The sequence below is a fragment of the Lactuca sativa genome, chromosome 7 (assembly GCF_002870075.4).
Source record: "Lactuca sativa cultivar Salinas chromosome 7, Lsat_Salinas_v11, whole genome shotgun sequence".
Taxonomy (NCBI): Eukaryota; Viridiplantae; Streptophyta; class Magnoliopsida; order Asterales; family Asteraceae; genus Lactuca; species Lactuca sativa.
Genome location: NC_056629.2, coordinates 184250460 through 184322548, shown reverse-complemented (window position 1 = coordinate 184322548; position 72089 = coordinate 184250460). Strand labels below are relative to the sequence as shown.

Genomic DNA, 72089 nt, shown 5'->3' with positions numbered 1-72089 from the left:
CCAGGTACGAACTCCTCATACGTACAAATCGCTCGACCTTCATCTTCAATAATCATATTATGCATTATAATACATGCTAGGACCATTCGTTTAATACTTTCTTTATCCCAGAGTCGTATAGCATATTTCACTACATGTCATGTCTGCTTAAGGACTCCAAATGCCATTTCGATATCCTTTCTCGCCGATTTCTGTTTTTTTGTAAACAACTTTGTCTTTTCACTTCGAGGAACCAAGTATGCATTCATCAATGTAGAATAATTTGGGTATATCCCATCACCAAGGTAGTAACCGTATTTGTACGGGTGCCCGTTCACCGTGAACGTCGTATCAGGTGTTTTGTCGGTCCAAATATCGTTGAAAAGTGGAGACTGACCAAGAACATTAAGGTCGTTGTTAGACCCCGCTACTCCAAAAAAGGCATGTCATATCCACAAATCTTGAGATGCAACAGCTTCTAGGATGATAGTTGGCTAACCTATATCTCCTCGAGTGAACTGACTACGCCATGCATTTGGACATTTTTCCCAAGCCACATGCGTACAATTTAGACTGCCAAGTATACCCGGAAATCCATGTATCTCTTTATGAGCCAAATATAATCTCTCAATATCACGTTGAGTAGGTTTGCACAAATATTCTTCGTGAAAACCCTCATACACACATGCATAAAACCAATATACACATTCAACTGCGGTCCTCTCTGATACTTTCAAGTATTCGTCAGATGATCAAATGTTATACTGTATCCTAAATACCTAAGAGCAGCCGCACATTTTTGTATACTACTAAAACTCATTGTTCCTCTAGCGTCGGGTTTTAGTTTGAAAAAATCATAACAAGATTCTAAAGCAATACTAATACGTAAAAATATAGCCTTATTCAGACGGAAACGACGTTCGAGCGAATCGTCATTATAAAGACAATTATCGGCAAAGTAATCACGTACAAGTCGTGTGCGGCTTGGCAATCACGATTGACGACCGCCCTTGTACAAGCAGCATTCAAACTTTCTTCGTCGTGAATGTGTTGTACAACGTTGAAGAATGTCTCGACGAATTCTACGTCGTCATCCGAGTCAAAAGTTTTTAAAAATTCCATATGTTTTGTGGAATCCATGTATATATGTTTTGTGGTTTTAGAGAATGAATGTGTTGTGAGAGAATGAATGTATGTTTTGGTGAAAATAGAAGGTTTATTTATTTGTGTATTGAATTGATTTTGATTAAAAAAAAAAGGTCAAATGATCGTTCAACGGTCAACAAATCAATAGCCAATTGTTGAGTCCGTTTACATTTGTCGTCAGGAACACAAAAGACAACGACCACGCTCAACCACGGAATGTTAGGATGGTGTGCACGAACTTTTCTCGTGGCCAACTAGACCACGAATCGTTTCGTGGTATATATATCACGAGGACTTAGATAAGTTATGTGGTTATTATTAAAACATTATCTGAATTATTTAAATCAATTATTTGAGTTGTGGGGTTACAACTCACAACCTCATTTCTACAACAGTAAATAAATGGATCCTATATTAGTATATTTGCAAATGATAGTATATAATAGTTCCATTTTTGCATAAAATTCTAATAAAAAGTGTTTGTTTCTAAATTCAAATATTGGTTCTAAAATTATGTTACCAAAAGAAAAACATCCTTTCCTACACAATCTGCCAATCTGCCTTCAGCAGTTTCAAACTTTCAATCAAACTTAAATTCACCAAATCGAACATTTCAGATACTCGATTCTTGTTAAACCAAATTAATTTTTCTGAAACTCATACGAGAAAAAAAAAAAAAAAAAAAAAAAAAAAAGGAATCAAAATATTGACATTTTTGGTGTATTATTCAAGATCCGACCAACACAAAAACCAACACGAAACGATTCAATCCAAAACCCAAATGCAAACGAAATAAGAAAATTGTTGATTAGAGAAGAAATCGTTTCCTGACGCCGATAGGATCGATACGAAGCCCTAACATGGAGTGCGATTAATCAGTCAACGGCTTTAGATGGCTCCTCCAACAATCGCCGGTGCCGTTGATGTCGCAACGCAGATTTTCTGATACCTCTCCACTTGTTGAACGCAGCCGTACAGAGGACTGATACAACCAATTACCCAATCAGGTTTTTTGATTAAGCGAAGGCAATTCTAAATCAAATTACTGATTTTACACGCATATGGATTTATAGATGTAGGAAAAGGATGAATGAGGAGGAGGAAACGATGAATTACTTCCGGCGCCGACCAGATATAACAGCCGCAGAAGCTTTGGGCCCTTCTCTTCTCCGGTTGACATTTTGCTCCCTCTCTTCGACGTCGTCCCCAAAACGTAAAGTATTGTTGAGATTTGGAATCGATAAGGCGGAATTGTGATTATATTTACATATTGACACCTGGACTTGTGATCATTCCACAAGCTTCCCATAGAATATAGCTTTAACAATAAAATTTTCAGGTTTGTATGCTTTTACAAACATGCCCTCAAAGTTTGATTTGTTTGACATATTCATGGCGCCTTTCAATTACTTTGGATATAAGATAGAACCTTCCATGGTCCTATAAACATTATATACCCTATAGGCCTATACTAAGGCTGGTTTGAGTATATTTTTCAGTTTTTAGGTTATTTGGTAATTTATGTTTGAAAATATAACTAACACCTAGACCGAATTAAATTGTGGATACTTTGGTATCGGGTTTGGTCGGATATATATATATATATATATATATATATATATATATATATATATATATATATATATATATATATATATATATATATATATATATATATATATATATATATATATATAAATTGGATTACATAAATGATTTAAGAAAAAAAGCAACAAGCTTGTAAGTCTATCATACATTCAAGCTTTTGTAAGTTTATCATACATTCAAACTTATAAACTCACTTGAGTATGGTCTTCCTATTAATGTAAGACTCATTTCCATGCCCACCTCTTTTGCTAACTTCTATTCTCAAATACCCAACTTTGAATATCGATATTTCATTCACATATACTTCATTTTTGACATATGGTATATTGTTTTGAATCCTGGCTCCCTCCTACTCTACTATGATGTATACACTATAACCTTTAAAAAAAACAATTAATAAAAGTTAGAACACAAACCCGAAAAATTGTTTTGTATCAATTATCTAAAGGTTATTGAGTTAGTTTTTAATTTTGGCTCGTGAGGGTTGCAAATAAAGACTTGGTAATTCGTGTGCTCGTTTTAGGCACGGATTTACATGACACAATTTGGATAATGTGTTTACATATGAAACTAAAACATGACACACACACATAATGTATGTGTCACCACACGAATATGACAAAACCTTAAACAACGTTATACAAAAACACGAAAGTTATATCTCATTAAGTAGCATGATATATATATATATATATATATATATATATATATATATATATATATATATATATATATATATATATATATAATGGAATTACATTTCTAAAAGAAGCTAAAATTAGAAAGTAGCATGCTATATTTCACTAAAGTATTTGTGTCTACATGCCTAACGTGTTGCATTTCACATGAAAACTATTTATGCTTTATATGTGTTTAGACTCGTAAATTTGTGTCTGGCTCGTGTAAGACACGAAACATGAATTTGAAGTTCGTGTCAACATGAATACACACGAAACACATATTTGTTTATGATCCTCTTATGGCTAAGGAACTTAATTCATGGTGAGAGGCTTTTTTTGGTATTGGAATGACATTTGAGACTGTTGAGAGTTGGTTCTGAGTGTCAAAATGTTACACAAGTTCCAATTCAAGAATCTCAAACAGTCATACAAACTCAAGTATTAGATGAGGAAAATAATAGATATGAGGGTATATATGACACACCAGAGAAGTAAAGAGAGGGAAACCTTCACAAAGTACTACTCTAATGAAGTTACATAAATAATGGATGTTGGATAAGTGCATACAAGACACTTATGTTAGATTAGGGTGTTAGATATTTTTTTTTGTTAGGAGCATGCCATTGTGTTGGCTTTTGCTGATAACTATTTGAGAAAATGTGTGTGATAACACTTTTTTGATAAGTACTTGTAAATTTGTAAACATTATGACTTCAATTATCTTGAAAACAATTTGGTCAATTTTTGTAATCATTAGTTGTAAGTACATAAATTGCATTAAAGTTATTATGTAGTCATTTGGGTTATTAAATTGTTTTGGTCAAGTTATTCCCGTATCAATCTGTATTGGTTAAGTCTAGTTGTTTTGGTTATTTTAGATATCAAATTGTATCGGTAAACCTACATTAATTGCAAAATTTAAGACAAATTATCCATGCACTAATTAAGTTGAACCAATAATTACAATATAAAAGAAAAGATCAAGTTGTTTTTGGTCAACCTACCATTCTGTACATCATTTTGTTATACACATAAATCCTAAAATTAAAACCAAACAAACCCAAAACCTAATCTTCCAACTTCCAACAACAAATCCACCATCTTCTTGCATAACTACACCTTCCATAGGTTCTTATTCCATAATTAATGCAGGTTCTTGCTCCACAAACATTTAAAATGGTTTATGGTTCTCAATCATTTCTATTGTTGAGGAATTATAACAATATGTATTTATACCATTGATCTAGTAATGCAAGGTCTACCCAAACAAAGTACTTGCAATCCTTCACTTCACTTTGAACTATAGAGAATTATACCTTTTACAACTTAATTCAAGTGTAACATCTTCAAATTTTAACTTCCTTACCTTGAAATTGTGGCAACCAATGTATTTTCTTATAAGGTTGTTTAGGAGTCCTCTGAGTCCACTTCCTAACTGCATCTCTGTAGTCGCATCTACTCCTCAAACCTTATCTACATGATCAATTTGTTTCGTTGCGATCTAGGGATTAAATGTTCTAAAAGAGCAATTATTGGCAAAACATTATACCCCAACAACCACATAAACTTCTCATTTAATGACTAGGCTTTCATCTCAACATTGTAACCGAGTGAAATACGGGTTACCGGACAAAAAAGTGATTTAATTTTTTACCAGACAACCTATCATTTTCTTTTTAAAAGAAAAAAAAAACCAATGTTTTAAAAACCGGTTGGACCGGAAACCGGTGGTGAGAGCGGTTCAACTATCACTGGTTTTATGTCGATTTCTAAACCGGATTGAACCGGCCGGTTTTTAGAAAAACCCGGTTGAACCGATCAAAATAAATCGGTTGAACCGGTTAAACTGAAAAAAAAAACACATGAAAAAGAACCATTTACACAATAAATTTTGGTGTTTTTTTTTTCAAATTTATTTAATTTTCTATAAATAAAAACATATGGTAAATGTTATAAAGTTTTGATGTGTTTGTATTCATTTAAAACTATATCTTGTTTCGGTATTATATTTTATTTTCTGTTTGACGTATATGGATTGATGTAAAACACTAAAACTTATAGTTATGTGCTATTCTAATGTATTTGGATTCATCTACAACTTATTTGTATGTGTATTTTTAATGTTTGAACTTGTAAACATCAAATTTATGAATTATATATGTATGTATGTGTACGAAAATAAGAAAAACCATGAAAAATATAGAAACCGGTGGACCCGGCGGTCGAACCGGGAACCGCTTACCATACCAGTTCAACTAAAAAACCGGTTTTTTAAACATTGAAAAAATTTGTTCCTTATTACCAAAATATTAAGGGTGCGTTTGATTGTAAAAAATTATTTTCAGTTTCCAAGAAAAATAACCGAGTTGATTTTTTATTTTCATTTTTCAATGAAAATTTTAGAAAACGCATTCGGTGGGAATGGATAGAGTTTTTATTTTTCATCTTAAAAATTTAGAAAACTTTGAAAAACTGTAAAAATCACTTTTCTAATTTACATACAATTTTAAAAAAATAAAAATTTTCAAAATTTTCTGTTTTTCTTGAAATAAATTCTTAAAAAACTGAAATTTTTTCCAGAATCATAACGATCGAGATATTCTAACTTATGTAAGAATGTTGCTTCCTTTAAGGAAATGACTGTAGTCTCGTATATCTTTAACAAGGACCGATATAAAATTTATGACGTTCTTGAAGGGAACATTATGTAAATTAATCTGCTAGTGCTAGTCAACAAGCGTCAAGACGCAAAGTATCGACTTCCCTTCTCTTTGTAAGTTTCACCTTTCATCTAACAGAGCAAAAGGAATTGGCGATGGCGAACAAAAAAGGCTCGAAGATGAACATCGCTATCATTCATCCTGATCTCGGAATAGGTATGCACTCATCACAAACACGAATATTGTACAACTATATAATTTTGCTTTACTTTGTTTGAATTTGGATCGCATGTTATCCCTTCACTTTCGACTATGTACGTTCGATTCAGTTTTCGATATCGTTCTGTTCAAATTCTCGTATGAATCCTTGTAGCTTTCAGCTTCTGTACATATTCGATTCCAGAACAGTAGATTGTTTTACTGAAAAACTCGAAAAACAACTTTTTCATCCTCTCCAGCTCTAAATCACTTTACCAAACTACATATAGATGATCGGCATAGGTCTAAATCGCTTTAAAATCAAACATTTGGGGATAAAATTCTGTATTTCGCTGATTGTTGCAACACAATTTTAGAAAACCTAGAGAAACTACATGTAACTAATTTAAGAGATTTTAGTTAAATTCCATACCCTTTGATGTGAATCTAAACGTTTCAATAGTTTGCCCCTCTCCAATCCCCCTCCCCTTTAATCTTTTGGACAATCAAAAATGAAAATAGCTTCATCTTTTGGAACAGATTCAATTTAATATGTAGGCATAATGCTTCCTGGTTATGATATTTTGCATTTCTGATTGTTTAGGAGGAGCTGAAAGGTTAATAGTTGATGCAGCAGTTGAACTTGCATCTCATGGGCATAATGTTCACATTTTCACATCACACCATGATAGAAATCGCTGTTTTGAAGAGACACTTTCAGGTAACAAGAATTTATCAAGTTCTCTCCACAAATCTATTCACAATCTTCAATTACTTCTTCCATTTTTATACATCCAGGTACATTTCCAGTTACAGTTTATGGATCATTCCTTCCAAGACACATCTTCTATCGTCTTCATGCAGTATGCGCGTATCTTCGTTGCATATTTGTTGCCCTCTGTGTCTTATTCAACTTTCCATCTTTTGACATTGTACTTGCTGATCAAGTCTCTGTTGTCATTCCAATTTTAAAGCTCAGAAAATCTACAAAGGTTTGTAAACTTAAAACTTCAATTCAAATCTTGTTACATTCTTACATTTCATCATAAACTTATTATTCTTTCAATCTTAGGTTGTTTTCTATTGTCATTTCCCTGATTTGTTGCTGGCTAAATACACAACTCTTCTAAGAAGAATATATCGGAAGCCCATAAACTTTTTAGAAGAATTAACAACAGGAATGGCAGATTTAATACTTGTTAACAGCCATTTTACAAAATCAACTTTTGCTGCAACATTCAAGCGACTTGATGCTCAAGGAGTAAAACCAGCTGTGCTTTATCCAGCTGTAAATGTGGATCAATTCAGTGAACCAAATGCTTATAAGTAAAGATTGGTATCTTTCTTGGTGTATTTTGAAGGTTTTAGCATCATATTTTAGATTTCTGATTTTGCAGGTTGAATTTTCTTTCAATTAATCGTTTTGAAAAGAAAAAGAACATAGATTTGGCAATATCAGCTTTTGCAATGCTTCCTTCTCCTGATGTGACATTGACTATTGCAGGCAAGTCAACTCAACCAATTAGATTTTTACATTTGTCAACAAACTTATCACATTTATATCTTTTTTAGGTGGATTTGATGAGCGATTGAGAGAGAATGTTGACTATTTAGATCAACTAAAAGTATTGGCTGAAATTAAAGGTGTATCAAACAAGGTCAAATTCATTACATCTTGTCCTACATCCGAAAGAAACACTCTTCTCTCTGAGTGCCTATGTGTTATTTATACCCCAAAGGTGCGATTATAAATACTTTAAAAGTTAAGTAAGTTACATTTTTGGTCCCTGGGTATAGCTATTCTTTCAATTTTGGTTTCAAAAGGTTTTTTACTTGCAATTTTAGTACTTATTTGAGGTTTTTGTAACGTTTTAAGATCAAAATTGCAAAAACTAGCTATGCTCAGGGACCAAAAATAGTTATTTTACTTTGAAAAGGGACTAAAAGCGTTACAAGAACCTCAAATAAGGACCAAAATTGCATGAGAAAACCTTTTGGAACCAAAATCATAAAAATCAGCTGTACCCAACGACCAAAAATATAATTTACTCGTTATATGACGCAAAATATTAAACATTTCAAAGTTATTGGTGTAATTAGGGATATTGTCAGAAAAGTCCCAATATTTTCGGAAAAGTTTCACTTTAGTCCCGGATTTATTTTCTGAACAGAAAAGTCTAGATTATTTCATTTTGGCTCAAATTAACAAAAAAGTCCTTTTTTTTCTTTTAACAGGAAATGACATATTATTGTGTAAAATCAAATTATCTGGACTTTTTCTAGTTCAAAAAATAAAATTTGAGACTAAAGTGAAACTTTTCCGAAAATATTGAAACTTTTCTGACAGTTTCCCGTGTAATTAGGATTAACATTTTGGAATTGTTACATTTTTGGCCTCCGAGTATAAATGACACAAAATTTCAAGAGAACTTTTTGGGACTAAAATAAAAAAATTAGCTATACTCAGGGACCAAAAGTGTAATTTATAACTATAAATGACACAAATCATTAAACATTTAGAAGTAATTGTGTTATAATTAGGATGAACATTTTGGGATTGTTCCATTGGAAGCAATGGCGGCTCATAAACCAGTGATAGCATGCAATAGTGGTGGGCCCGTTGAGACAGTGATAGATGGTGAAACGGGTTTTTTGTGTGACCCGACCCCACAAGGCTTCTCGTCAGCCATGGCTAAGTTTTTGGAGAATCCGAGGTTAGCAGAAACAATGGGTGCTAAAGCACGAGCACATGTTTCTGGAACATTCTCTACCATGACCTTTGGCGAAAGATTAAATCAGTATTTGGTGGATGTAGTGTTATCAAAGAGTAAACTACATGTAGAATAGAACCATGTTGAGAAAGTGATACATGTAGGATTTTATTTTTATTTTTTTGTTAGGCCACTAAAGTTTTATTTTTTTCATCCAACTACTTTGAATTTTTGATTATGGGTTTCGGTTTTTGTTTGGTTTGTATATATATGGTTTAATAGAACCATGTTCTATGATCATTTGTGTTGATAATTGATATATTTTTATGTTATTGATGTAGTTGGCTTTTACTTGACATTATCCATGTTCTAGTTGATTGTTGTGTTTTACTTGTTTGTGAGACGAATGTTTGATAGTTTTAGTCGGTATTAGGTGCCAATTTTGTATCTAGTGAAATTTATAGACAAAATATTAGGTACAAATTTTGTATATATTGAAATTTATCGTACTTATTCATGTGGAATCTATGCATTGGAATTTGGAAGTTGGAACATTTACTCCTCCCACCAACTTATCATCGTTTGCCTCTCACATGCAATGTTGCTCTCAACCTAATGCACAAAAGAAAAAGTCCATTTCAAATATAGTTTCAAGGACTAATTTTAATACAAAAGATAACCATTGATTAAAGTTTTTCGAGTTATAACTTGTAGACATCGGGAAACATGTTAAACTAATCTAAAATAATATGATTCTCAAGGCTTTACAAGACTAGTTCTTTGGACATCGTATGTGGCTTTGGTGGTTGAGGTTTTGGTTGTTTTTCCTCAATCAATGCTTCTCTCCCAAATAAAAAACTAGTAGGATACAGCAAACATTTCTAATTTTAACAGTTCCTCAAACAGAAATATTAGCAACATCATGTGCAACATCAAGTTGCTTCGGATTTCAGACTGATTCAATAGATTTCAATGTATGCAAATCACTCAAAGTTATATAAAAATAATACTAGCTAACTACAAAACTGCATCATACCTAACTACGAAACAAATACCAAATACCAAAAAGGACACCCAACTTGGAAATGTCTTTGGAATTCGGAATGGTTTCCTTTTCGGTCATTTTTTTTCCATTATTTAACATATCTATAAAACCAAACATGACTCGTGTAACCAACATAGAACAAAAGACATATGAAATACATAACTTAATCCAAAAGTTCCCCATTTCATAAATGTTATTCGGATTTTGGATTAGAGTTTGCATTTCGATAATGTTTTAATTAGAACTTCAACTATAAAATGTGGGACCCAAAAGTGTAACACTAAACTGGTTCATCAGAATATCCTCTTGATGAGAATCCTAACTTTTTTTTCATCGGATTCATTGAGAGAATAAAGTGGTGTTTGTTTTGGATAAGATAAAATGTTTTCGGTCTTTTTCCATATCTATGTAATAAGATTTGGTCCAAAAGTCTTTTTCCATGTGTTCATAAAAAAAAATATTGGTTTTTTAAAGTCTCATCAAAAAGACAGGTGGTGTTGGTGTTGGCGGTGATAGTGGTGTTGGTGTTGGTGGGTGACAGAGGTGGTGGTGGTTGTGACGATAGTGGCGGTGGAGGTGGTGATGGCGGCGGCAATGATGGTGGAGGTGGTGGTGGCGGCAACGGTAGTGTCGGAAGTGGCGGTGGAAAAAAGATATCGTATTAGAGTTAGATATTAGAAACGTTTTTCAAAATCAAAAGCTATTTTTTTTGTCTTCTAAAAAAAGAGATCAAAATGAATTTTATGTTTTTTTTATGTTGAAAAACAAAGTGTTTTTCTTAAATATTTTTTTCTCTTCGTAGAAAAAAAAAATGTCAAAAAGATATTTTGATAAAAATATAAACACCACCTAAATGTTGTTTTGAGAAGCGGTGGGTACCTATTACGTATATTTCAGATTCATTTTTAAAAGGAAGGGAGACAATATAAACAGATAGACCACATTGGTGGCAGGAGTCTGAAATGACCCATTTTCGGGTTATAAGGTCATTTTGATGAAAATCAAAATTTTAGATATACTTCTATAATTCCATAAAATATAAATTCATTTATCTGATTATCCATAAAAAGGATCTCATGTTCCTTTCTATATATAAAACCCGCATCCATTATTGCAATTATTATTATTTTAATTTCTTATGAGATAAATGTAATTAACTACCCTATTATCCATGTAGACTTGTAGCACCATCATCTCTATATAACCTCTACTCTTGTGTCACAAAGTTGGACGTACAATTTCCACTTGAAAAGAAAACAAAACCGAAAAGATGGAAGATTTAAAGATCAATGAAACAATACAAAAGGTTGGAGAAAAGTATAGATCGTTCCTCCATGAAGAAGCTAAAAACACCCATTGGAGACATGGTGCTCCTCCTACCTATGATGCTGTTAACCAACTTTTTGAAGAAGGTCGAACCAAGGTTTGATTTGTTATCATGTTCTTTAATTTCATTATTTTTTGATCAAATAGAAGCTTGTATTTGTGTTTCTTGGTTGATTTGAATTTGCATATGTATTAATTTATGAAGGAAATTAGGTTGACATGTCCTTCTCCCATGAAAATCTTAGATTAAACATTTTGTTTGATGGTATTTCTTCTTATTTTCTATATACTAAAAGTTATGGTTAAAAAATCTCTATTTTTCTTTGTGTTTATATTTATAGCTTAGATGATTTGTGTAATTGAAATATTATTTTTGTTGGATCAATCTATGTATACAGAACACCTATCCTTGCTTGTTTGTTTCATGTTCAAGTATGAGTATGACCTTTATGCTTGTAACTTTATGGTTTATCTCTCTCATATTTATGACATTTATGGAGGTGTCCATGAGTGGTGATTATCATTTACCCTTTTCATATGGTTTACTAAATCAATACACACAAAAAAAAAAAAGTTTTATGAAAGTTTCTGATTTAAACATGATTAACCAAATAGTCCATCTAGGTATAATATCAATGTCCCATCTTTAGTTCTAGTGATTTTAGATAATCTTGAATCATTATCATTATGAACAACAAAATGTGTGGTCTGAATTTTCTTTTATATTGAGATAACGAAAAACAAATTTGTAGCAAAGAAACACGTTATATATAGTATATATTATGCTGTGTAAACGAGGTCACATTAACCAAAATACGTTAAATATATTATATATTATGTTTTTGTGTGTGATTATTCTTGCTTATTCCTCACAATGTTTACCATGTTCAAAGAAACATCAAGATGCGATTTTTAGCCTTGTATGTAGGTATGGGAAAAGGGATCACTAGAAGAAACTGTTCAAAACGCAATAAAGTCATGGGAGATGGAGCTTAGCCACAAGATTCGGATAAAAGATTTTAAGACCATTAATCCTGATAAGTTCAAGCTTATTGTCAATGGTAAACTGTCTAAATTCAATTACCATTTCTTAAATAATTCTTTTTTTTTTTTTTAGATTTTGCAATTGAATTATTTTTAAGAATCTACAATGAAGTACGATTATTTTTGCTAAAAGGCAAACACAACTACACAAGGCTGGCCTAGGCTTTTACACAATTAATTTCGTAATTATTCTCCAAGGTAGGTTACAGGATAATATTAATTACTAAATCTTTTTATATGTATTGAAATAAGAAATATTTGATTTTCTATATAATATTAAGGTTGATGGATTGAGATCAATCATGAAAAATGTCGTATAAATTAAATAATCATGACAAAGACATGCAGATTTTGCTTACACTAACGAAGCAATATTTTTATTACATCTCTTTATAGTTTGAAAAACATACACATTATTTATCAGGGTGAGAATTCTTGACATGATTCAAGATACGACATAAATCCGATATAAAGATAAACGTATTACGGTTGGGTTTTTTGACTGAACTCGTTTATACAGGTCATGTTTAGTAAATAATTTCACGAGTTGACCTATAAATCGTTTTGTTTTAAAATTAAAGAAATATATATATTATTATTAAATAAAGAAGAAAATAAGGACTAATATATTTAGATTTTTTTTCCGTAACCTACGGATCTGCAAACTCGTATAATTAAACGGGTTATACTAGTTGACTTGTTTATAACTACTCTTGGTTAGGGTTAAGCAAAAAAAAACATACCCATTTATATAAATCATGTCCTCGTTAATCTTTTATGACCTCCTAACCCGAACAAATTGATGCTACTAATTCTTTGTCCATACACCAACAAAAACATATTGTTAAATAGTTGAGAATTGAGTTGAATTTTTGATTTATTATAAAACTAAAAATTACTATGCCACAAAGTTGACGTTTTTTGGTAGTATACGTTATTTTTTTAATTTTTATAGTCTATAGAACCCATAAAAATTATTATTTTTTAATTGTTCAAAGTTCAAACAATCTTTATCAAATTACATTAAAAAATTAATAATAAGTCAAAGTCATACAAAAATGGTCAAAGCAGGGAGGGAGGGATTGTCTGCGGAGGAAACACTGAAGGTGGGAAGTTACAATGCATTGCTGAAGAGTACACTTCCAGAAGAGTACAAGTACTACAAAGCAGAAGAAGAAACCTTCGAATCCTCTCACGACGTTTTCCGATCGGCGTTTCCTCGGGGATTTGCGTGGGAGGTGATCAGCGTTCATTCCGGACCTCCGGTGATATCGTACAAATTCCGGCACTGGGGTTACTTCGAAGGTCCGTTCAAAGGCCATAAACCTACCGGCGAAATGGTTGATTTCTACGGCATGGGCATCCTCAAGGTACTCTTCGTTTCTCCGACTGAAATAAGTATAATTTCCGATGTATAAACTAAAATTCGATTTGGTTTTTGGATGAAATCGGAAGGTTGATGGATCGTTGAGAGCAGAAGATGTTGAGATCTATTACGATCCGGCAGATCTTATCTCGAAGCTGCTTAAGGGGGAGTTGATATCTCAGGAGGAAAGCCCCGCCGCGGATGCTCCTCCGGCGAACACCGGTAACTGCCCATTCGAGAAGCAAGTATGATCCATTGAGATCTGTTCATTCAATCTCCATCTGTTAATGTCTGTGATCTTCTAGTGTGCGTCTTTAATTTTAGTATTGGCCGATTGAGAATCAAACTTGAAAGAGTTCGATCAAATGATTCCAATCTGTGTGTGAAGATAATAACCAAATCACCATGCATTTGTGTATCTTGTAACTTTTTTTAATGAATCAAATGTGCTCAAAGTTATGTTTTAGTACATAGTCTCTTAAACTATATTTATTTATTACAAAAGAAAATAATATAATTGTAATAATTGGAAAAATGTTATATTAATTTTGTGCTTATTGAAATATTTGTTTATTGAAACATTAAAGAAAATATATTATTATTGTAAGGTAAATTACACCAATGGTCATTTGTACATGTGTGTTTATGCAAATTGATGTTTAAAGGTGGTTGTTGGAGGTATTAGATGGTGGTTACCGGAGCTACTTGGTGGTGCTTGTCGGATGGGTTCCCATGGGTGGTATAATGACCACTTAATTTTCTAGAAAAGATAAGGAAAACCTTATAAAAGCCTAACATATTTTTTAGGGAAATTTCCAGTAAAGTCTTAAAATTTTAGTTTAATTTATGAAAAAGTCTCAAACTAAATTTTATTTACAGAAAAACACAGAATACCGGTTAAAACTTCGAAAAAACCCTTTTCGGCCGGTTTCGCAGATTTTGCCGGTATTCTGTCTTTTTTTGTTAGTTTGCTCAAAATTTTGGGACTTTTCCAAAAATTACATAATAACCAAAATATTGGGACTTTTTTTTTTAAAATTACCATAAAATTAATGGATATTATTATTAACAAATCATTTATAAACATAAAAAATATTTTTATTATAAAAAAAGAAAATACGTTGTTACTAATTTCTATGAATAAATTGGTGGTCTAAGTACTTTATTGCTTCCTGACCACTCAAACTCTCTACGTTCTTCCTACGCATTGTTGTGGGTATGATGGTGATATGAACTTAGTTAACATTCCTCTAATGTTGGTGTTCCTCTTCTGTTGTTTAACCTAACTATCAACCAATATTCATACCTTACATGTTAACAATCATCGGCTAACACACATCTATAAAATGTGAAAAGTGAACCGTGAATGATAATTTATACGGAAACAAGTGAAGGGTTATTATCTATTTAAATTGTCATTCAAAGTTTAATTTTCACTCTCGATAGATGTATATAATTTTATGGTTGTTACCGGGTAATGTTTGGAGGTTAAGTGGTAGTTAGGTTAAAGAACATGATAAAAGATCTATATGTTCGTGTAATGATATTTTCTGATAACATGTGATCATATAACATCATGTCTAATAGCAAGTAGACACTTATTGATTATGTATTAATAAATATTATCAACTTTTGTATTGGTCACGTCTAACAAAGTACTCACTATGACACCCACAACAATACATAGGAAGAACATATAGACTTTGAAGTTGTCAACAAACAATAGAGAAGTATATAGTCGACCATTTTATTCCTAGAAATTAACAACAAATGTATTTCCTTTGTTTATAATAAAAAAAAATTATGTTTATAAATGATTTCTTAATAATAATATCCACTAATTCCATAGTAATTTTCAAAAAAGTCTCAATATTTTGGTTATCGGGTAATTTTCAAAAAAAATCCTAATATTTTGAGCAAACTAACGAAAAAGGATAGAATACCGACTAAATCTACCAAAAAGGGTTTTTTCGAAGTTTTAGCCGATATTCTGTGCTTTTCTGTAAACAAAAAATAGTTCGGGACTTTTTCATAAATTAGACTAAAATTTTAGGACTTTTCTGGAGATTTCCCTATTTTTTTTTATCAAAATCTAAAAAAAAAAAATGCTATATTATTTATTGTAAGTTAAAACCCTTATATTTTTTTTAAAATGTATCATTTAAGACATCGAGCTCGGTAAATCCTAGATAGCCGAAAATGCTAGGTAATCGATTCTCAACATTTTGATTGTTACAATTCATTAGATTAAAAAAATTAAAAAAATATAAGGGTTCAAATGCACTAAAAATAATATAATTGTTTTTTTAATTCTTTCATGAAAATATATTAGGTTCTTCTGAGGTCAGAAAACCTTAAATAAGAATTTCCGAAAATGTAAGGGTTTTAGTGCACAAAAAAAATAATATAGTGGTTCTTTTTAAGAATTTGATGAAAATACATTGGGTTTTTCTGAGGTTTTCCCAAATTATAATTAATAAAAATATAAGATAATTTATAAACCTGGAAAATAAATGAAAAATAAAAAGAAAACGGCAACAGAGCCATTTTATGTCTGCAATGGACCTAACGTGCATATTTTAACCAAACGAAAGATGTTCAGAGTTAATTTTTAAAAATATGGATTAAACGTACGTTTTGGCACATACACAATCTAGGATTGGTATAATTTACCCTTATTGTAACAATATAGGTTTAGTACAAAGTTTTGTCTTATATATAAAATAGGGATAATGATGAAAAACCCACTATATTTTGTCACATTTTTCGGTTTAACCACCAAATTTTCATTTGTGCTAAAAAACCCACTCATTTTTTGATAAAAATTTTGTCGCAATCACTATGACCTGCATTTATGCTTAAAAATCATCAATTTTCGTTTTGTGCTAAAAACCATCCATAAATTGGTGATTAAACTGAACTTTCGGAAAAATATAATGTTTTTTTTCGTAATTAAAACTAGTTTTAATAAGTAATAGTGGTTGTGCTAAAACATTTTACCAGAATTTGATGGTTTTTTCGAAACTTATTAAAAGTTGGTGGTTAAACCGAACTTTTGGAAAAAAAATATAATGTTTTTTTTTTTCATCATTATCCCTATAAATATGTATAACATTTTGTGTTTTTCTGACTTTGAAAGATTTAATATTGGAGGTTTTTTGGTAAGCTTCTGCAAAGAAAAATGATGTTAGACATTGATTTTGTTTGTTGTCGGTTTCCATCCCATTAGGGCATCCACAAGAGATTTTATATATATCTCCTCCCTTACAAGTTAAAGTCTAAACTAGTTTAGTTTGTAAACTTATAAGCTTAATGGTTGAGGCTTTTCAATAATTATGTCGATTTTCAACTATAATCTATATAGAAAACAATAAAATTTTATAAATAAAATTAATGGTTACATTGATTAGGTGGACAAAGTGGGGGTAAAAAAATAGGATGGGTACCGACAATAACTTCAAGCTCATGACTCCACCATTGAGCGGGTTTATGACGATGGATTTATATTAGTAATAAGTGGTTTACTATTGAAACATCCTTGTAAAGGCTGGTAGAAAAGTTTTTATCTTTTTGAAAAATTATTTAATTTTTTGAAAATCTTAATGCGGAATTTGGTACCAAAATATTTAAATCATAAATTTTAGTTTAATCGTGTACGAGAGCGTTCCATTCAATATCATTACAAAGGCTGTGATGAATCATACATATGGTGACCTTTTAAATATTCCAATTGCTAAACAAGGTCTTCAACTTCATCTAGTACTACATGTCAAAATAATACTTTAGCGCGGGGAGCCTAGTGAGAATACTAAAATCGACTATGAAATGGAAATGGGAATGACAATACGAATTCCTAAGTTATGATTCCCAAAAAGATTTTCAAAACCTTTTATAAATATTTACCAATTTCCAATATAATTTTTATCAGTATAAAAGTCATAAGCAGATGAAGTTTACATAAATGATGCAATGCGCATGCATCTAATCTTAACCTAATCCATTACTCTTAAATAATTCTTCTTCAACTAGGTCGCAATGGTCTCCTTAGCCTAGACCGAGTAATATCATAACACGAAACTCATTGTTGGCCACTAAGGTTAACTTTTAGTAAATTCAAGACCATCACATGAATAACCAATGAAAGAGTTTGCAAAGTCCATCCCCACGGCTGCTAAGGTCAATAACTAATAGGTGTCAAATAAGGGAGTTGATCCCTTCATGTGCCTGGACACTCACAAGTCTAACCTATCCTAGTATGCAATACATAAGTAGGATGCTAAAATTTTACTCGATACCAAATAACCAATTCAATTTATCAAAATCATTTCCAAAATCTTATCTTATGCAATGTGCAAACATGTCATAAGGCCACATAGCAGTCAATGTATATATAGTTATATACTCTGGGTATTTACTCACCTCATTCCATCACTTAGCAAGCAATACACGTCTTCATTAACTCTATGTTTCTCAAACACCACCTAATGTCATGTAGTTACTTCTCTTCCACTTCCAGTTCACAAAGATTATCTCGCTAGTTCTTAATTCAAAAACTTAATCCTAATTGTTTCAAACCCTTCCTCATGTTAAAACAAGAACGTAAGCAAACTGCGCATTATTTCGAGTCCACATGAAAAAATTATGACCTAAACAAGTTCTTCCTTGGTGACATGAAGTTCTTTAAATCAAAATCCATGACACGGCCCGTGTAAATTTGACACGACCTATGTCCAACCCAGTAGGTTAAAACATCCAACATTTCACTTTTATACATCCTACGTTGGGTCGTTGGCCCCAAAGCATCTAATCATTCTACAACTTTCCCAACTGACTCTAATGTATGCATTTAGTTGGTAATAACTTGATTTATTACATAAGCACCTCTTAATCCAATTAAAACTTAATAATAAGTCTCGTTAAGTACTCATGAGGACATTACCTCTTCATTTTTCAACATTATCCTTAGTGACTTCACAAATGGTTCTAGATATTTTCCCTATTCATCCAAACCATAAATCAATTATACATGACATATCAAATCCATTCCTAAGTCATGATTGCCTCCCTTCCATTGTGATTTCAACATTTTATGACTTGTTTTGAATTCCATTCTGTCATTGTAGTTATAAAATTATTAAAACTTTGAATCATTCGTTAGTAAACCAAAACCATTTTAGATTAACTTCATAGGATTCGTTTATCAAACCAAATCCTTATTGGAGTTTAAACTTGCTTTAAAATCATGTTTATTACATTATAATGGTAATTCACCATTGGAATCATCAATTTTAATCATTGCTACAAATAAATAATAGAATCATAACTAGGATCCACATTACACTATTAAATTAACTAAGAGTTTGTGGATTTGAATCCATGCATGCATCTAAAAGTTACGATACAAGTTATTAAAGCACTTGTACAACTCATACATAGAGATTAACATTAATATCACCCAAATTCCATAATTGGAGATGTAATTTAATCATCCGTTGATTAGATAATAACCTCATGATGAACCATACAACATTAAAACATTAGAACTAAATTATCACATCTAATTATCCTTGAATTCAGTTTTGAGAGATCTACGGTTAGATAACTCTTCAAAAACACCTAAACTCTCAAATCTCACAACTATTTGTTAGTTGGAGCTTGAATATGGATCTAGATAAGAAATTATCATCTAAAACTCACATGAACTTCATACAACAGAATGAGTTTCGAGTTTGAACGTCCACATGAAATCCTATAACGAAAATTGAAGAAAAATAGTTAAGTATTTATCCTCTAAATGCTAGATTATGGATTGAACTGAACAAGGTTTCAACCAATAGCTTCAAGCTTCACTACTTAAGGATTAGGAGAGAAGAATTGTTCATGGAGAGGGGCTGAAATTGATTGAATAAGGAGGGAAGAGAAGAATGGTGATCTAATTTCATAAGTTTGGACAATTGACAATAATAGTCACTTAAGTAAAAAAAATCTCACATTATTACCACCATTTACTTAAGTGACTAACTAGCTACCTCAAATGTTTCATAACTAACCTTCCTCATATAATTAATGACAAAAAGTTTGTAACACCCAAAAAATTTACGCCAAATTTAAACTTTTAATACTAACAAAAGAGTCAAATAGTAATTGTTTTTACAAAACATTTCCAATCTGTTTATCATCAGAGTGTCCCAAAATAGATCATGAGGATGAGGAGCGGTACGGTCACGCCTTCGCCTTCCCTCGCTTTCCTGAAGTACCTGAAACAATAAACTGAAACTGTAAGCCCGAGGGCTTAGTGAGCTACCCCCAAAATACCAATACCATATTGACTAAAGCCACAGCCAAAACGATCAATCAAACAACGTACATACTGGGCCATTGGCCGGACTGGTCCGCCCTACTGGGCCTACAGTCTATCTGAATCTATCCCGAGCCTTCGGCATGACTGGTCCGCCGCATGGGCCTACAGTCTCCTCGGGCCGCTCAGAGGGTGTGTTGGCCTTCAGCACAAAGCAGGACCACCTCAACCCAACCAACAAGCAACTAACCATGTACACATACAATCATATACTGGCATATACACATAGCAACATATCTATCTCATTGACCATCAATCATAGAGTTTCACTTGTAACTAGAGTATCGACCTAACAGGTCACTAACATACCGATCCTTACGGATCATAAAGCATACCCTACTATCTATCCTGATTCCGATCTAACAGATCCGAATCATATGTAGCATACCATAACAATCGATCTAACCGATCTCTAGTATAGCAACCATCCTAAACAGGATGAATTCTAACAAAGCAATAACATAACACCCATCCTAAACCAGGATGAAATCTAGCATGGCAATAACAAGAAACCATCCTAAACCAGGATGTAAATCATAAAGAGCCGGCCTTGGTGCCGTAGACCCTATCAATATAGTGAGGATAACTGTAACGACCCAATTTTCACGTCCAAAAATTTCGTTTTTAAAACGTTACTTTAGAAAACATTAATAATTAAAAACATTGTTGATCAAACCACATCACAACGTAAACAAGTCTAAAAGCCAAATCATACAACCAATCGAAATATCAGAGTACAAATCCCAGAGAAATCTCATAAATGCGGAAACCAGTGTGTGTACATGATGTGCCGCTACCGCGCCAGCTCCTTCCCCTTTGATGAAGAGGTACCTGAAACCAAAACTGTAAACTGTAAGCAAAAAGCTTAGTGAGTTCCCCCATCATACCACATACCATACAACACATATCATACATACTGCCAGGCTATTCTGGGGTGCTTGACTACCCGGTACGGCCATTCTGGGGTGCTGACTACCCGTGTCAAGCCATTCTGGGGTGCTGACTACCCATGTCAAGCTATTTTGGGGTGCTGACTACCCGCCGGTCCTGACAACCGATCCTCGGGGACTATTTCACCCCCCTACTGCTACTACTATCACATATCATAACATAACATATTATTAGACATATCTGGGGTGTCTGAACTACCCTTTGGTCCTAACAACCGAACTCGGGTACTGCTCCCCTCCTACTACCTCTAACTCATGTAACAGATCATGCTAGCATATAAACATAACATCACATTCTGTCAGACGTATCTGGGGTGTTTGACTACCCTCCGGTCCTAACAACCGAACTCTACTACTATCACATATAACATATCATGCTAGCATATAACATATCAGGTAGTAGCAAACCTAGATGATATCACAGAGAAAATCATCTATCATACGTCTCCTACTGGTGGGCCGACATTGTGGCCTTAGACCCACCGCTACTGGAAGGTAACTCACCTCAAAGTAGTTGCTGATCTAATCGGGAACTAACTGTCTACTGCTGCTGCTGCTGCTCCGGAAATCCTCCGGCTGTAATTCCCACAACATACTCAATCAAACACTGCTAACTGTCCTTTGGGTAAAATGACCATTTTACCCCTGATCATGCCCTAAGTCAAAGTCAGAGTCAACTTTCAGTTGACCCGACTCGCCGATTTGGCTCTCCAACTTGTCGAGTCCCTACCCAAACGATTGTCCTGAATCCCGTTTCTACTCGTCGAGTTAGGCGATGACTCGATGAGTTCTCCTTCTAAACTGATATTCAAGTCCTTCATCCTACTCGCCGAGTTGTATGAACAACTCATCGAGTTCATCTTCATCCGATGAACACTTATGCTAAGACTCGCCGAGTTGTATGAACAACTCGCCAAGTCTGTTCTTGATCTAAGAAGATTGCCTTGAACTCGCCGAGTCAGGGCATTGACTCGCTGAGTTCCTCCATGGATGAGTTCGGCTTCCAACTCACTGAGTCACACCCCGTGACTTACTGCTCACACTCGACACTACGAAAAAGGGGACAACTTGAAGACTCGCGAGCAGACTCGCCGAGTCAGATGAACGACTCGTCGAGTCGTTGCCATGTAATTACCAAATACGCGGTTTTGCTCGATTCCAGTCCATGCCATTCACAGATCTGGGTTCCTAGAGCATGAATCACACGTAAAGTTTCCAACTTTACGTGTAGATATTCACCAATAAGGGTTTTAGGGTTCAAAATGCACCCAAAAGGGTAGATCTAGGATCTTCATGCAATGTGGGTCCATAAAGGCAACTGATCTAAGCTCCTGGAGCTCAACCATGCCTAGATCTAAAGGCCAATCAACTTATTACAAATTATATTGCACATACAAGCTTGGGGAAGGGCTCAAGAAAGACTTAATGGAGTAATAAGCATAGAAACAGAGGGAAAACAGGTTATACCTCAAAGGAACCACTGAGAGAACACTAAGATGCTTGGTTTCCTTCCCTTCCTCTTGATCTACTCCACTTCCTTCTCAAAACCTTCAAGAACACACAATAATGCTTCAAACTCTCAAAGAAATAAGCTTTGAACGAGGGTTAGGGGCTATGAGGGTGAATGGGGGCTGGCTTGGGGCGGATATGAGGCTTAAATAGGGTGCAAACCCCTGAAACTTAGGGTTTCATCCAACAGCGGTGACTCGCCGAGTCCAGAATATGGACTCGCCGATTCGCCACCTTAAACATGTCCCGGGTGTTGTCTCTACTCGGCGAGTTGGACCTATGACTCGACGAGTCCAAGGCTAAAAATGGAAAATACTCAAATAAGATTTACGTACCATGGACCAGGTGCTACAATAACTCACCTCGCAGATGTCGATTGAAATGCAAACTCCAACTATCGGATCACTTGACACCGGCACCACCACCTATAACCATGGCACAATATACTCATAAGTTCTTATTCTTATGAGACACCCCAAAACCTCTTAGTAATTCCTGAACAAGGTCAGAGTCCTTAGTCAAGGTCAACAGTCCATGTTGACCTCAACTCACCGAGTGCACTCGGCCACTCGCCGAGTCCGTGGAGCACATTCCAGCTCACCGAGTCATCGAAGAGACTCGTCAAGTTCCTTTGACTCCCGATAAATCCTTAAGGTCCACCCGTCGAGTTTCCTCCTTGCAACTCGACGGGTACACACGCATGCCTATCCAAGGGAAAAGCCATCCGACTCGCCGAGTTGTTCTTCAACTCGTCGAGTTGTATGGTGATCTTCATCGGACTCGCCGAGTTGTTCATCCAACTCGTCGAGTTCAATGACCGTCTTCATGTGACTCGCCGAGTCATCCTTGAGACTCGCCGAGTCCATCTGATATGTGTATTTTTATATATATTCTTATACACTTTATCTTAATATTTTGGCCTTATTTATTCTATTTTAGAACTAAAAAGTACTCATAATGCTTTGAATTATGTTTTGCAGCTAATTGTTGTCAATGAAGCACAAAAGAAAAGACTGAAGCGGAAACCGGGTTTAGAAGCTAAAAGAAACAAAATGGTGCTGAGGTAGCGGTTACGCCCCGCGTACCTTAAGGTTACGCCCCGCGTACCTGCTTGTGCCAGATATACTTGATCGCGTGATTATCTTGAGTACGCGCTGCGTAATCCTAAGTACGCCCAGCGTACTTAGGTCGGCCACAAAGATTATAAATATCGATTTTTAGCTAACCAGGAGGGAGGATTCGACTTCTAACCTAATTTAGTCGACAATTAACTTCTGTTAAGCCGTTTTGAGGGTCTAGAAGGCGGCCGGAAGGCCGTTAAGCTAACGGGAGCGGAGAGCGGAAGGATTGGAGAGCGGATACATGTCGGTAATCATATGAATTGTTAACGTGACCATGTTTAGCATTCCATTGTGGTACTTTTCTGTATTTAGTTTCTGATTTGGGTGTAAAAACCTTTTACTTTGTGTTTATGATTGAATGAAGCTTTGATTATTAGACTAATTGCTATATTAAATAGTTTATTTGTGTTTAATTTATCTTGCCAAGCTTGTTAAAAGATCCTTATGTGTTAATGATGATTATTTTCTGTTAATTGTTAAGTGAATTGAGTTGCTTGAACATCTGCTTGATTTGCTTGTCTCTTATGATTTTTGATGACCATCGAGATTATAAGACTAGAAATAACGAATGTGAAACTAGGATTAACTTGAGAATAGGTAAGTTAATGTGTGAGCCTTGTTTGATGACCATCAACAAGAGGTTAATTAAATGTCTACATTGATTAACTATATTTACAAGTCTTGCTTGATACGAACTGAACACTAGGAAGCATGTTAGTTTAATCAATTGATCACTGTTTGAATTGACTTGTTTGCTAAAGGATTAGTTATAGTGAACATGAATCTAATCATTTTAGGAATCGGTGAACATGAATAAATGAATTTGTGTATGCAATTGTCTAAGTTTTTAAGGTGTAATTTGTTTAAACCAAAGTACCTGAAGAGATTTGTTTTCCTGTTAGTTTATCGAGAGTTGTTAATTAATTGTTAGTTTGAGATTTATTAAACTATTTCTTAATTCTTTTCGTGTGACCTGTAACCTATAATCAAATATATTAAATTAATCCATCGTTCCCTGTGATCGACACCCGACTTACCTAAGCTATACTGTAATCTGACTAGGTACACTGCCTATAAGTGCATAGATAGTCTAAGTTTGTTAGGTTATAAATATTAAAATTAGTGGGTACTTTTGTGCACATCAAGTTTTTGGCGCCGTTGCCGGGGAACGGCTTGTCATTAATTTATTTTATTTGATTATTTGTTATTTGTTTTTAGTTAGTTTTTATTTTTAGTTTGATTTTCGATGATATCATTTCACTTGTCGGGAAGGTTCTTGTTTTTATTTTGCAGGAATTTGGGATTGTACACATTGCTTGACTTTACTTTTTGCATGGGTTTCGGGAATGAAAGCGACTAGGGAATTCTTGACCTGCTTAGCCTACGACTTTGTTGATTTGTCCAACTCAATCCATGAGGCGTAGTATAGCAAGGCGTATTGTGGTGGTTAAGTGGAAGACCGAGCTCTTGCTGTTCTTGACTAGTTAGGTCACTTCTTGTTCCGCTTTTAGTTAAAGGTGCAAGGAAAACAAAGGAAATATTCTAACGGGTCCCGAAAGTGGGTGTTTTCGCAAACCAATTCTTGCATGCAAAGGTTTTTGATCAACCATTGTGGTTTGATCTTGACAAAGATAAGTGATTATGACATCTCAATTTTTTTTTTTTTTTTTTATCACTCATCGTGAAGTCATCATTAACTTAAGAAATTAAAAAGGAAAAAAATAAATAAGTTTTAAGTCCCCTAGATTAAATAATTAAAAAGAAAAGGAAGTTAAATTAAAGAAAAAGGAAATTTTCAATTAAACTTACGCCCCGCGTAAGTTATATTACGCCCAGCGTAATTCAACATCTGATCGCGCATGAACATTTCAGGGGGATTGATGTACGCCCCGCGTACCCTTGTGTTACGCCCCGCGTACATAAGCGACCAGGTAAATATATCTTGACCCTTTGACTTCGCTGTTATTTTCAACCCCATCTCCTTTATCGCATACGCTGTAGACGGAAGAAGCCTCCAAGATCCTCGATTTTTTTTCGTTTCTTGTTAAATCCAACACACAAGTAAGCTTCTCGGTTACTCAATATCATGTATTTGTGTTTCAATCGGTGGAATAAGCTGCATTTAGCTTTTGCTCGAAATCTAGGGTTCATGGGGTTCTTGAATTAGGACCGATTTCGCAATTGTATGTGTTGATTAGGGCTTGAATGGACCGATTTCGGTTAATACATTAAACCCTCGAACCTAATTTCGTCTTAATTCCGTCCCACACCATCGTTTTGACCTTGGGGTCGTACGCCAAGCGTACCCCTGTGACTTCGGGTTCTCGACTAGGCTTCGATTTTTGATCGCTATGTATGTTCCTGCTAAATGTTTTCTAATAGACAAAGATCACACAAGGATTGATTCATATTTTAAGTGTGGTTTCGTTTTTTTTACTGCCTATGGACCACTCGATTTGAACTTGTGTTGATGCCCCAGCTGTGTTTGTTTGGATATGGGTTATGACCTGAGCACAAGAAAAGGGACTGGGACCAGGACACAGAATTACAAGCCTGGACGCACGCCCAGCGTACGCTGGATGTACGCCCAGCGTAATGCCATATCCACCCCCATTTTTTTGGTTTAAAAATCTATTAATGCTGTGATATTTGGTTTGGTTTTGCGCAGATTATGGCTCGAAGGACACAAAGAACCAACCCTCCCGAGGATGTGACCGATCATCGTTTTTTACAATTTCCGCAAACGCTGAACGATGCTACCCGGGCGCGTTATGTCACCAACTTGAGCTTGCTTCTCACAAAGGAGATTGATATTGCACCCTCATTTGATTGGGAATTGGCTACCAGGACTGGACTTGCTGCATTGATCCAGGAATTTTTGCAATACACACACTCGGACGCGAGTGGTGTGGAATTGTTTGTGTGTCAGGGATGGGCGCGTTTGTTCAGGATCCAGGAGCCTGTGTATCGGGAGTTTTTGCTGGAGTTCTACGCTACAGTTTCCTATGATCCTAGGAAGCCACTCGATGACAGGACAGCCTTTGCTTTCAGACTGGGAGGAGTGAGCCGGGAATGCAGCGTGATAGAGCTTGCGACTCGGGTGGGTATTTACACAGCCAACGAGACGAGGAGTGTCCACTTCTCGACATTCCTTGCTGACTGTCTCACGGAACGGCCAGCGGACTATAATGAGAACACATTTTGGGCCGAGATTACGGGAGGAGTTTATACACCATCTACAGCTCGAGGAGGGATGATTCGGTCCACTACATACCGAATGTTGCACCGGTTGATTTCTATGTCTCTCACGCATCACAAGAATAGTGAGAGAGTGCCTTCGACGGACTTGTATTTCCTATGGGCACTAGTTACTCCAGGGAGGCACCTGAACCTTCCAGTCGCATTAGCTGCATACTTGGGACGGAGGGCCAGGGGACTTCGGGGAGATAGCCCGATATGCGGAGGGCATTTTATCACACGGTTAGCTCGATCATACCAGTTGATGACACGTGAGATCACGAGATCGATGGTGTTTCACGACATGAGGCCGATGAGTCTTCAGCTATTGGAGTCGATGCGCGTATTAGAACGGGGTGGTGATGGTGTTTTGAGAGTTCGAGCAGATGATGAGGCAGATGAGGAGGGTGCTGCCGAGCCACAGCCGAGACGGGTCCAGCGGCGTCGACCTGCTCCTCGGGGAGCGCAGCAGGGACCTGAGCGGGAGATTGATATGCGCTATCTGGCTCAGGGCATTGATCGTCTTAGCGAGTATGTTGCATATGTGGACATGCAACAGCGGTGGTATGGGAATGCGTTGAACGCATTCTTTGGCCATCAGGGGTTTCAGTATTCGGTTCCCTTTCCACCACCATTCCAGTCACGATTTGATGGGGCCGGTACTTCTGGGACACAGGCACATGATGATGGAGATGACGAGTGATCCTTTTTTATTTTGTTTTATTTGTTTTGTGTTATTTTTAGTTTAGTTTAGTTTTTAGTATTTGGTATGTAATTAAACTTTGATTTAGTTGGTTTTTCGTGTTGATGCTCTTTGGTTGTTTAGATTTCTGCAGAATTTTCGCCCTTAGGAAGCTGGCAGTAAGTTCAGCAGCTAGGTCCGACTGTTGCTAGAGAGAGCGGTATGAGAGTTGAAGATTATAGTTGAGACCCACAATTTGTCATAAGTGTGGGGTGCATATTTATTTCGTGAGCGATCGTTTTGAAGATTGGCATTGTTACGATGTTTTGACTCTTATGATATGGATGAGCAGTTCCCATACCATAGAGTTTTATTTCGATGCGAGGAAGAAGTATCGTCCCGGCTGCCATGACATGGTTGACACTTTCCTATGTTATGGGGGATTTTTCATCGCGAGTAGAGGATGTCATTCTTGACGAGACGACGTGGTCGACACTTTCCCACGTCATGGTTACTATGCTTTGCATTATTTGCACCACATTTTTGAAGATGGCGGTCTTGATTTTATTTTTCAGCAAATTCAGAGGCAGCAGTTCCAGTTTTCAGTTTTTCGGCAAAATTTGAAGCAACTTGTAGCAGCCCCATTCGATCTCGCCACAACTACCCAGGGGAGTCTGTTCCTTTTTCTCCCTTTTTATGTTCTTAATTCGTTTTAGCATACAATGAGGGCATTGTATGAAATAAGTGTGGGGTAGGGGATCGGTAAAAGTAAATTAAAATTAAGAGAAAAATGAAATTGCTAGGATTTAGGAAATTTAAAAATTTTAAAACTTGAAATAATAGTTTAATTTAGAAAAAATCTAGTGATAATTTAAATTCTGCTAATATTGTATGAAATGATCCGATAAGAACTCAAATGTTTAGTTGAGTCAATATACGTTATAGTGCATTTGTGGCCTCCCTTATTTTAGTGAAATCATGGAACAAAAACACAACCCCGCTTGGTTTGAGGAATGCAATAGGTTTAGCAGCCTAAACCTGAAATGTATCCAGGAAAATTATTATCATTAACCAATAAAGGTTGAGGTTGAGCGCCTCTGCTTAAGCATGTAGGTTTTGAGTGAAAAAAAAAGTGAGTTACATGTTAAAAAAAAAAAGAGAGAAAAGAGAATTACGAAAAAAGTTTGAAGAATTCTGGAGCAAATAAAGTAAAGATCAAAAGATCAAAATTCTGAAGAAATTCAAAAAGTTGAAGATACCAGAAATCAATTCAAATAAGGTGTTGAATTCAAAGAAATCAAAGATCAAATTGCCAAAGAAATGAAGAATTCAAATAAAGCTCCATAGTGGTATCGGAAAGTTGTAATTTTCTAGAATATGTATGCTTAGGTTGCTCAACTAAAAATACCTTGAGGTTAGGAGGTTTTCTGCGGATGGATTCGGAGGGTTGCATAAAATGAGCATTGTTCGGAAAAAGTGGGCAAGTGTTTATGATGATTGTGAGTATTTAAAATATGGGGGGGTACTTTAGGAAAATATTAGACACAAATGTACGCGTTGAGGTTTTGGCATAATGGCTGAGTTTTAAATGGATTGTTTAGTGCGATATTGGTAAAATAAAAGTAAATTTGCTTGGGGGCAAGCAAAGGCTAAGTGTGGGGTATTTTGATATGTGTATTTTTATATATATTCTTATACACTTTATCTTAATATTTTGGCCTTATTTATTCTATTTTAGAACTAAAAAGTACTCATAATGCTTTGAATTATGTTTTGCAGCTAATTGTTGTCAATGAAGCACAAAAGAAAAGACTGAAGCGGAAACCGGGTTTAGAAGCTAAAAGAAACAAAATGGTGCTGAGGTAGCGGTTACGCCCCGCGTACCTTAAGGTTACGCCCCGCGTACCTGCTTGTGCCAGATATACTTGATCGCGTGATTATCTTGAGTACGCGCTGCGTAATCCTAAGTACGCCCAGCGTACTTAGGTCGGCCACAAAGATTATAAATATCGATTTTTAGCTAACCAGGAGGGAGGATTCGACTTCTAACCTAATTTAGTTGACAATTAACTTCTGTTAAGCCGTTTTGAGGGTCTAGAAGGCGGCCGGAAGGCCGTTAAGCTAACGGGAGCGGAGATCGGAAGGATTGGAGAGCGGATACATGTCGGTAATCATATGAATTGTTAACGTGACCATGTTTAGCATTCCATTGTGGTACTTTTCTGTATTTAGTTTCTGATTTGGGTGTAAAAACCTTTTACTTTGTGTTTATGATTGAATGAAGCTTTGATTATTAGACTAATTGCTATATTAAATAGTTTATTTGTGTTTAATTTATCTTGCCAAGCTTGTTAAAAGATCCTTATGTGTTAATGATGATTATTTTCTGTTAATTGTTAAGTGAATTGAGTTGCTTGAACATCTGCTTGATTTGCTTGTCTCTTATGATTTTTGATGACCATCGAGATTATAAGACTAGAAATAACGAATGTGAAACTAGGATTAACTTGAGAATAGGTAAGTTAATGTGTGAGCCTTGTTTGATGACCATCAACAAGAGGTTAATTAAATGTCTACATTGATTAACTATATTTACAAGTCTTGCTTGATACGAACTGAACACTAGGAAGCATGTTAGTTTAATCAACTGATCACTGTTTGAATTGACTTGTTTGCTAAAGGATTAGTTATAGTGAACATGAATCTAATCATTTTAGGAATCGGTGAACATGAATAAATGAATTTGTGTATGCAATTGTCTAAGTTTTTAAGGTGTAATTTGTTTAAACCAAAGTACCTGAAGAGATTTGTTTTCCTGTTAGTTTATCGAGAGTTGTTAATTAATTGTTAGTTTGAGATTTATTAAACTATTTCTTAATTCTTTTCGTGTGACCTGTAACCTATAATCAAATATATTAAATTAATCCATCGTTCCCTGTGATCGACACCCGACTTACCTAAGCTATACTGTAATCTGACTAGGTACACTGCCTATAAGTGCATAGATAGTCTAAGTTTGTTAGGTTATAAATATTAAAATTAGTGGGTACTTTTGTGCACATCACCATCCAGTCCTCTATCCATACAGACCTGTTTTGAGCCATGCAGTGGCTCCAAATCACAGATCCAAGCTTCTAGAGCATACTTACCACGTAAAGTTGCAAACTTTACGTGCATGCAAGGTTATAAAGGCTCCAAATGTCTATTTTAAGTTCTTAATGGAGCTTCTAGTCCAAGAGGGACTCCAACCACAACCAGTACAACAACTTTATGACTCTAGCATCCAAGGAGGGTCCAGATCTGAAGTTACAACTTCAGATCTAGCCCATAGCTCAACATCCCAACTTGAAAATCCATAAAAATCCCTAGAATCAACCAAAGGGAAGAAAAAGGAAGTAAAAATAGTACTTTGATACCTTCAAACGTTGCTAGCTGAGACAAAACCCGCTTCCCACTCTTTTCTTGCTTCAATTTCCTTTGCACTCTTAGCTTCCTTCCTCCAAGATCCTCTTTTCCAAGCTTCAAACCCACACCAAGGCACACACACACGAATTAGGGTTTCAAGGGTTCTCAAAGACTATAAGGAGTCCCAAAGGAGGCTGAGGCTCCTTTAAATAGGGGTGCAAACCCCGGGATTTAGGGTTTTCCACTGCCAGCTCCTACTCTCCGAGTCCCAATAGTGGACTCGCCGAGTAGGTCACTAACCACACATTCTCACTCCGCTGCTACTTCACGAGTAGGTCGACCAACTCATCGAGTAGAGCTTTATCCAGAAATTCTTAATTAATTAATACCTGAGGATCGGGGCGTTACAAAGTCCTAACTACTCATATGGGTCCATAATCAACAATTATGATCCTTCTAACATCATTTTTAAGTTTGGCTCAAATAAAATTCTAATTATCTCATAATACTTATCGTTGTTATTTAATTATCCAAATTTAATTCTTCTATTTAATTATTTTATTTTATTTCGAGAATAACCCCAAAGCTAATAGGCCTAAAATGCAGATGTTAGAACTACAGACTCCAACATATTCGACTCTTTCTCTCCCAACTTTTACATCAATACTTGTACATTAAGTAGTTTTGATTATTTTGTTAATTAGGTTTGTAGTTTTTAGTTAGTTTTGTATTCACTTTAAAACTAAAAATTATATAGTTTGGGAGGAATGAATTTTAATGTGTGATGAGATGGATGGGTGGAACTTAGAAGTTAGAGGAGAGAGAAAAACTAAAATGACAATTAGGTGACAAGTAGGTAAGGAAGGGTGAACATATGGACTCCGTTCACTCTTACCCTTAGGTGTCACGAAAATATTCTACTATTATAAATGCTTTTAGTGTTTTCCATAAGTTGTTGTCTTTGTATTTCCTATTGACCTCTTAAAGTGAAAAATCAAAGTTTCCCAATGCATGTGTTCAGGCAGACCCAAAAGGAGGGGTGAGTTGTGTCGGGTTTCTTAAGAATCAAATACACTATCTAAGGTAGCATAAACAATCATAAGATTTACCTAAGTGTACATGCAACCTAGAATCTAGGTTTTACTAGTTTTAGCAACGTACTTTAAAAATCAACAAAAGAAAGGAATTACTAACCTCTTGATTGCTTGATTATGATACTGTGATTGCCTGTTAGTCGTTATGGATGAAGAATCCAACATAGCACCCCTCTAATGAAGTCAAAACCACAACACCAAAAGCAAAATGGAAGAAACCCTAGTTTAGGGTTTATGTAAAATTCACTAACCCTAAGAGAGGGGTTATCAATTTCATATACTAAGAGAAAGGCGAGAGAGGTGGACGATTTCTAGGAGAATAACCAGCTCTAGGGGTTTGACCTGTAACAATCTATTTATAGGCAGCAAATAGAATCCTAAAACGATTCAAACTCTAGGGGTAAGTAATCATTATCTGATTCACACATGTCATATCCATATCCAGAGAGCAATGCCATCTCAACCCAACCATCCAGGGTTTGTTGGCCTCCTGCCTCAACCCAACCACCAATATGTCGACATATGCAATAGATAAACAATAATTAGCAAGTACAGGTAATCATATAGAGCTACCAATCTAACATGTCACTACAACATAACATCATATATACCAGGATACGTAACACAACCTAGTGGGCCGACATTGGTGCTTTTGACCCACGAGTATAGTAAGGAAAACCCACTTCACAATCTGAACAATAGCTAAATTGATTACTGCTCCAAACACTGGCTTAACGGGTCAACTGTGAAACACACAGGGACCAAGCCTAAATCTACTACTCAAAATACCCCAAAAGACCTAAAGTCAAACTTGGTCAAAGTTAACGGTCAAAGTCAAAGGTCAACCTCCAGCTGGTCGCATTGTCGTGGACATCCTTGGCCACACTATGGCATCGAAACGACAAAACATATGACTCTTGTCCAGTCGTCACACCGTAGCGACCTAAGGCCATGCCGTGGACTCTAGGTTCCTAACATCTTAATGGGTTAAGCCGTTTTTCTTCGATTCTAAGTGCTCCAAAGCTCAAATATGGTCCATTCTATGGTCTAAATGGATAAAGTGTCCAACCTTATCCCTTAAGACTCTCCAAGAGATAAAGATCTCAATTCTATGGTCTAGAAAGGGCAAAAACATAACTTGGCATAATCAATAAGCACTTAATCTTGAAGACCACTTGTGCAACAATTCCAAACAGGTTTCTACCACCATTACTAACATAAGAATCCATACTTTTCAGACATGCATGTCTTAAACTCCTATTCGGTCAAAATGATGGTTAATGGCCAAAAATCCATGTGTGGCACCAAAACTCATTTCTAATTCAGATCCAAAGCACCAAATACTTCAAATGGCTTGGAGATTCATAAAGTTGCAAACTTTATGAGACACCACTCAAACCCATCAACACATGAATAAAATTGACAAAATCTATAGATTTAGCAACTTAGTGAGGAAAAGGTTGGGTCTTGGACACTCACCAAGGTCCAGAAGATGTGCTAGCTGATGTAGAGGATGCCTGTAAGGTAAATTACCACACCAAAGGCTTCATTCTCCTTCAAAGATAACCTAAAACACCAAAATAAGTTCACAATTGAAATGAAGGCTAGGGTTAGGGTTTCTGAGCTTGAGAGGGTGACAGAGGTTGAATGATCACGAAACCCTAGCCTTAATGTTCTTTAAATAGGACCTAATTTCCAAGGATTATGGTTTCTCCCAAAAACACCTGCCACACCATGGCACATATGGCCACGTTGTGGCAGGACATTTAATTCTGCGATCCAAAACATTACCATCACGCCGTGGTGAATCTCTACCACGCCATTTTAAAAAAAAAAAGTGTGAACGAATTCATCTTTGACAAGATATTTGGAATTTACAATGCAACACAGAAAACAATAATATTTACTTGAATGTAGTGAAGAGTTATTTGGTGGGCATAGAGGTTTTTTTAATCGGCAAATCTAAACAACTCCTAAATTAACACCTAATTTCATCTATGTCAACGAAAGGACTTGAACCCTTAACCTTAAAAAGGGAGGACAACACTTGATACCGCTGGATTAAAATCCCTTTAGTGGCCACAGAAATGCCAACCATTTAAATATATCTCTTTTCGACCCAAGAAAGGCATGACGTTCATGCTTAACACCTTTAAACCCTCTAACTCCAACTTGTTCAATGATTAGCCTATATGGGGAAATTGTTACAATTCAGGACTTCCTTCCATCAACTAGTTTCTATAATTTACTTTACTTCCCTTAAACCAACTTTTATTTATTATGTATCTTATTTAAGAAGATTACATGACTTATATTAATACTTAAACTCATTAGTTTCTTACTAAATATGATCATTAGTTATAAAAATTATTTCACATATTTCTGAATGTCACACTATATCATAAACTATCTCTAAATCGATAAAAATCATACAAAGATCCATATTTATTTCTCTAGGTAGATGCAAACCATATGGAGATCCATATTTCTTTGTCAATATTTCCCTAAAAGACATCAAATGAGATGGATCACCTCAGTCGTTGAACTTCAAATAGAGAACCGAATTGATATTTTATAACATTCATGATGCTACACAACATAATCTCTAGTGCTATCTCTTATAGTTTCATTGTATGACTAAGTAACTTAATACTTATATAACTCCAATAACTATGGGTATCACATTTGTTCGTATATATTGGGATCATAGTCCTAGAAGATATTGTCAATACTTCAACCTCAATCATGAATTTACAAAAAATATTTATGTTTAGGAAAAAAAAAACTTGAACTAAAGTAAAGAAAAAAAATTAACTAGAAAAAAAATGAAAACCAATTATTTTAAGAGAGATGATATCATTTGTCAGATGGAAAGAATAGAGTATATAGAAAGATAATATCTTTTATCTGACATAGAATATATAATAAGATTATAGTAAGATAATGATATACTATTACGAGGGTATTACTCACTGAGAAATCTGATAATATTACTAGATGCCAAATTGGCTTTAAATACATAAAGAAACAACTGAAAAGAAAATAAAAATCCTAGATAATAGGAAGACTACTAACTAAAAAGAAGATAGCTTTAGACTTGGCAAGTCACGTGCATCACATTTCTCTTGACCAAATCAGCTTTATTCAAACACTTTATTTCTCTAAAAATACTTTTCTAACCCCATCAAACCCTCCCTCAAACTAGACTAGGCTTCCATGTCTTGTTTGTCTTTGAGAGAGCACACACCAAGTTTTTCTCTTAGCCTCTGAAAGTCAACACAATGCAGAGGCTTAGTAAGTATGTCAGCCACCTGCTCACTTGTTTCAACATATTCCAAAACCACTGTACCCTTGCCAACCAAATTTCTTAAAAAGTGAAACCTTACATCGATGTGCTTGCACTTGCCATGAAATACAGGGTTTCTTGACAGCAGTATGGCTGATGTATTGTCACATTTTATCACACTACTTTCCAGCTGATGTTCCCCCAGTTCTTCCAATATTTCTCTTATCCAGATAACTTGACAGGCACATGTTGCAGCTGCTACATACTCCGCTTCAGTGGATGACAAAGCAACAATGCTTTGTTTCTTTGAAGACCAAGACACAGCAGCTCCATGCCATAGAATCACATTACCAGATGTGCTTTTTCGGTCAGTAAGATCTCCAGCAAAGTCACTATCAGTATAGATCTCCATCTTGCCCTTTCCACCTTTCTTGTACCAAATACCATAGTCTAGAGTTCCTTGAATATACCTCATCACTCGCTTAGCAGCTGCCATATGTGTTTCTGTTGGTTTTGCCATAAAACGACTTATGAAGCTCACCACAAATTGAATATCTGGTCTCGTGGTAGTGATGTACATTAAGCAGCCCACCAGTTGTTTGAACATTGTTTCATTGACCGGTTCACCTTCATCTTGAGTCAATCTGCATCCTGGAACTATGGGATTCACAACTGCATTGCATTCTATCATCTTGAAATGACCCAACATCTCCATTACATACTTCTTCTGTGAAATATGTATGCCTTTTGAGTTTTGAATCACTTCAATGCCCAAGAAGTACCTCATTTTTCCCAAATCTGTCATCTCGAATTCAGCCTTCATTGATTTCTTGAACTCTGTCATCATTTCTTCATCATTTCCTGTAAAGAGAAGGTCATCGACATATATATTCACAAAGAGCAATTTTCTTCCTGCTTTCTCCTTAATGAACAATGTATGTTCATTTTTGCTTCTTGTGAATCCTTCAATGATAAAGTATGCCTCAATATGACTATACCAAGCTCTAGGAGCTTGTTTAAGCCCGTATAAAGCCTTTTGAAGTTTATAAACTTTATGCTCTTCACCCTTCACGACATATCCTTGTGGTTGTTGTACATAGACACTTTCTTGTAATGTGCCATGAAGGAACACAAATTTTACATCCATTTGATATCTGCTCCAACCCTTTTGAGCTGCTAGAGCAAGCATCAAACGTATAGTGTCCATTCTAGCCACCGGTGCATACACCTCCTTGTAATCAACTCCAAATTCTTGACCGTATCCTCGGGCCACCAATCTTGCCTTGTGTTTTTCAACTTCACCCCTTTCATTCAATTTGGTTTTGAAGACCCACTTTACACCAATACATTTGGCATTTTCTAGAAGTTCAACAAGACTCCATGTATGATTTTTCTCAATCATTTCGATTTCACGATCCATGGCTATCTTCCATTTGGTTTCTTTGACTACCTCTTCATATTTAATGGGATCTTGAGAGATTGTCTCCACAACATTCACTTCTTCTTCTTCTGAATCAAGCTCGTCACCTGTGACATAATCTTGTAAATATCTGGGAATTCTTCTTTGTCTTCCCTCCCTAACTGGTATGGTGTTGGGACCAGTTTCATCATCAGCCACATGATCTGGCACTTCTTCTGTTTCAGCCTCTTCTTGATGTTCTTCACCATGATCATCAATGAAGACATAATCTTCATCAATGAAGTCGTAGTCTCCCCATGATAATTCTTCCTTTACAGTTGTGCCTTCTTTGTTCTGACCCCAATTCCAGCCTTTATGCTCTTCGAAAATCACATCTCTACTTATTATTACTTTCATTGTTTCGAGGTTGATCAACCGGTATGCCTTTGACTCCTCGCTCACACCTGTCAACACACACATAAAACTTTTGTTTCCTAGTTTAGATCGTTTCTCCTTAGGGACATGCACATGTGCTAAACATCCCCAAATTCGAAAATATTCAACTGTGGGCTTTACTCCACTCCAAGCTTCTTGTGGGGTCATGTCTGGTAGGGCCTTTGTAGTACTTTTGTTTAACACATAAAAGCTCCAACAAGTTGCTTTTGCCCAAAACATTTTAGGCATGCCTTTGGATGAAAGCAAAGTCACTACCATGTTTATCACTATTCTGTTTCTTCGTTCTGCAACCCCGTTTTGTTGCGGTGTGAAGCTCGTGGTCAGTTGTCGCTTGATATCATGGTCCTTATAATACTTTGTAAATTCCTTGGAAAGGTACTCTCCCCCTCTGTCTGTTCGAAGAGCCTTGACCACCTTCCCAGTCTCTGTTTCCACCTTTATCTTGAAGTCTTTAAAGCTTTCAAAAGCTTGTGACTTTTCTGTTAACAGATAAACCCATCCTTTGTGACTAAAGTCATCAATGAAACTTAAAAAATACTTCTTGCATGTATGGGAAGTTGGTGTTATTGGCCCACATATATCTGAGTGTACTAACTCTATAACCTCTCCCGCACGCCATGAGCTTGTCTTTGGTATTGCTTCCTTTGTTTGTTTTCCAGCCATACAATCCTTACACACTGATGTGTCAATTGTGAACTCTGGTAAGTCTCGCACCATACCCTTATGTTGAAGTGTCTTCAAGCTGGTCTTGCTTATGTGCCCTAGGCGTTCATGCCATAGTTTGGAAGCATCATCGTCATTGGAGTATAAGCAGCCATCTGCCTGCTGTTCTGTGGTATTGTTTGTATCTTCACTGAGAGGATACATTCTATTTGTACTCATGCCTGATTGAAACACCAATCCCTTTTCTGGATGAAAAACCTTGCAAACATCATATTGAAAAAGGAATGACAAGCCCTTTTGTTGAAGTTGTCCAATGCTCAACAGATTATTCTTGAGATCTGGAACGTAGTACACATCCTTTATCACATAAGTTACTCCATTCAAGATCAACTTCAAGTTTCCTTTTCCTTCAACATTCATGCGTGTATTGTTACCCAACTTGACAGTGCTTGAGAAGCTCTCATCTAGGTCTATGAATCTTCCTTGATCTCTACACATGTGATTAGAGCATCTAGAATCCAAAAACCACAGTAATCCTTTGCTTTCACCACCTGATTGAGCCACGAACACATTTCCTTCTTCACCCCCATCTGCCATGAGCATAACTTCTTCATTCTCATCGAAACCCATATAGTTTGCTTCTTTTGCATTAGGGCATTCATAGGAATAATGCCCTAATTTATGACAGTTATAACATTCGACAGTCTCCTTGTTGACATTGTGCCTTCCTCTTCCACGTCCTCTTCCTCTGTAGTTTGAACGACCTCGACCACGTCCTCTAGAGTTTGAACTGTCACTTGTATCTACCTTCAACGCATGTTCCTCTTCTCTTTCATTCTTCTTGAACTTCTGCTCATGAACAATCAATGTGCTCTGTAGTTCTTCTATGGACATTAGTTCAATGTCCTTTGATTCTTCAATTGACACCACCACAAACATGTACTTTTCTGTTAGGGTTCGAAGGATCTTTTCAACTATCTTGACATCAGTCATCGTCTCCCCATTGCTTCTCATTTGATTAGAGATAGTCAAAACCCTACCAAATATTCTGGTATGGTTTCACTTGTCTTCATCTCTAGAATTTCGAAATCTCTACGGAGTTTTTGCAGCATGGACTTCTTTACTCGATCATTCCCTGCATACCTTTTTTTCATTGAATCCCAGATTACCTTGGAGTTCTTTCGATCCAGGATTTGTTCAAAGGTAACCCTATCGATGGCTTGATACAGGTAATGTTTGACCTGTAGGTCCTTCATTCTCAGCTCCTCCAATTTCTTCTTCTCTGCTTCGCTTTGGGCAACCCCCACGGTGGGCTCTCTAATGCCTGGATCAATCAGATTCCAGACTTGCTTTGCACGCAACAAGTTTTCCATCATCTCACTCCAGTGTTCATAATGGCCGTCAAACACATGCACCTTCAACTTATCATCGCTCATTTTGCTTCTCTTTTTAGTGATCTGAATTTCGCTCTGATACCACAATGATATACTATTACGAGGGTATTACTCAAAGGGTATTACTCACTGAGAAATCTGATAATATTACTAGATGCCAAATTGGCTTTAAATACATAAAGAAACAACTGAAAAGAAAATAAAAAGCCTAGATAATAGGAAGACTACTAACTAAAAAGAAGATAGCTTTAGACTTGGCAAGTCGCGTGCATCACATTTCTCTTGACCAAATCAGCTTTATTCAAACACTTTATTTCTCTAAAAAGACTTTTCTAACCCCATCAGATAATACCGTCTACCACACACAAAGAATACAATAAGATTATAGTAATACAAGACCTTAGACCCTTTGTTAGAAAAATGTTAATATACTAAGATTACATTAAGATAATAGGTTGTCATGATAATACACTGTCGGATACAAAAAATACAATAATATTATAATAAGACATTACGACAAGATATTATATTAGACAGTAAGAATACAATAAATTACTCTAACGTGTTATCATTTGTCAGAGATAATACAATAATATTATAATAAGACTAGACTTTCTCTTAGATAAAATGAATACAATAACATACATTTAATAGAATGATAGAATACAATAAATAAGATTACTAGTAAGACAATACCTCTTGTCGAACAAAGAGAAAAAGAATATGTTGACAATCATATGTTTGACTTAGAGCGGTAAAATAACACTCAAAATCATAGGTTTATTGTTAATACCCGAAGAATACATGAACTTTCTAAAGGTTACCGACTAAAATCGCAAATGTATTGAGGATTGGCGGATTGTTGTCTTTTTATTAAACAATTGCCGGCTTAACCCTAAATCGTTATCCGGCTAAACCCTAAATAAGTATCGGTTCTTTTTCCTATCATTTAAAAAATAAATAAATAAATAAAAATAAGCTCAGAATATAACGAATTTGACTTTTTGGGAGATTCTTTCAATTCATTATAGTGAAAAAAAATGATAAAATGGAATAATGATGTAATACAATGTGGATATCATGTTTGAACGGTATCATCGTAAGTTATCAAAAATAAATAAATAAATAAATATACTTGGATGAAATTTTTTGAAGCGATAAATCAACGGTCGACATCTCAATAAGTATTAAGATATTGTAAGTCAATGATAACAACAACAAAAATTATAGCTTATGTATGATCTTGGAAACTTGGTTTTGATTAAAGAAATATCTTTCGTATCGTTCAAACAAGCATTTGACTCTACACCCACCCATATGACGATTTACGATAACAGTTTCATTATTCAAAACCATATGATATTTATATTTTAAATCGCACAGTTTGAACACAATGGAATCTATACATTATGTTTCTTTTAAGAACAATTTTCTATATTTTAGATATCAAAAGGAATCTGAATTTGTTTTTTTGCTTTAAAGTTCTTTCTCTCATGACTTAATAAAATTAAATCTATATTTCATAAAGTGAAAGAGAAAAGCAAAATATGAAAACCATATGGTAACTTAAGAAAATTAAATATTTATATTCTTTCATAAAAAAACAAATATATGAAAACCATATAATAAATTAAGAAAATTAAATCTATATTATTTCATAAAGTGAAAGAAAAAAAATATGGAAACCATAATAACTTAATACTGGATAAGACTTATGCGATTGGGAGTCGAGCGGCTGGAGTAGAAAATTCATAAATATAACGTTTAAGGTTCAAATTCTGTTATGCTTAGAAGTTAAAATATTGCTAAATAATATTCATTCTTTTCTAGCAGTAGATATATTTAATATATAAATTAAACATGTTTGGAGATGTTTCATAGATGATAATATAGAAAATAGTATTTAAATACCAAAATAATAGAATGGGTTTGAATTTTTTGTACGTATAAACATATAAAAATTTTATTATTAAAATCTTTTTTTTTTCAACGAAACGTTCATTACTATAAATTATAATATCATTGACTATTTCAGTATTTCTTTCGAGCAGCCGATCAAATTTTATTAATCAAAACTTGCATTTTGCAAGAAACTAGTTCAACAAAACCACATAACGAGGGGCGGAGCTTCAATATTTGTTTTGCGGGGACGGAAATATAATACATATAAAAATCGGTGAACAAGGGGGGCCATAACCAAAATTTTATATTTTTAGGTCTAATATGTATAAAATTAAAATAAAATGGCTATTTCTAACAAAAAAAATCAGGAGGCCACAGCCCCCCTTGCCTCTATGAAGCTCCGCCCTTGCACATAACACAAGAATTAAGAGGTGGTATTCAAACCAAAGAGCTTGAAGCTTAAAGTATGGGTGATGGAAAAATCAATCACATGTTACTAGCTATGCTATTAATAGCAACGCTATAGCGTTTCGCAGTGATCAAGAACCATTACTTTCAGTTTAGCATTTTCGATTTGCGATACTGCCATTTACGGTGCTATTTACCGCGATAACCATAACCGCTATAACGGCGCTACGGGCGTGTTTTCATTTTTGTTCACATTTTTGTTGCTTTGTCAATGAAAAAACCGGTTTTATTGAGGCCACTACACTTGCAGTTTGAAAAATCTGAATAACTAACCTAATTTAAATCATTCAAAGAAACATCTACCGACAATTCTCTTTCTCATTTCTTTCTATACTCACGACAACTTAAGCTGATATGATCGGACTCCATTAATCATTTTTGTAAATCGACTCACATCTGTGACGCTGCGACTTGGGACTTAACTCCTTAAATCAACCACGACGAGTTGAGCAATTAAGCAACAACTTGAATTCAGTCTCCACTCTCCTTCAATCGACCTCCACAGTCCACTATCAAATTCAATCCTCAATTGACTTCAACACTCCACTCCACGGTACTAGGTATGTAATGTTTCCTTTAATCATTTCCTTTCTAGACACACACACTACGACAAAATAATTACACAGACTTCGACCTACTCAACCTGAAGTGAATTTGTGATTGTCAAATGTTTCAATCATTCACTGTGAACCTATGTTAAATGTTAAATATGATGGTTCCTATGAGTTATGATCTTCGTCACTTAATCTGTTAGGAAATATAAACATTTTGATGAGTTAATCTTTTAGGAAATAAGAACATTAAGCTGTTAATTTGTGTCCACCGCCCATTTATGTTTGTGTACTCAGATACTATGCTATAATTAGATGTAATATGATTGTGAAACACGTTTCACCAATTGTGAATTGACAAATATGGAAAGGATTTCTTCACACGCTTCTATGAATCTAGCCACCACCACTCCTACTAATACAATATCGAACCCATGCAATGTAATTAAACTCTATTTGACACTTTGACACTATCTAGTTTCCATACATGTATATACAATTGCACTGCATTATATTGACACATAACAACAACAAAGCTGTTGTTTAATATGTATATAAACTGTGATTCAATTTCAATATAACTTTCAAACTATCCAAAAAAAATCACTAGCTATATAAAATATAAAGCTCAAATGCAAGCACCATTCACACTAATTTCATGTCTTTATATAGACAATGACATTTTCCTAACTTTGTCAAAATATATTAATGAATGCTTTAAATACAACATACAAACTCAACCCTACCACAAAATAACTAATTAACACTGTTCCAATTTTTTTTTTTTTTTTTTTTTTAAATATTATATTTCAGATTCAATACCTTGACGACTTTCATCAACAAGAGCCACTGTCAACATTTCTGTGCAAAACTGATCATCCGGGTTAATCCACAATGCCTTGTGATAATATGTAATTGCATCTGTATAATTACCCTTCAAAAATTTTCAAAACAAATCCAATTAAAATATTCATATATAGTTTTTACTAGATTCAAAAATCATGTCAATTAAATAAAATTTAAAAAAAAAATACCCGCAGATGGTATGTGTATGCTAAACCAGCATACGTGCTTAAGCTTCTTGTAGATAGTGCAAGGGCCTTTTCGTAATATGTAATTGCTTCACTATACAACCTGATATTTAAAAAATAATAATAATAAACTAAACACAATAATAAGATTTTATAAATTGTAAAGATTATGAAAATATATGAAATGTGAACTTACTTGAGTTTTCTTAAAGTATGAGCAAGATTAACCACAGTTGATTCCCACATTTCACTTAATGGTGTTGGTATGTGAGCCAAAGTCTTTTTAAACCACCATTCCGCCTTTTTATACCTACAAAATTTAACCAAGGGCAAAATCGTCATTTAAAAAAAAAAAAAAAGTTAGCAGTCGGCGAAATTTGAAACAAAACCTCACCATAAGGATCTTTTTTAGACAAAACACTCATTTTTGGACTCTAGGTAGAAAAAGTAACATACCACATACACCAGAGGGCAAAATGGTCATTTTTTTTCTTTACTGAAACAAAGAAAGAAGTAAAGAATGCGTACTCTTTCATATGATATGCAACAACTCCAAGCTCATTATACACAAGTGGATCCGAAGGACATATTGCCTTTGCTTGCATAAAAAACTATACACAACCAAAAAAAATTAGAAAAGGGTATTTTAGACATTTTGTTAAGAATGTGATATAGCAATTAGCACCTGATCAGCGAGTTTGAAGCTGTGGGTTCGCATATACTCCATTCCAATATATAAAGTGGGTAAGTGACACCTAAAGATTAAAAACACATAATTTAATCATATTACAATTTGACAATATTATATATATTTTTTTCAATTTAAATAAAAAGAAAAAGATAAATTACCCAGGAAATAAACGTGCAGCAGTTCGATAACCAGACATAGCTTGATCACCTTCTTCTTTGGCTGCATAAGCATTCCCATATCCTATCCAACCAGGGGCAAATGTTCCTTCTAAGCTAGTTGCCTTGCTGTCATATAAATAATAATAAATAATAAATCAAATAAAGAAATGTAAATTTAAATAAAAAGTAAAAAGTAAAAAAGTAAAATACTGGGATTTATTTACCTGAAATAACGGCGTGATTGGTCATACTTCTTGATACAATAATAGTAACAGCCAACAGCAAACCATGATATCGCCCTTTTGAAACCAAAAAATAGATTTCAATATAAAATTAGAATTAAAAATAGTTTTAAAAAAAAAAAATAGTTTTTCTAACTTTTGAGGGTAGTCTTTGACTAAGTTGCAAGCCATGAGATAAAGTTCATTTGAATGTCCAAGCTCCATAGCTGCTGCTATATGAACCATTGTGCTTTTAAGATGGAATGGATCTTTTTCAAGTAATCTGAAATCAAAAAATCATTATATAAATATAAATATATATAATTAGTCAGATTGTTTATTTAAAAAGGTGAGCTTACACTGAAGTCAATTCAAAGCATTTCTGATATTCGCCACATTGATGATAGTATTCAGCTTTACATGCTAAAAGATCTGTGTTGTTTTTTAGTGTACAAGTCAAGGAATGATTTGATGTGTCTTCTTTCTCCAGTTCATTGAATTTTTCTTCTACAATACTTGCTTTATCATACTGAAAATAAAAAAATTGAAAAATATTATATGTTTGAAAGTATAAGATGTTTTGATTAATGTTACATGAGTGTTTTTGATGTATTTAGGTACTTTTTTTATCAGACATGAATAGAATGAAGAAAGCCAGCCATCTTCTTGAGCAAACTGTAGAGATGAAAGAAGACTTTTCTCTGAAATTGAATAAAAAGCAAACAATGATATGATGATTGTTTGAAATTTGAAGATAGTAATAGAGTAGGATGATTCATGATATTAGTATTAATAACCTGAGATTAAGTGCAAATTTACTACCTTCTTCACATGTTAGCATGTGGTTTTCAATAAGACATTCAATTGCCTGAAAGAAAAAAGATTTCAAAATTACATATTGCAAAAGTTAAAGATATTATTAAACATGGCACATGGTTGTGATTACCTCATAGCATAAAGGATCTGCTCTAATTGCAGCCTTGTACCTAGGATATACATAATACACTTGTGAGTTCATAATTTCATATCATTTTCTTTAAAAACCAAAAAAGAATTGTGATTTTGAAGCATTAAACATGAATAAACGTTGTATATGTTGAAACTAACCATTGTCTAGCCTGAGAACGATTCTCCAAAGCTTCATAAGCCTTGCCTCTAAGAAAACAAATTGCTGATGATATCTGTTATCAGATTCAGATATGTGTTACTTCAAAGCAAGAAAAGATGATTGTATGAAAAAAAAAGTACATGTTCATAGAACTTTAAATCAAGGGTCTTGTTATGTTAACAAAAAAAAGGTAACTATTGTGTTGAAAAGGAATTACAATGAACTGATTAAACTATTGCTGACCAATACATTGAAAAGATTTCATCAATTATTCATCTTCCCATGGCAATGAAAAGGTTTTCTAAACTTCAAAACTGATCAATACATTGATAATGGCTTTACACGTTGACACGCTTTAGGAATTTACTTCCTAAACGGCTAAACCCGAATAAATTGAAAGTTACGCACTGAAAAGAAGAGTGAACTTACATTAATTTCTCGATCTTCACTATCTTTATCCAAATACATGACATTAGAGTCCTTGGTATCACTAAAATTCCCATGTTCGTCCACCTTAGCTTCTCCAAGCATCAGCAAACACTGATCCCACTCCTTTAGTTCCTCCTGCTCAGGCACATTGAATACAATCAAAAGTCAAAACTAATTATTTCTTCCTTTAAATAAAAAGGTTCCCAAGCAATTAACAAATTCAAACACAAAACGCAAAAGAACAATAAACCTAATTGACAGTAAAATAAAAGTACGAAATGGGGCAAAAAGAGGAGACCAACGAGGCATTTGGCAGCCAGATAACGAAAACGAAGATCACGGAGAACAATCTGAGAAGCATTGAGCAGGTGGAAAGCACGGCGGTAATGACGACCGAGAAATAGGGCTTGTGCTTGCATGTAAATATCAGCGGGATCGGAGGTGAAGGCGGCGACCTTGTCGGCGAAGAAGATCGCCGACGAATATAGATGCTTGCTAACGCAATCTCTGACTACACCTCTCAACTTCTCGATGTGTTCTTCCATCATCTTCTCGTGGCTCTTGCTTCTCAATTTCAAAATTTTCAAATCTTCAGTGTTTGCTACAGAGAGGGTTTGGGGATGAATTGTTTTTGCAGAATGGAAAATAGCGGGAGGCGAATTTGTTGGTTTTTGGGTATTAGGCCCTTTTATGTATTGGGCTAGTTGGCCCATTTTGAAAACGATTAATCAATAAACATGCTGTTTTTAAGTTTTAACGATCCAATTTAATTCTAGTATTAAAATAGAGAAAACTCATTAAAAGACCACAGGAGGGTGAGTGTTTCAACAATTTAACCATGAAAAAAAAATTCAATTTTGTTAAATGACCAAGACTTCCGTAGAGGGGATCTCTGCGGAAGCCTTAACCTTTGAGGAATCCGACACATGGACAAAAAGACAAAAAAAAAAATGGTTGTTGACATCATTCTACAAAAGAGGCCTCTATGGAAATAGGAATATATATATATATATAGAGAGAGAGAGAGAGAGAGAGAGATGTGAATAGCTTTGAGGAAAAGGTAGTTGAAAGAATTTAATTGTTTTTACGATAGTTCCGCAGAGCAGCCTTTGCGGAAACGTGAACACCTATGCAAAAATGGTTGATGTATGTCTTTTAATGACATTTTTAACCATTTTTTAAGTTATTATCTGTTTTTTTCGCCTTTTAGTGACTAGAAACCATTTTTTTGCCTTTTAGTGACTATAAAATTGTTTTTAACCATTTTCAATGTCTATGTGGAGAGTGTTATGAAAAAATGAGTTTTTTTATTCTGTGTACATAATGGTTGTGGCAGTCAGTTAATAGAAATGAGGTTTACGTTAGAAATCATATTAAAAACTATGGTTTAAATCTTCCTCCTAACACTGACCATCAAATGTTATTACAAATGGTTAGAAATAAGGCTGGTGTGTTTAATAGTCACTAGCCGTCTACCCGCACAAAGCGGCGGGCGGCGAATAATTTGATCTCTATAGCGTTCACTTCGAGAAATGAATATTAAATGACACATATTTTTCAAGAGCATTACCATACCATATTAATGGGGCGTTTGACTAAGGTTTTTTAAAACAACTTATTAGGTTCCACATCACTATAAGTTAAAAAAGTGTTTGGATTAAAATAACTTATTCCGGTGGGGAACCTCTAATACGTCATTTTTTCATAAGTTACCTTACACTTACTTATTAACTTATAAGCTAATAAACTAATAAGCAATAAGCTTTTTTTGCCAAACACCCCCTAAATGGTTATTACTTCCATTTATACATACCCAAACCACTTGTACTGTTTATCGTCCTTTTTTTTTTTTCCTTAATTCATTTATTAATTTAATTTCCTACTAAGTAAAATGCTAAAATATATAAATAATAGTTTATAAAAATAAACCTTTAGAATATCAGGTGTTGTGATTCAAAAATCGATAAATAGGCCTTTGAGAAGGCCAAAATACTCAGGTGTCAACTTGTTCATTGTGATTTTAAACCAAGTTTGGTCACAAATTAAAACATTTTCAACGATGGTATGTAATTCAAGGATTCATATTGATTTAGGTTCTCGAAACCTTAAAATATTAAACAAAATCTATATAGAACCTTATAATAAGGACAATAATCACTGTAATCCGGAAGTCCATGTGATGAAACTTGATATTATAAGGACCAATGATGAAAAAGGTTTCATTTTTAGACTAAACAAGATGAAAAATATACAAACTACCTTAATCATGTCAAATCTTGTGTTTAACCGTTCTTTATTGCAAAAGTAAGATGTCAAAATATACAAACTAATGATAATACAATGCTCTAACTGGCCCTCTTGGTTGAGTTCTTTGAACCTGCAAAACCAACACATTAAGAAATATAGTAAAAACCTTTTTAGGAACAAACCTGATATAATAAAGCCTTCACCCAATATATTTATAAGATAAAAATACAAAAAGTTAAATATGATGAAATCAATTACAAGTAAGGATTAAAATAAAAACCTGTTAAGAAAGATCCATCCGCAGGAGTGATATTTGAATCAACATGTATTTTCTGATGGTTTCAAATTTTGAATTATCCGAAATTTAGGGAAGTAGATAGAATTTGTTGAGAAATATAAGGATTCAAAACACAAGTTAAAATTTAATATTATTTTATTATAACTACTTGTACTATTAGCTTAATGATTTGAACGTCTTAAAAAAAATATTATTATATTCAATCTATTTTTAGAAATAGTGAGATTTCTTTTATAAGATAGTAAAGATATATCTTTGACTTTTAAACACCCGAACTGTAGGTATTTAATGCAGCTTGCAGATGAATCATATGTAGTTCACCTGAGACATGTAATTTATGAAATAAAGCAGACAGTGCATTTGTATTCATCAGTGGTAAGTGAAGAAGTTGAAGACCAGCCAGTGGTGAACAACCATTTTATTGGAACAAAAAGTAGTAGAGGTCGTGGAGAAAGACAATATGGTGGAAACCATTCCAGCGGACGAGGAAATGACGTAGGAGTGGGTTATGAAAAGAAAGCTTCAGTTGCTGATAAGTTTGTATCAGATAATGATAACTTTGTATCAAATAATGATAATGAACCAAATTTGCGCACGACAGAATTAGAACAACAAAATTTATTTGAGAAGTACTTGATTTTGATGATCGATTATATGATGAAAAATCAAATGAAGGTTGGTCGAAAGATGAGTACATGCAACGGAAAATTGCTTTTAATCCCTAGTATTGTATTCCTCGTATTCCTGATTGTCCATAACCTATTATAGAACGTGTACCATTTCACAGTTTAGGTCTGAATGATAAAATATTTGTGAATCAAACCTATAACACAAAAAAAGACCTAACATCTTCTATTAAATTCAAAGTGGTTAAAGAAAAGTTTCAGATTAAGGTACAAAAATCAAGCAAATCTCGATACGAGGTTGTTTGTTTGCAAGAACACGGTCATTAACGTTTATATGCAGTTGTCATTAAAGGAACTAAAATGTTTGAAATTAAGACGTTTAATGACGAGCACACATGTTATTCATTACTTATGCACCCAAATCATACGCATGCACCTAGTGAAGTTGTGGGAACCATAATACATGACATTATGGGTCAAGGCATTTGAGAGTTTGGAGGCCTAAAGATATAATTAGAGATATGAATGCGTTGCTGGAAATTAATTTGAATTGTTCACAAGTGTGACATGCTAGAGAAATTTGCTATGGGATGATGACGGAGACCCCCGAAGAAAGTTTTTATCCAAACTTCTAGTTTATTTTCACAACTTGAAGAAACATAATCTTTGGACTGTGGTGTACATACAAATTGATTTGGAGGTTCGCTTCGAGTATTGTTTTTTCGCTATTGGCTGCGTGGTAAATAAATAATTTAAATTTAAAACTTTTTAAATTTATAGTGTGTATAAACAAAATAATTTGTTAATATATTCATGTTTTTTACAAAATTCTTGCAGATACGTACTTTCATAGTGTTTTGTAGAAAAGTTATTATTATGGATGGTGCCCATCTGAAGGGAAAGTACAAAGGTGCCATATTGCATACAGCAGCTATGGATGGCAACAATCAGATATTGCCTATCGGGTATGGAATTTGCCCAAAAGAGACTACGGATTCTTGGACATGGTTTCTTGAAAAACTGCATGGATGCATTGGTGATTTGGAAGGTCTAACATTGGTAACGGATAGGGTTGCATCAATTGCCGTAAGTATTCAAAATGTTTTTCCAAATGCTTAACATGGCTTGAGTGGTTTTCATCTAACAGGAAACATAGTGCACATCTTTGAAAAAAAACAACAATTTTGTTTTGGAAGCTTGTAAGAGCTTACAAGACCACTGAGTTTGAACAGTATTGAGGGAGACTTTGTACTCTTAGACCAGATGTAGTGGTGTACCTTAGTCAGATCCCACGTGATAAATAGACTAGATCGCATTGTCCTACCATGAGGTACAATTACTTGACCTCAAACAGTGCAGAGTAAATGAATGGTGTATCAAAACATGCAAGAAAGTTGTCTATATTACCACTTCTTGAGTTCTTCCATGTGTTTATGCAGAAATGGTTTTACCAACATCGGGTGGCTGCAGGTATGACTAAATTTTTGTCAAATTATACGATAAATGTCATATATAATGATATATCATTATTTTAACAGAAAAAAGTACAACAATATTTACAAAGTGGGCCAAAGCTATCGTTAAAAAAATAAAGATTGGATAACAGGATGGTCGGTATCTAGTGTTGACAATGCAACATATCGATTCCATGACTTCAAAAGTGGTGGCATAGTTGATTTGAGGCAAAAGACTTATTCTTGCAATTATTGGCAACTAACTGGTTTGCCTTATGGTCATGTGATAATGGTTTTTAACGCACTTGAAAAATGAAAATTGTGGGCATATGGCTATAGATGCTTATAAAATTGAAACGTATCGAAGAGCGCACGAGGAGGTCGTGTACCCCCTACTAGAACATCGTGATTGGGAGGTTCCTAATGGCCTTATGGTTGTTAACCCTCCTGTAATGAAAATATGTTAAGTGGATAGACCAAAAAACATCAATTGTATCCCCTCACAAGGTGAAGAACCAAAAATAAAAAGATGTAGTAGATGCCACAATACAACACATAATGCAAAGACGTGTAAGGAAATTATCCCAAAGAAGCAAAATAAAAGCGGAAAACATAGTGGGGTTTCACGAAGTGGGACGCAAGAGATAAAAGACAAATGGACGCAAGCAACAGAAAACCAATGGAAGCAGGAGTCTTGGGGGCCGATTTTAGCAAGATAGGGGTTCATTTTATAGTTTGGAATTCCTAGGGTTTCAACTTGTAACCCTAATTCACTTGGGCTTTTAATCCAATAACTCATCAACCTTATGGACCAACTCTTCATGGACTCTCACAAAGATTTAGTCAAATTCTAATCAACATGGATCTTTAGCCCAAACTATAAGTATTACTGATTTACCTAATCAGTCCTCGTAAATTTAACCGGTCTCTTTTGATCACTAAATTAATACCAAATTAATTATTGATCAATACCAATTAAATAATATGATTTCTAATTAATATATTATTCTTATAATATATTAATAAATCACAAACAACCTCTTTCTCAAATATCCATCCTGTCAAATGGTTTTGGTGAAGGCAACCCGAAATGGATCATGCTACTCTCGGGTCAAGTACATACCAATTATAGTTATGGGCTTAGACACCTAATCCAACACTGTTGGGGAACGGTTTTATTAGACCGAGTAGCTCACTGTGGGGAGCGTCGATCCTTTTTGTCAAGAAGAAGGATGGTTCACATCGGATGTATATCGACTACCGGGAGTTGAACAAGTTGACGGTCAAGAACTGTTATCCACTACCGAGGATCGACGATTTATTCGATCAGTTGCATGGGGCGTCTTGGTTTTCCAAGATTGATTTGAGGTATGAGTATCATCAAATGAGAGTCTGCGAGGAGGATATTCAAAAGACAGCTTTTCGAACTCTGAGGGTCTCGAACGCTGCCTACTGCTCAGGCCCCCAACGAAATACCACCGACTTCTTGGTCAGTCGGGTGAGCGGCACTGCTATCTTGGAGAAATCCTGAATGAATCTCCGGTAATACCCTGCCAACCCTAGGAAGCTCCGAATCTCGGATGGAGACTTCGGGACCTCCCACTGCATCACGGCCTCTATCTTGGCCGGATCCACCAAAATACCCTTCTGGTTGACGAGGTGTAACAGCCCAAAATCTCAAGTATTGTTAAATTGCATTTTAGGGTGTTTTAAAGGGGGGACTCGGCGAGTTGGAGCCAGACTCGCCGAGTAGGGTCGCAGATTTGGTCGCGGGTTCGCGACTGGACTCGACGAGTCCAGGTATGGACTCGGCGAGTCGACGCTGTTCAGCGGAAACCCTAGCCGTTTCGTATTGGGTCGTATATAAGGGACCTTATGCCGTCATTTCACGACTTTGGATCGATTGGGAAGAACCCTAGGCGACTGGGGCGGCTAGAGCAAGTTTGAAGGCCATTGGTGACCTTGAAGGAATTGTTGTGCAAGGATGAGAAGGGTTTTGGCTAAAGGAACTGCAGGGAGTTCGAGTTCTGAAGTTTGGGGACATGGAAGGTGCATCATTCAGGTAATAATTCAGATTACATTCTCCTGTGATTGATGTGTATATAGATTTAGGGTTATGGAACCCATTTGGAGATTAGATGGATTGTTGTGTCGTTATCCAATGTTTATAACCTTGTATTAGGACCCTTAGAGGTCCAGAAGGTCCCATGTTTGTTTATTCGAGAATATATGTATCTCAGGAAGCAGTTTGATCGACTGCATGGCGTGGACTCGCCGAGTCGGATGATCAGACTCGGCGAGTAGCTTGAAGATTTGCTGGGACTCGCCGAGTTGTTCTTCAGACTCGGCGAGTGGAGTCGGGGTGGCCCCGCGATTCTTCCAGGAGTGACTCGTCGAGTCAAAGAGGATACTCGACGAGTAGAAGGGGAATCTTAGAGGATTGAAGGACGACCAGACTCGCCGAGTCGCCAGGGAACTCGCCGAGTCCAGTCGAGCTGACAATGGGCTGTTGACCAGAGTTGACCGGTGTGATTTCTTAGGGTCAGTTAACGTGGAAGATAGAAGTATTACTAAGGGATATATGGTGTTACAGGGAGCTTGTAGCTCGGAGGATCAAGTGCAAGGGACTTTGGGAGTTGCTATCTTCCAGTGACCGCGAGGTGAGTCTTCTCACTATACTGTACCCGGAAGGGTTTGACTGTGTGACCGGAAGGTCGATTATGATACGTGATATGTATGCTATATGTGGTATGTTATATGTTATATGTGCTATGTATGTATTGGGCCGGAAGGCGATTATATTATGGGCCGGAAGGCGATATGATGTGTGATGGACCGGAAGGTCGGCGTGGGTAAGGCCGGAAGGTTTACCCAGCAGGGACGGAAGTCCCCTGAGACACATGGACCGAAAGGTCGGGCCTGGAAAGGCGTAGGTGCGTAAGGTATATTGGGGAACTCACTAAGCTTCGTGCTTACGTTGTTTATGTTATGTTGTTTCAGGTTTTTACAGTAATGTGGGATGGCAACGGTTCGATTGTACACACCGAAGAAAGAGTTGTGTTTTGGAGGATCCTGGTCTTCTATTATAATGAAAATGAAACTATGTTTTGTAATTCGAATGTGATTAAGATTTTAAACAAGTGTTTTAATATTAAATTGATTATTTAAATGAAAATTTTGTTTTTGGAAATCACGGTGTTACAAATTGGTATCAGAGCCTTGGTTTGAGGGATTCGGACGCACCTACGGGTAAATCTGGACTCAAACTGAGGAAGTAAGAAAAAGTTTTCCAAATAAATGGTTTTCTAAAAGTGAATAAGAGTTCAAAGAGAAAGCAAGAAAGAGCAGTGTGTACAATCAGCCAGAGCCAAACGGTGATTTCCCAAAATACCCTTACTTTTGTATTATGAAATATCTATTATGCACTTTATGAGACATTATTGCATGCTAGAGACAGGCTAGGTATTTCACATCTTAGGACTAGAGTGGCCTGATTTGTGATGCCTTAGTCTAGGGTTTGCTGTTATATGTGCATTATGCTTTTGTGTGTATGTGATGAGTGAGGGTATCTAGTTAGAACGCACGAGGGGGTAGAGCTACAGAGTACAGTGGTACTTCCGAGGATGAGCCGAGAAGGTGGAGCTATCACAGCTAAGGAGTCCTATGTATGCTTCGATGCTCGAATGCTGCTTGCTTCGTGCTTTGTGGAGTTCTCGATGATGGGAGACAGCTACTAAGTGAGTATGACGATACTCAGGAGGTAGATGTTTGGCATCATCAGGAGCTCTTCAGCAGCTGATAGCAAAGAAGTGGGAGGACGGCGGAATGGGCTAGAGATTAAACCTAGCCAGATGAGTGCGCTGGTAGAGTAGAGGATTCCGCTGGAAAGCGAGCACGCGCGATGAGATGGGTGAAAGAGCAGGTTTATCAGATACTTAGGAACTCTGGGATGGTCCGTGTGGAAAGTATGGGTAGATGTGGCAGGTAGTATGGGCCCGTACTACTGAAAGCAGAGGACCCATACTTGATACAGGGGGCATCCTAAAGGTCCTAAGGAACAGATTGAGGGGTGATGTTATGGTTCGGATACCATACATCGGAGCGGATACAGAGTGATGTTATGGTCCGGGCACCATACATCGGAGCAGATTGAGATAGATGTTGTGGTCCGAGTGCTATACATTGGAGCAGATTGAGGAGTGGTGCTATGGTTCAGGTACCATACACTGAAGCATGTTGAGGAGGGATGTCATGGGATGAGTACCATGGTTCGTAGTGGATGATGCTTGTGGCTATCTTGTTATCCGGTTATGACCGATGAGGTAGAGTTTGGACGCTATGGGTTTCAAGCCTGTAGACCATGATTGAGTACGGAGAGGCGTTCCTCGAGGGGAAAGGCGAGTGCTTATCAGAGTATTTTGGGTAAGAGTCAAAGACAGGGGAAAATTCGGTTGAGTTGAGCAATCAGGCGACAGAGGAGAGGTCACCTTTTGGGTGGGTAGTGTCATTTATGCTCGTGTGCAAGACGCGAGAGGTCTGGTGTTTCAGTTCTGGATTTGGGAGTACACCCTGCAGGTAGTTATCGATAATGACTTCCCTCAGAGCATCAGGTAGCGGGTGTACCGCGAGGCAGAGATTTACCGTGAACAGACAGTCAGTTGGGGCTGAGGTAGTCGAGAACCACACCACACCTAATTGAGAATAATAGGTTGGGTTATAGTGGTAGCAGTGAAGAGTTCAGACGAGTTTCGCAGTGCGGAGAGTTGTCGTCTACGTTGAGAGTAAGTCCCTGTCCTTGGGACAAATCCGGCGTTGGATACGGGTTGATGGGCTGAGATGAGAGGAACGATGATGCTGCGGTGCAGTCTGCGAGCCAGATATGTTATCAAGCAGTGCAGGTGCTTGGTATTAGATCAGTATGGGATTTGGAACGATTAGAGGCAGCCGTGATGAGAAGTTCTTGGAAGAGTCAGCTAGAGGTTCAGAGTATAGGGGATTATTTGACTCCATAAGGGGAGGGACTACCGGGTGTTGCACAGCACTTTTCTGGAGCAGATACGATTTCGCCGGTGAAGGATAGTCGTGGGTTGATTGTATATTAATTGGTGTTGGTTTGAACCCTAGTGGGGGAGAACCGGGTGCAGTATGTAAGAAAGCAAGAATTGTCAGGAGTAGTAATAAGTGGAGTATAGGGATGCAGTAGGAAAGCATGAGACCATAGGTGTCGATGATCGAGTAAAAAGGGGTTACATCGGAGCTTGCGGGTCCGGTGATGCATGCCGCAAGTGCGGAAAGGAGGGGCACTGTGCACGGGATTGTTGGCAGTCAGTGCCAATTCGGGACTTGAGGAGAACAGGATGGAGCGGAGCCCCAGAGGGCTCAGGGTCGTGTTTATCTGTGTACGTCAGAGGGAGACGGAGCAGTGCCGGAGGCAGCTGCGGGTATGATGTTTTCATGATGTCTTAATTGTCTTGCATTGATTTGGCGTGTTGTTTGTGCTGGTATCTTGTATGGATTTCGATGCGGTATTCGTTGTTTCGCGGGACTGGCATGGTTATGGATTGGTGCTTCAGATTTTCGCTTGGGCATTCGTTGTTCCCTGATGGTTGGGTATGGTTATAATTGGTGTTTTAGTGTCAGTAGTCTTGTGCGGTTTCCGATGTGGTGTTCATCCTTTGGGCAGATTGTGGTTTTGGTTGTGGGTTATTGTCGCGGATTCCTTTGGTTATCGTTCGTGAGGGTTGTTAGGGGAGATGCGGCACCGGGTTGATCGTCGGGTAGCATCTACAGTCGTGGAGTGGATGATTGAAGGACTAGATTCTTGTGAGTGGGTTGATCAGGGAGGAGGTGTGTTTTGCTGAGGGTTGCTTGTGCTTGTGGGAAGCAGTCAGTGTGTAAATGTTCTCTTTGTACAGGATTGTTCGGTAAGGTCGTTAATGACGATCGGTGGCAGTTAGTCAGTGTTTTAGTGGGGGAGAATTAGAAAATTCTCCGGGAAGATCGATGAGTATATGAGGGTGCGTAGCTGCCGGGATTCAGCAGTGTTTGTCAGCGCAGAGTATAGGCCGACGAGAGCGAGTGTCGGGTATGCGGGGCGGGATACAGACCTAGGGCATTCTATTGTGGAGACCTGAGAGAAGGTCAGGATCAAGCTTGAGTAAGTCACCGGGGCCATGTGATCAGAGTATTGGTATGTTTGAGATACGTGATGGGTTGTACTGCATTAATCCCACGGGATTATGTTGTGCATGTTTCTAGAGCTGGAACTGGAAGGTTCCAGAGTTAGAACCTGAGGGTTCGCAGAGTTGGGTGTACGGACCCACAGAGACATAGCCTCGAGTGGCTAGTAGGTGTTATGAGAGTCGGTCCAGTCATGCTGGAGACTCTGTTGGTATTGCTGGATCAGTTTGAGATTGCGGATTGTGTATGTGGCAGTGTGATTGCATTGGAAGGTCTGGCCCCGGGTTAGTGATCTTGTTTAGCTGAGGCAGTGATCATGATGAGTGGAGAGAGTGCATGAGATAGAGGGCCCCTGCAGTGAGAACCAGAGTATGTGGATAGCGGTTATGCAAAAAGGGTGGTGTCGCTTGGGGCGAGCACCGTGGCACCGGTTGGAGTGGCATTATGGCCAAGAGGGTTCCTTGGAAAAAGGAAAAGAGGAAGGTGTGTAACTCCGAAGGGGTGCAAGTTCACGAAAGTGAAAGCTGTAGAGCAGAGTTATGGGTAGAGTATTTCAAATATGGTTTCGAGCATCGTGCATGCGGCAGTGAAGTAGGAACCATCCGGGTTGGGATGACTGACGAGGCTCAGGAAGATGCAAGAGAATAGAGAATCTTGAATTCTCAGTGTGATTCTGATCAGAGTATAGTACGGATATTAGTGGTTCTCCTTGGGAGATGCTCGAGGATATCATCAGTGTATCGGGTTTTTCAACCTGCGGGTGTTGGGACTAGTTCAGTATGTGTATGTGATGACAAGAGGGAACTTGTGAGAGTTGATCTGAGAAGGAGAATGGATCTCTCAGTCGAACCGGAATGGGCAAAGTGGGCTTTGGATAGGGGATCCGGTGGTTCAGGATTTCCTAATCCTTATGGGTTGAGTGATCATTGAGATTTGGAGCAGAGTGTATTTTGGGTAAATTCCGATTACAGAGAGTGATGAGCAGTTCAGAGTTCGTGCTTTAGTTGGCAGAGCAGACTCAGCAGGTTAAAGAGAGTTAGTGATCGTCTAGAGTTAACAGGAAAGTTATGCAGGCAGACGCCGTACGAGCATGTGATTCCGGACGCCGACTTCGTATTTCTGGCGGGGTGTTTCGATTTAGGAAGAGGAGTAAATGGGGGGCCCCGGTATGTTGGGTCTTTTCGTGAAAGTACGAAAGTAGGAAGGATGACCTATCGTTGGAGCTGTCAACGGAATTGGGACGGATCCATGACACTTGTATGTGTCGCAATTGAAGAGGTGTATAGCGGATGAGTCAGCAGTGGTTCTACTTGAGAACGATTAGGTGGATGCGAACCTGTGTTACGTCGAGAGGCCAGTGGCCGTCGGAGATCGGAAGATCAAGGTTCTGAGGAACAAGGAGGTACCTCTGGTATTGGTTCAGTAGCGGCCTCGAGAGAGATCGGTAGTGTCTAGGGAAGCCGAAACGTGAGATGCTGGAGCAGCAGCCAGAACTATTTTCAGAGTGAGACTTCGAGGGCGAAGTCTAATTCTAGTGGGGGAGAATTGTAACAGCCCAAAATCTCAAGTATTGTTAAATTGCATTTTAGGGTGTTTTAAAGGGGGGACTCGGCGAGTTGGAGCCAGACTCGCCGAGTAGGGTCGCAGATTTGGTCGCGGGTTCGCGACTGGACTCGACGAGTCCAGGTATGGACTCGGCGAGTCGACGCTGTTCAGCGGAAACCCTAGCCGTTTCGTATTGGGTCGTATATAAGGGACCTTATGCCGTCATTTCACGACTTTGGATCGATTGGGAAGAACCCTAGGCGACTGGGGCGGCTAGAGCAAGTTTGAAGGCCATTGGTGACCTTGAAGGAATTGTTGTGCAAGGATGAGAAGGGTTTTGGCTAAAGGAACTGCAGGGAGTTCGAGTTCTGAAGTTTGGGGACATGGAAGGTGCATCATTCAGGTAATAATTCAGATTACATTCTCCTGTGATTGATGTGTATATAGATTTAGGGTTATGGAACCCATTTGGAGATTAGATGGATTGTTGTGTCGTTATCCAATGTTTATAACCTTGTATTAGGACCCTTAGAGGTCCAGAAGGTCCCATGTTTGTTTATTCGAGAATATATGTATCTCAGGAAGCAGTTTGATCGACTGCATGGCGTGGACTCGCCGAGTCGGATGATCAGACTCGGCGAGTAGCTTGAAGATTTGCTGGGACTCGCCGAGTTGTTCTTCAGACTCGGCGAGTGGAGTCGGGGTGGCCCCGCGATTCTTCCAGGAGTGACTCGTCGAGTCAAAGAGGATACTCGACGAGTAGAAGGGGAATCTTAGAGGATTGAAGGACGACCAGACTCGCCGAGTCGCCAGGGAACTCGCCGAGTCCAGTCGAGCTGACAATGGGCTGTTGACCAGAGTTGACCGGTGTGATTTCTTAGGGTCAGTTAACGTGGAAGATAGAAGTATTACTAAGGGATATATGGTGTTACAGGGAGCTTGTAGCTCGGAGGATCAAGTGCAAGGGACTTTGGGAGTTGCTATCTTCCAGTGACCGCGAGGTGAGTCTTCTCACTATACTGTACCCGGAAGGGTTTGACTGTGTGACCGGAAGGTCGATTATGATACGTGATATGTATGCTATATGTGGTATGTTATATGTTATATGTGCTATGTATGTATTGGGCCGGAAGGCGATTATATTATGGGCCGGAAGGCGATATGATGTGTGATGGACCGGAAGGTCGGCGTGGGTAAGGCCGGAAGGTTTACCCAGCAGGGACGGAAGTCCCCTGAGACACATGGACCGAAAGGTCGGGCCTGGAAAGGCGTAGGTGCGTAAGGTATATTGGGGAACTCACTAAGCTTCGTGCTTACGTTGTTTATGTTATGTTGTTTCAGGTTTTTACAGTAATGTGGGATGGCAACGGTTCGATTGTACACACCGAAGAAAGAGTTGTGTTTTGGAGGATCCTGGTCTTCTATTATAATGAAAATGAAACTATGTTTTGTAATTCGAATGTGATTAAGATTTTAAACAAGTGTTTTAATATTAAATTGATTATTTAAATGAAAATTTTGTTTTTGGAAATCACGGTGTTACACGAGGTGACCAAGGAACTGCACCTCGTGCAACCAGAACTCACACTTGGAGAACTTTGCGAAAAGTCTCTCCCTCCTCAAAACTTCCAGCACCTCCCGCAAGTGCTCCTCGTGCTGCTCCTGCGTCTTGGAATACACCAAGATATCATCTATGAATACTATCACTGACCGATCCAGCATCAGCCTGCACACGCGATTCATGAGATGCATGAACGCGGCTGGAGCATTGGTGAGCCCAAATGGCATCACCACAAACTCATAATGACCATACCTGGTCCTGAAAGCAGTCTTCTGCACATCCTCATCTCTAACCCGCATCTGATGATAACCGGAGCGTAGATCGATCTTGGAGAACCAAGACGCTCCCTGAAGCTGATCAAAGAAATCATCTATCCGCGGAAGTGGGTAACGGTTCTTCACCGTTACCTTATTCAACTCCCGATAATCTGTACACATGCGATGCGACCCATCCTTCTTCCTCACAAACAGGATCGACGCTCCCCAAGGCGAACTACTTGGCCGAATGAAACCCTTGTCTAGCAGCTCTTGCAGCTGCGTAGACAACTCCTGCATCTCAGGGAGAGCTAGGCGATACGGTGCCTTGGCTATCGGAGCCGCACCAGGAATCAGGTCGATCCTGAACTCAACCTGCCTCTCAGGAGGTATTCCCCGTAAATCCTCGGGAAATACATCCGGGTAGTCTCGCACTATCGGAACATCATCTACTATTACCTTACCCTTCTCCCGGGCATCTATTACATAAGCTATATATCCAGCGCAACCCTGCTGGAAATAACGTCTCGTTCTCGCGGCGGAACAAAAGGTCGGTCCGCGCTGTGGTCTCTCGCCTTGAATCACTAACTCTCCCCCACTGGGAGTGCGAACCCTCACTAACTGCTGCTCACAATCAATCACCGCCCCATTGGGGCTCAGCCAATCCATGCCTACTATAACCTTATTCTTTCGCAGGGGAATAGGAACCAGGTCTACCAAAAACTGCTCGTCAAACAACTGAAGCGAACACCCTCTGTATACTCTGGCGATCCTCACGGTCCTATCATCTGCTACCTCGACCTCTAGTGGACAGTCCAGCTCCCCTTTAGCTCTACTAAATCTCTTGCTAAGCGCAAGTGATACGGATGATCGGGTAGCCCCCGAATCGAATAATACCATAGCAGAAATGTCGTTCACAGAGAACGACCCTATACAAAACATATAATCATAAGCAACATTAATCAGTAAAAATAGAGATGAAGGGAAGACACATACCCGTCACCACATCAGGAGTCGCTCGCGCCTCCTCTGCTGTCATCTGAAACGCCCTACTCTTCGCCACTGGGGCCTCAGCTCGGCCCTGCCGGCTATTTGTAATCCTCAAGGTAGCAGGGGCAGGTGCAGCCACCTTCCCTGCTGCGGCTAAACTCGGACACTGTGACTTTTTATGTCCCCTCTGATTGCACTGAAAGCAAATCAGATCTGATGTTGCAACAGTAGTAGCAGGGGCCGTACAATCCCTGCTCAAATGCCCAATCCGACCGCACTTGTAGCAGCCGGAACTCCCTGCTTTGCACGCCCCCTCGTGTAATCTCCCACACTTGCCACATCGACCGTGGCTCTGCTGACTCCTGGATCTGTGATATGAAACCTTGAGCTTTTTGCCCGAACTACCTGTACCCGAAACCGCCTCCGGTTTCCTCTTCTTCTCCATCTCGAGATCAATCTCCCTCTCCCGAGTCCTAGCAATCATGTCATCCAGCGTTTTACAACTGGATCGGCTCACAAACTGGCGGATATCGCTCCGCAACATCTCATGATAACGGGCCTTCTTCATTTCCTCATCGGTTGCATACTGAGGAACGAGAAGAGCCCTCTCCCTGAACTTGGCGGTGATCTCTGCCACTGTCTCTGTAGTCTGGGTGAGGTCCTGAAACTCTCTAGCTAACTGCTGCACCTCAATAACCGATGCAAATTCCGCCCTGAACCTGGTGGAGAAGTCAGCCCAGGTCATGGCGTCTAGTGCTGCATCATCTCCAATGGCATGTCCGACCTCCTCCCACCAATCCCGTGCCCTGTCCTTCAGAAGACAGGACGCCAATCTGACCTTGTCCCCCTCAGGACACCTGCTAGTGCGGAAAGCGTTGGCCACATCCGCCAACCATCTAGTACTCGCTATGGGGTCCCGCGCCCCGTGATAGTGTGGAGCTCCACATGCCCTGAACTCCCTGAATGTAAGCGTGCGTGACCCCATCATGGCCGCCACCTCGGCACATAAGGTGCCTAATCTCTCATCCATCAGCTCTAGGATACCCTCCTTGATCGAACCGAAGATCACAGGAGTCTGCTATATAATGATACAAGTAATCTCTGAAGAAAGAAACTCTCGGGCTCATCCATGCACTCGTCCCCCGAGTCTGAACCTGATCCCTCCCCGGCACCTCCACTGCCGGCTGCTGGTCTCGAACGCAAAACCACCATTCTGAAACACATCACAATGACATCAGAAAACTGAAATATCTCGAGGAATCATTGATGCTACAACTAACTTCCTGGTCTTGTCTCGGCCTTCCTTGATTCGAGTACGGATCCTCTGCTTTCAGTAGTACGGGCCCATACTACCTTCCACATCTATTCGTAATTTCCTCAAGAACTGCCTTGACTCCACCAAGTCACTTCTAGTACTACTGATCTCTGCTACTCTCATCCTAGGCTTGCCCTAGGGAAATCTCTGACTCCACTCAACCAGTCCTCAGCTGCTGAAGGCCTCCTTGTAATGCTAATTAGCCACCACCTGAATACCATCACATGCGACGAGGCTCGGATAATCCTTCAAGTAAAGGACTCGTCCCTACAACGGTTGGACTCAAACAAGAGCTGCGCAATAGGGGCCAAATCCAGCACTCTGAGATTATTCAACCCTGATCACATGTGGTGTGACGTATTCACCTAATGGCTAACTCCCATCACTCAGAGTCCCACAAAGCACAGAGCAAGCAGCATTCGGACACAAGAACTACTCAAGCAATTCTATCCCCATAACGAGGAAACTGTACTAGCATACAATGCTAAGCTCATACTATCAGGCATAACCTAAACAGACTATCCTACTGCTGTCTACCCAATACTATCATGCAATACTCATAAAGCTGAAACACATATAACAGGCACATAAGGCATCCTCCTAGATCCTTAGTCCTATACTAGCATGCTGTTCTACTGAAACTGAAACTGAAACAGATAACTTGTATGGGTAATTTGGGAGTACTTACTTGAGCTCGGCTGATCGCATGCACCACACCGTTATCTCGTTTTAAAAAAAAAAATTCTTTCTTTCTAAGTGCTTTTAAAATTCTTTTAGAAAAAATTTTCCTTTTTAAAAATCTTTTATTTTCCCTTAGTTTGAGTTCAGATACACCTGGAAGTGTATCCGAATCCCTCAAACCAAGGCTCTGATACCAACTTGAAACGACCCAAAAATACGACCCAAAAATTTCATTTTCAATATAACCAAAAACCATAAATCTGAGTATCATAAAATAAAACCACACACTATGTATCTCAAACCATAGTAAAATATTGTGAGGAAAACTGTATCATAACTGTAACAAATCATAATCAAGAAACTGAATCAACTCCCAGGATAAAAACTGAAGCTGTGGTATGTGCGATGCCATCATCCCGAGCTCTTCCCTTTGCTTGCGGAAGTACCTGAAACCAAAACTGAAACTGTAAGCACGAAGCTTAGTGAGCTCCCCCAAACTACCACATACCATACAATACATATAAAGCACATACTGGGCCTTGCCTACTACATCGGACCGAAGTCCGGAACTAGCTGCATCGGACCGAAGTCCGGAACTGACTGCATCGGACCGAAGTCCAGAACTACTGATCATAGCATGGCATAACACATATCAACTAACATAAACACATATACTGCATACTGCATCGGACCGTAGTCCGGAACATATAACACACAAACATGCTTGAATCACATAGACATCAAGCATACTGAACTACTGCTTCGGACTGAAGTCCGGAACTGCTACTAACTAAACGGGCTGGCATTGTGGCCGTAGACCCGTTCCTACTGGAAGGAAACTCACCTCGTGAACTGGCTGCTGTGTGTATGGCTCTGGAAGCTATCTGCTGCTGCTCCGGTATCTCCCCAGCTACAAGTCCATAAACACACTCAATCAATGCTAATCACTACACTGGGGTAAAATGACTCTTTTACCCTTGGTCAAAGTCAACTCTCCTGATCAAAGTCAACTCTCCTGGTCAAAGTCAACCCACAGTTGACCTGACTCGTCGAGTTGGGCCGCCAACTCGCCGAGTCCCTATTCTCACTTCTCAACCCTACTCGCTGCTACTCGTCGAGTATGGCATCAACTCGACGAGTCCCCTTTCGAATCAAAAACTCAGGCAATCTGCATCCGACTCGCCGAGTCGTATGAACAACTCGACGAGTTGTTCTTCGAGCTAAGAAGATTGCCTTGGACTCGCCGAGTTGTATGAACAACTCGCCGAGTCCCTCCATTACTGAGTCTGACCTCAAACTCGCTGAGTCCACTCTGCCACTCACTGGTCCCACTCGGCATCACTCAAAAAGGGAAAAATCGGGGGCTCGCGACTCGACTCGCCGATTCGCTTGCATGCAGCAACTCTAAACTCGATTCTGCTTGAATCCAGTGTATAAAACTTATAGATCTGGGCTCCCTTAACTCGATTAGCACGTAAAGATTCTATCTTTACGTGCCCATATGCATCCATGAAGCTAAAATGGCTCAAAAAGCATAATAAAGGCTAGATCTAGGGTTTTCATGCAAAGTATCTTCAAAAAGGCAATAGATCCGGGCTCTACAACTTCTAAATGAACAGATCCAAGGATATCTCGACCTATTAGGGCATCCATACAATCATAAGGCTTGAGAAAAGCATCAAACTAGTTCTAGAAGAGTTCTAATGGAGGTTTAAAGCATAAAAGGGGAGGAAATCCGAAGAATACCTCAATGAACTCTGATTTGCCCTTGGATCTTTGCTCTACACCTCTTCTCCTTGCTCCTTTCTTCTTCTTCTTCTTCAAGCCTTCAAAATTTCACACAAGAACACTTAGATCACTCAAGGATGGATTAGGGCTTTCTCACAGCTCTCTGAGGGTGAAGGAGGCGAGATTGGGGGCTATAAGGTGGTTTAAATAGTGAGCAACCCGGGGATTTAGGGTTTCTTCCAGGCAGGCAGACTCGCCAAGTCCTGAATATGGACTCACCGAGTTGCCGACTAACACGTGCTCGAAATCCCGTCCCTACTCGGCGAGTCAGGCTATGAACTCGCCGAGTCCCTCTTGCAAACTTCTAATTAAATACTATGGAATCATCGTACCGGAAACGGGTCATTACAAGATGGTTGGATGTAGTGAAAGACTATGACTGTGAGATTTTGTATCACCCTGGCAAGGCTAATGTGGTAGCCGATGCCCTGAGTCGTAGAGCAGTGAGTGCTCCAATCCGAGACATGTGTATGAGGATGAAGGTGATGACTCCAATCTTAGATACCATCTGAGAGGCCTAGGTGGTGGCCGTGAGACCAGAGAACCGTAAGAGAGAGCGGGTGATCGGGCAGAATTCTGAGTTTAAGACGGATAGTCGGGGCTTATGACCTTCCGTGGGCGGATATGGGTGCCATATACGGGTGGAGCTCAACGTATTTTACTGGTGGAGGCCCATAGGTCAAGACTCTCGATCCATCCGGGGGCCACTAAGATGTATTTGTACTTAAAAGGGATTATTGGTGGCTATGTATGAAGAAAGTTATGACATGGGTAGTCGAGAGGTGCTTGACCTGTCATTAGGTCAAGGCGGAGCACCAGCATCCTCATGGCCCGTTACAGCCTCTAGAGATTCCCATATGGAAGTGGGAACAAATTTCAATGGATTTTATTACTAAATTACCGAGGACCACACAGGATGTTGATGCGATATGGTTGATTATAGATCGGTTGACGAAGAGTGATCACTTTCTGGCTATCAGTGAGAACTCTTATGCGGAAAAGTTAGCCGAGATCTACATTCGAGAGGTGGTAGCACAACATGGGATGCCAACATTGATAGTGTCAGATCAAGATGTGCGTTTTACTTCCAATTATGGAAGAAATTTCATGAGGAGTTGGGTAACCGATTGCACTTCAGTACCGCATATCACCCACAGACAGACGGGCAGAGCGAGCGGACGATTTAGACGCTCGAGGAAATGCTACATGAATATGTTATGGACTTCGGTTGAAGTTGGGACACGTACTTATCATTGGTTGAGTTTTCATACAACAACAACCATCACTCCAGTATCGGTATGCCTCCATTTGAGATTTTATACAGGAGGAGGTGTCGAACTCCTATCTGATGGGGGCACCGAGATCGCGCTCAAGACAACAGAGCAGATCCAGCAGGTCAGACAGAGTTTACTAACGGGCCAGAGTCGCCAGAAGAGTTACTCAGACCGGCAATGTTCAGAGCTAGAGTTTCAAGTCGGAGATTATGTCCTCCTAAAGGTATCCCCATGGAAAGGGGTGATCCGATTCAAGAAGTGGGGCAAGCTGGGCCCTAGATACATCGGTCCTTTCAGAGTGATCGTCCGAGTGGGAAGGGTAGCTTATCGGTTAGAGCTACCTATAGAGTGAGCCAGATTCATAACACCTTCCACGTGTCCTAGCTGAGGAAGTTTGTAGCCGATGAGACGACAATGGTCCCTTTAGAAGACATTCAGATTGATGATTGTTTGAACTACATTGAGAAAATGATAACGATCTTGGATAGGAAGGTGAAGGTCTTGAGGAATAAAGAGGTGCCCTTGGTTCAGGTTTACTGGCAACCTCATAGAGGGTCAGAATGTACTTGGGAGTCAGAGTTCGATGCGCGCGAGTAGTACCCAGATTTATTTCCAGAAGATGACTTCGAGGGAGAAGTCTGATTCTAACGGGGGAGAATTGTAACATCTCGAGACCAGGTATATATCAATAGCCCTTACTTTATTGTAGTTGTCAAGTTTGGCCCTTTATTTGAGAAAAGATGGTAGCTGAGTACGCCGGGCGTACGCATGTGTACGCTCAGCGTACTCATGTGCGTGATTTGGACGTGAAAGCCACTTAGTACGTTGGGCGTACTAGGCTCAGAGTGAAAACCCTAATTGTGTGGTGTGTCCCTATTTAAGGAACACGATAGCATCATTTCTGGCCACCATTTCCAATCTTCAACTCCCTCAAAACCCTAATTTATGTTTTCTTAGCTTGAGTGGCCATTTAAAGCTTTTGAGTGTTCTTTGTGGGATTCTTTGAGTGAAGAAGGAGCTTTGAAGAGAGTATAGTTGGAGTTCAAGCTTTGGATCTGAGTTTCCCTTTGGTTGGTGTATCATTTGGATGTATCAAGCTCAAAGCTTTCTCATTGTTTTGATTTATGCATATTGTGGTCATTTAGGGTTTATGTCCTAAAGCTTGAAGCTTTATGAGTTTGTTGAAATCCAGAGCCTAATACTTTTCCCTTTAAGTGTCTCTAGTGGAGTGGACTCATAAAAATGGGATCCTGGATGTCAAGATCTCCCCATGCGTGATAGATGAGAACTTTTGTGAGTAAGGAGTGAGAGTTTATGAGTATTAGACTTTCTCAGCCATGCAAAGGCTTAAAGTTACAAACTTGATGGAGTATTAGCCCTTAGTGAGTCTAGATCTGAGATTATAGCTATGGTCTTAACGGATTAAGACCAAGAGAGTGGGAAAAGTAAGTCTAGGACGTACGCTGAGCGTACTCCCAAATACGTGCAGCGTAGCATCAAAGTTTCCTGATGCATGCATGGTGAAGTAGTATGCCCAGCGTAAAGGGTTGTACGCCAACGTACGCACTTACTGTTGACTTTTGTTGACTTTTAAGGTTTGGTCAAACTGTGGAATTTAGCGGCCATGGAAGGGTAAAATGGTCTTTTATCCTTCTGAGAATTAGTAGTGGTTTTATCCTAACATCTTTGGGGGTCATTTATTAATTAGAGTTAATTACGATATATGTTAGGCGGAGGCTAGACCGGTGGTTCGATTACGAGACATACTTGCTTTATTTATGAGGTGAGTCTTCTCACTATACTTACTTGAGTGGTAATACTATGTGACCGGATGGTCTTATTTGAGTTATCGACCGTAGGGTCCTATGTGCTTATATTGAGTTATGTGGTATTATGCATTTTGTCTTTGTGATATATGCTATATTATTTTGTGCTTTACTGAGTTAGGACCGGAGGGTCCAAATCGAGTTGTGAGACTGGAGGGTCTTTACTTAGATACAGGACTGGAGGGTCCAACCCGAGTTGTGAGACCAGAGGGTCTTCACTGAGACACATGACCGGAGGGTCCACACCGAGCCGTGAGACCGGACAGTCCTTACCGAGACGCATGACCAGAAGGTCCATGCCAAGCTATAGCCATGAAAGGCTTATTATTTGTGTATGTGGTATTTTGGGGAACTCACTAAGCTTCGTGCTTACCGTGTTGTGTGTTATGTGTTTCAGGTACTTCTCAGGATCGCGAGAAGGCGCCGACTTGATTATACACACATGTTCGAGATTATGTTTGAGGATTCTGGGATATTATCAGTTGTTTGGTTGAGTTGTGTTTTGGCGATTGATACATTGATGGGTTTTGAGAAATGTTACATTGAGTTTTATGTGGTTTAAAAATGAAACTTTTGTTTTAAAATTTACGGTGTTACAGATTCAAGTTAATGTAATTAGATTTGAACTCTTAAATACACATAACTCAACAATAGACAATAAAAATCATAACTTTAACATGATAGATGATGACCAATCCAACACAATTAATAACCTAACTAATAAAATCCAAAATCATTGAAATCAACATATCAAATCAAGTTTCATCTATACCGAATGAAAGTACCAAGTTTTAACACCTGAATTCATAAATTAAAAAAAGGAACATAATTGGAATACTAATCATGATCAGAAAAGCAAACCGAATGATTTCTGACATGAATCCGCTCTCAGCTCGAATCCTTTAGATCTTTGCTCCATATCATTTTAACGGCCCTCCGACCGCCTTCTAGACCCTCAAAATGGCTTCTCTGAGGTTTATTTTTGTAGGGAACGAGTTAGGGTTGAAGATATGTCATTAGGGGTAATTTTCGGCTCTATTTATAGCTTTTTACGTCATCACGATGTGGTTGATAGCCACCACATCATGATATTCATGGATATCATGTAGTCAGCTCAATGATCGCGAAGTTTCCATTTACCACGTTGTGGTGGTATCAGCACATCGTGGTGATTGGATTTCATATTTTGGCCTAAACACGAAAGTCATCCGAATTATATTTTAGTTTTCAGAACATTTTGAATCTTGTCAATAGGAGTTACGAGTCATGAGATATAGCCAAAACACTGACGACGAGTCAGTCAGTCTAACAACATCCTTTTTGCGTCTTTTTAGCACATTTATCCTTCTTTTGCATTACAACTTTCATTTTAACTGTAAATGAACATTTCAAAGTATATTAAGTATCATATATCTTAAAATATAACATTTTTACTCAAATACATTTGGATAATGACATAAAATATATAGTTAAGTATGACCATATCAGTCGCCTTAGAAATCGAGGTGTCCTACGGTGGTGATTTTAGTGTCACAGTGTTCATTGTAATATAATGCAATTTCCAGATTATCAATGAAGTTCAAATCTTGATTTTAGATAAATTAGCTGGTGTAGAGTACACATTTGAATAAAACGAGTTTAATTTCCATTCAACCAAATGGCGGGGGTCAAGTGGGTTACACCCCCTTGCGGAGTCCTAGGGGCAACTCCGTTGGCGGGTTAAGGAAAGTGTTATGGAAAATCTTATTTTTGGAATATATTCTCCATAATTATCTTTGAAACTGTCATCTTTTATTTATGAGATGCAATCAAGATTTAATGCTAATTAATATTTATCTTTTATAATAAGATGAATTTATATCTTATATAAACCCTAGTTCGAGACCTCATATTAATGCCTTGATTCGAGACTATTACTTTATGAATTATCCTCATAATTTGGATTCTGTAACTCACACATATGGTCGAAATATCAAATTCGAAATTTATTATATAATCTTTCAAAAACCAACCTCTCATCGATTTCAAAAACTCTTTTCTCCTCCCAACCCCAACATCCTATTTTATGGGCCCTCGCCAAGTCTTATAATATCCGATTTTGCATTTTAAAGTGTTGTGCTACATGGCAATGAAAGAGGTTAGCATGCATGCATGATGCGTATAGCTGGTATCTAATGTTTCGGCAAATCTGTCCATTTCGGTTTATTAAAGTTAATGATTTGTTTATTCCCGCAATGAGGATACGACAATAGGGTGATGACAAGAGGTTTCATTCCTCACATGTGATTTGCCGACTTCTACAGAAAAAGGTTTTGGCAGATAAAAAAAATGCACAACCATGTAAACCAACCTTTTTCAATTCCTCTTAAAATAATTAGTAGAAGTCAACCTTAGTTGCCAAACTCTTAGAAAGGGAAATGCATACAAATCTCACTTTTGCAGTCCTTGTTAATAAAATATAACATTTAGGAGGAATAAACTTAGAAGTGTGACCTCTATAACAATTATGACTTCATAAGCTTAAACTCCAAGGATGTTAAAGAAAATTCGTAAAACTTTATTCTATGGGTGTTAATTAAATCAGTATACTTGTCAATAATCAATCATTTCATATAACTTTCAAACGTTACTTCACATAAAAGTTGACCATATAATGAATTTCTTTAAAATAAGTTAACAGGCCACTAAACTTATTTTAATGTTTGACTAATTATTTCCTTGCCTACTTTTGTCCCATTAGTTTGCGTGGACGTCCTAAACAATACAAAAAAGGTTATTCCTTTAATATTCCCATTTTCCATCAGCATTACCCCATGTCAACTTATACATTCGTAAACAACACCTGATTAATGAAACTTTTCCGTGTCTTTGACACAACAACCCCGTAATTAACTTGTCAATATCAAGAATTAGATTTAAATTCAAAAACTTTAGGTTATATTCTGAACATGTTTTAAACAATGTTTTAAAAACCGGTTTTTTAGTTGAACCGGTATGGTGACCGGTTCCCGGTTTAACCGGTTTGACCGCCGGATGAACCGGTTTCTATATCTTTCATGTTTTTTTCTATTTTCCTACACATACATACATATAGAAATTAAGAATTTGATGTTTACAAGTTCAAACATTAAAACTACACATAAAAATAAGTTATAGATGAATCCAAATACATTAAAATAACACATAACCATAAGTTTTAATGTTTTACATCAATCCATATACGTTAAAAAGAAAATAAAGTAAAATACCGAAACGAAATATAGTTTTTGATGAATACAAAAACTTCAAAAGAGTTTATAACTTTTACCATATGTTTTTATTTAGAGAAAACTAAATAGATTTGAAAAAAAAATCACCAATGTTTATTATGTAAATGCTTCTTTTTCATGTGTTTTTATTCGGTTTAACCGGTTTATTTTGACTGGTTCAACCGGTTTTTTCTAAAAGTCGGCCGGTTCAATATGGTTCAAAAATCAATGTAATACCGGTGATAGTTGAACCGTTCCCTCTTCCGGTTCCCGGTCCAACCGGACGGTTCAAACCGGTTTTTAAAACATTGGTTTTAAAGAAAACTTAAATATCTTCCTACTTTTTGTTCCTACATATCCTCTTACCCAATGAAATGATGACATGTGTAATATTTAATGTTCATTTAATGAGATTTTATAATATTTTAGGATATTAATATGACAAATGTCATCATTTAAATGAATAGGAAGATTGATAGGATCAAAAGGTACAAGGATATTTAATTTCTCAGTTTTAAATAGGTGCATATGATCAAATTCAATCTATAACATATATAGAAAAGACAGTTGCATTAATTCCAGTATGATTCATCTCACCAAGTCATAACTTTAAGGCCATGTAGCATAATTGTCGCCACTTTAAGCTCTTGAGTTTTCCACAACTCCACCCCATGTAGTGATGAAAGTGCAAGAAAGAAGTGTAGTCTTACTAAAACACTACTAATTTTAGTCTATATTCTCTTGCGTGTACACCAACTGCGGTAACTGTAGATGATAATCTCTGTCCCTTCCCCTTCACTCTATTTAACTTTCTCTCACGCAATTTACCAGTGCGCATCAAACACTTGTTCTCCAAGCATGTTTGATGGTACAAACGTGCTTTCTTGAATCAACCCTTCATTAATACTTTTGGAAACAAAAATGGA

General features: G+C 37.5%; 3 protein-coding genes and 1 long non-coding RNA gene across 4 annotated transcripts; 2 read left to right on the top strand and 2 right to left on the bottom strand.

The window, feature by feature from the left end:
• Nucleotides 1-1820: 1820 nt before the first annotated feature.
• Nucleotides 1821-2574, bottom strand: LOC111914847 (uncharacterized). Its single transcript, XR_002857965.3, has 2 exons — nucleotides 2242-2574; nucleotides 1821-2107 (listed from the first exon to the last, which is right to left on the bottom strand). It is a non-coding gene; the product is annotated as an uncharacterized LOC111914847 (long non-coding RNA).
• A 3541-nt stretch (nucleotides 2575-6115) lies between these two features.
• LOC111913826 (uncharacterized) lies at nucleotides 6116-9314 on the top strand. The gene is made up of 7 exons (XM_023909543.3): nucleotides 6116-6289; nucleotides 6876-6992; nucleotides 7070-7263; nucleotides 7344-7597; nucleotides 7669-7775; nucleotides 7844-8010; nucleotides 8813-9314. The coding sequence occupies exons 1-7, from the start codon at nucleotides 6229-6231 to the stop codon at nucleotides 9116-9118; spliced, it is 1206 nt and encodes a 401-aa protein (XP_023765311.1). The 5' UTR covers nucleotides 6116-6228; the 3' UTR covers nucleotides 9119-9314.
• A 1926-nt stretch (nucleotides 9315-11240) lies between these two features.
• On the top strand, nucleotides 11241-14229 carry LOC111913833 (pathogen-related protein). Its single transcript, XM_023909548.3, has 4 exons — nucleotides 11241-11450; nucleotides 12282-12414; nucleotides 13469-13767; nucleotides 13853-14229. Exons 1-4 carry the CDS (start codon nucleotides 11298-11300, stop codon nucleotides 14012-14014), a joined length of 747 nt encoding a protein of 248 aa, XP_023765316.1. The 5' UTR covers nucleotides 11241-11297; the 3' UTR covers nucleotides 14015-14229.
• A 28599-nt stretch (nucleotides 14230-42828) lies between these two features.
• Nucleotides 42829-46521, bottom strand: LOC111913840 (anaphase-promoting complex subunit 6). The gene is made up of 15 exons (XM_023909555.3): nucleotides 46179-46521; nucleotides 45877-46011; nucleotides 45447-45520; nucleotides 45286-45325; nucleotides 45162-45207; nucleotides 44961-45040; nucleotides 44699-44868; nucleotides 44497-44622; nucleotides 44343-44417; nucleotides 44119-44244; nucleotides 43955-44024; nucleotides 43798-43880; nucleotides 43466-43579; nucleotides 43273-43372; nucleotides 42829-43172 (listed from the first exon to the last, which is right to left on the bottom strand). Exons 1-15 carry the CDS (start codon nucleotides 46422-46424, stop codon nucleotides 43041-43043), a joined length of 1617 nt encoding a protein of 538 aa, XP_023765323.1. The 5' UTR covers nucleotides 46425-46521; the 3' UTR covers nucleotides 42829-43040.
• Nucleotides 46522-72089: the final 25568 nt, after the last annotated feature.

Coding starts and splice junctions, on each gene's coding strand:
- LOC111913826 (XM_023909543.3), top strand. CDS start 6,229: ATGGCGAACAAAAAAGGCTCGAAGATGAACATCGCTATCATTCATCCT. Junction 6,290..6,875: donor TCATCCTGATCTCGGAATAG/GTATGCACTCAT, acceptor CTGATTGTTTAG/GAGGAGCTGAAAGGTTAATA. Junction 7,598..7,668: donor AGTGAACCAAATGCTTATAA/GTAAAGATTGGT, acceptor CTGATTTTGCAG/GTTGAATTTTCTTTCAATTA.
- LOC111913833 (XM_023909548.3), top strand. CDS start 11,298: ATGGAAGATTTAAAGATCAATGAAACAATACAAAAGGTTGGAGAAAAG. Junction 12,415..13,468: donor GTTCAAGCTTATTGTCAATG/GTAAACTGTCTA, acceptor TGGTCAAAGCAG/GGAGGGAGGGATTGTCTGCG. Junction 13,768..13,852: donor ACGGCATGGGCATCCTCAAG/GTACTCTTCGTT, acceptor TGAAATCGGAAG/GTTGATGGATCGTTGAGAGC.
- LOC111913840 (XM_023909555.3), bottom strand. CDS start 46,424: ATGATGGAAGAACACATCGAGAAGTTGAGAGGTGTAGTCAGAGATTGC. Junction 45,041..45,161: donor CATGCTAACATGTGAAGAAG/GTAGTAAATTTG, acceptor ATTCAATTTCAG/AGAAAAGTCTTCTTTCATCT. Junction 44,623..44,698: donor TGCTTTGAATTGACTTCAGT/GTAAGCTCACCT, acceptor TTTTGATTTCAG/ATTACTTGAAAAAGATCCAT.